Here is a 72,089-nt window from a genome sequence, read left to right as displayed (position 1 = left end):
CAGACTGCTGTTATAGGGGGCTCCAGACTACACAGGATTCGGACCTAATTGGCTACAACTGGTGACAAATTATAATTGTGGGACTCATTTAGGTTTAAAAGCGAAAAAAGAGCTGACTTGCTTTAAAAGATATATATATATTTTTTAAGTATGTTTTTAATATGAAAGTGCAGTAAAAATCCGCATAGAAATATTGCATATCCATCATTAAACACCAAAGCTGTCAGAAGTGTCCACATCACCTTCTCCTTCAAGATGTATTCCCGCTAAAATGTCTTAGTTTTTTCATGTTTAATTTAATTTAATTTACATATTTTCTTATGTTTGTCCAATATTTATAACATTCACAGAAAAATTACTGGAGCTTAATTTTTTATTTTTGAGAAATAAAATTCAATTTAAATCGTGTACTTTCATACAACTTGATCCCATTTGATGAATAATGTGATAAATATGCAATCTGTAATTCACTTTATTAATACATTATGTGGTCTTAACCGCAAGGACGAGGGGACAAATTATAGAAGTGCGCAGGGGTCTCTGTCTCCCTACAGAAAGTGGGGGTAGGTCTATATGTGCTGCCCTGTGGAAGCAGCCGAGCTGCTCGGATCCGGGTTCGCTGTGGCTCGAGGGTCTCCGGACCCGGGGTCGTGCGGCCGCTCAAATGAACGGGGAGTATGTACAGGGGAATTTAGATATAGTTCGTGACGCCACCTGTGGTGTACGGTAATTGGGAGTACTGCCGTTGGGAGTACCCGGGGTGATGGAGTGGGTCAGCAAGGTGTCGTTGCCCTCCACGGGTAGGGGGGATGCCCCGGAACTCGGTGTGGGGGTGCCGTGGGATGCAGGAGTCACTCTCGTACTCAGTCCATAAGCAGACGCTGACAACCGGGTAAACCAATTCTCTGGGTACCGCTGCCGCTGAGGGGAGCTCGACCAGGTCCCGTCCCCTATAGTGTTGCCTGGTGATCCGTGACCTGCCTCCTGTGGCCCAGTACTCTGAAGCTTGCCAGGCCCCGCTCCCTACTGTGGCTAAGTGTAGGAGCCTGCTCTCAGGGCTCACGCTTGGGATTTTCTGGACCGTTTTGGATTGGAAAGTCCTATCCCCCTCGTTGCGCTAATGCCCCGATTCTGGAGCGGGTGGGAACAGATCATAAAGGCTCCATTCTCCTCAGGTGAATTGTCGAGTTGCCTGAAGCTACTACTCCCCGACCTAGGGTCCGTGTATCCCGTCGTGCCTTCAGTCCCGGACCGGTGACACTGCTAGGCTGCCGGCTGTCATCCTCGACAGATCCAGGCCCCTTGCCATAATCCCCTGCGACCGAGGGTCCGACGCCTCTAGGTCCAGACCACCGTCTGCAACCTAGACAGCTTCTCTTGGGAGCCACTGCTCCCGATCTCCTCTCACCCTCTTCACTCTCTGACTGACTACTCTTCGTTGAGTACGCTCCTCATCTCCCCTCCCTGACCCCCCAGGTGGGCGACTCTATTCCACTCAAGCCGTCCACTGGTGTGCCTGGCAAGCCGTCCACTGGTGTGCCTGGTGGGTGTGGTGCAGGGTGTATCTAGGATTTGATTTGCTGTTGGAGGCAACACTATTTAGATAGGGACCCAGAACCATGAGAGACTTGGAATACTGCACGGGAGGGCAGTTTGTGCAGTACCCTGTGACGACCTGATAGTCCAGGGGCATCACATATATCTGTCTACAGGAAGGGGAGGCTAGTATTTGTCTCTCTACAGGAAGTGGGGGGTGGTCTATGTCTTTACAGGATGTCATTACGTTTGTATGCTGGAAAGTGAGAGCAAATTAAGCTCCAGCTCCTATAGTGCTGTCAGAATCCTGATAAAGAGGAACTGCTTAATCTAAAAAGTGTTACTGATAAAATACAGAGCAAGAGATTTGGGACAGTTCCTGGGTATAGTAGACTTGTTTGTTCATCAAAAGAAGTTTTACATTATTGAGGATGATGAGGGCAAGCAAGGCCATGTATTTCTACAGGTTTTGTTTGCATGGACAGGTATGCTTTAAGGAGGCTTTTTGACAATAACATGTGTAGTGGATAGAAAAAGTCTACACACCCCTGTTAAAATGGCAGAAAAAATCCAATCAAGAAGAATAATTTCAGAACTTTTTCTACCTAATGTCGCCCATAATCTGTACAAATCCATTGAGAAACAAACTGAAATAATTTTGAAAGGGGAAACAAAAATAAAATATAATAATGTAGTTGCATAAGTGTGAACACCCTATTATAATTGGGGATGTGGTTGTGTTCAGAATTAGCCAATCACATTCACACTCAGTTACATAGTAGTCATTACACAACCGCCATCATTTACAGGGATTCTAATTAACCCCATGTAAGCTTTAGCTATTCTAAGAGGATTTTTTAGACATTTTCTTACTTGCATTTTACTCCAATGCGAAAAAAGGAAGCAACTTTTGGCTTTGTCACGTCAGTTTTGATAAAATGGGCAAAGCTGGGCTATGATTTACCAAAATCTACATCAAGTCTGCCAAAAGCATGTGGGAAAAAGTGTTCTGGTCTGATGGGACCAAGCGTGAACTTTTTTGGCTATAATTCCATAAAGGAACACTGTGCATCACTAAAAGAGGACCATACCCACAGTGAAGCATGGTGGGAGCAGCATTGTGCTTTGGGGCTGTTTATTAATAGCTGGAACTGCAGCTTTAGTATAATGGGTGGGAATTCTGAAAAGTTCAAAATATCAGTCAATTTTGCATCAAAATATAAAGCTCTACACAAAAAAATGAAGATAAATTTCATCTTTTCATCAGCACCCACAGTGAAGTATGGTGGAGGCAGCATTGTGCTTAAGGGTTGTTTATCAGCAGCTGAAATTAGAGCTGTAGTAAAAGGCGGGGATTCTGAAAATTTCAAAATATCAGTCAATTTTGCATCAACACTTTAAAGCCTATGCTAAAAAAACTGTAGATAAATTTCACCTTTCCTCAGCACCCACTGTGAAGCATGGTGGAGGCAGTATTGTGCTTTGGGGCTATTTATCAACCACTAGAACTGGAGCTTTAGTAAAGGGGAGAGGTTTCTGAAAAGTACATAATATCAGTCAATTGTGCATCAAAACTTTCAGGTCTATGGTAAAGAAACTGAAGATAAAATGTCACCTTTCATCAGCACCCACAGTGAAGCATGGTGGAGGCAGCATTGTGCTTAAGGGTTGTTTATCAACAGCTGGAAATTGGGCTTTAGTAAAGGGGGAGGGAATTCTAAAAAGTTCAAAATAGCAGTCAATTTTGCATCAAAACACACAGCTCTACACAAAAAAAGGAAGATGAATTTCACCTTTTATAAGCACCTACAGTGAAGGGAGTTCTGAAAAGTTCAAAATATCAGTCAATTTTGCATCAAAACATTCAGGTCTATCCTAAAAATATGCAGATAAATGTCATCGTTCATCAGCACCCACAGTGAAGCATGGTGGAGGCAGCATTGTCATTTATCATCAGCTGAAACTAGAGCTTTAGTTAAAGGGTTCTTTGTTTTTTTAAAGAATCAAAATATCAGTCAATTTTGCATCAAAACATTCAGGTCTATACTAAAAATATGCAGAAAAATGTCATCTTTCATCAGCACCCACAGTGAAGGATGGTGGAGGCAGCATTGTGCTTTGGGGTTGTTTATCAGCAGCTGAAACTAGAGCTTTAGTTAAAGGGGGGGATTTTTTTAAAGAATCAAAATATCAGTAATTTTTGCATCAAAACTTTGAATCCTATGCTAAAAAACTGTAGATAAATGTCACCTTTCATCAGCACCCACAATGAAGCATGGTGGAGGCAGTTATGTGCTTTAGGGCTATTTATCAGCAGCTAAAACTAGAGCTTTAGTTAAAGGGGGGATTTTTTTAAAGAATCAAAATATCAATCAATTTTGCATCAGAACTTTGAATCCTATGCTAAAAAATTGAAGATAAATTTCACCGTTCATCAGCACCCACAGTGAAGCATGGTGGAGGCAGCATTGTGCTTTGGAGCTATTTAGCAGAAGCTGAAACTAGAGCTTAAGTTAAAGGGGGAGATTTTTTTTAAAGAATCAAAATATCAGTAAATTTTGCATCAAAACTTTGAATCCGATGCTAAAAAACTGTAGATAAATGTGACCTTTCATCAGCACCTACAGTGAAGCATGGTGGAGGCAGAATTGTGTTTTGGGGCTATTTATCAGCAGCTGGAACCGAAGCTTTAGTTAAGGTGGAGGAAATTATGAGCAGCTCCAAATATCAGTAAATTTTGCAACAAAACCTTTAGTTTTCTCAAAGGCTGAAGAGTAATTTCACCTTTCAGCGCTCCTTGTCCTCCGTTGTGCAGCTCAGAGAATAAAGGACTGCGCAGTTTGGTAAAAACATTCAAGTACGCTCGGTTAGCTCTTTCTGAATCTCTCAAAGACTATGCTTCGCTTTAATGTCACATAGGATCTTGTTATAATGATCTATGGGGTCTCGCAGTCACTCCCCACCCGATAAATCCCATACACATGTATCACGGCAGCATTGCCTATATATACACAGAGCATAATTTAGCATGACCGGTGTCGGTTTTGCCTGCTTTATTCCTCCAACAGATGCCTAAATCTGCATTTTCTCAGTTTTCTTAGTGTATATTGCCCGTTAATGCCGCGTTTACCATCAATTATCCAGAAGTGCTGATAAAATCCATATCCAGGGTCTACTTCTCCGTAACCAAAGCAAAAATACCGCCGTTCTAATCAGTCTCAGGAAAGCGCTTAAATTTAATCTACAGCATTAATGCTCTGTTATGTGAAGAAGAGGCTTTACTTACCGAAAATTAGTGATTTCAGTGCGAACCTACGCAATGCAAAAAAAGCAAAGTAAAGTAGTGACATACCAATAATAACAAGCCGAAGTAACCAGAAGTGACTATTAATTATAGTCTTCGCTATTATGCTAAAACATATCTGCAGGCTGCGTGCTTAAAGGGGCTGTCTAATCTTGTTCAATGGGTATTAAAGTGTTTTTAAAAACAAGTATCTTTGCAATTTTCCTCCTACTAAAATCATTTCTGTTCTCAAGAACGGAGCGATTCTATAGTTTACGCTTCGTTGGCTTTGTTAGCGGCCACCTCTGAAGTTTATTAGAAACTAGCTGTAGTACCCGGGCGTTGCCCGGGATAGTAACTGTCTCTCTCCCAGTCTCTGTCTCGCTGTCTGTCTCTTTCCTTGTTTGTCTGTGTCTGTCTCTGTCTGTTTCTATCTCTCTGTCTGTCTTTGTATCAGTCTGTCTCTTTCCCCGTCTGTCCCCTTGTTTGTCTCTTTCCAGGTCTGTTTCTTTCCAGGTCTGTCTCTTTTCCAATCTGTCTCTTTTCCTGTCTGTCTCTTTCCCCGTCTGCCTGTCTGTCCCTTTCTTTGTCTGTCTCTATCTCTCTGTTTCTTTCCCCATTTGTCTCTTTCTAGGTCTGTATCTTTCCCAGATCTGTCTTTTTCCCCGTCTGTCTCCCCGTCTCTTTTCCTGTCTCTTTCCCTGTCTGTCTTTGTCCATCTTTTTGTCTGTGTCTTTTCCTGTCTGCCTGTCTCTGTCTGTCTCTTTCCTGGTATGTCTCTATTTTTCTGTCTCTTTCCCCGTCTCTCTATCAAGATCTGTCTCTTTCCCCATCTATCTTTGTCTCTCTGGCTGTCTCCTCTTTCCCTGTCTGCCTGTCTCTGTCCCTGTCTGCTTGTCTGTCTGCCTCTTTCCAGGTCTGTCTCTTTCACCGTCTGTCTCTATCTCTCTGTCTCTTTCCTTGTCTGTCTCTCTCTCACTGTCTGTCTCTGTCTCGCCACCAACATCCTATTACCTCACACATAAGCTTCTTATGCTAACAATGTCCTTTGTTCCTACCACTCACAGCTGCTATTAAAACCAGTAGTTCCAGGATCCATTTACTTTAACAGAGGCATGTTTTTTGGAGAGTAACTGTAAAGCGCAGGGTTAAATTTTCTTGGCAAAACATAGTTTATGACGTTCCCTGTGCCACATGAGGCGTCTGTGCAAAATTTCGCGATTGTAAATGCGACGGTGCGGATTTCTTTAGCGGACATACACACACACACACACACACAGCTTTGTATATTAGATAGCTGGTTTACTAGTGAAGGAGCTCAGCGCTTGCAAGTGATGCTTTAAAGTTGTCCGGATATGGCCCCTTTCACACATCAGTTTTTTGCCATCAGTCCCAATCCGAAGAATTTTGAAAAAAACGGATCCGGTGACTGATGCCGCTGGATCCGTTTTTTTCTCATTGACTTGTATTAGAGACGGATTGCCTCCCGTTTCATCCGTCGTTCGACGGATTCGTCGAAAATTGTTTGTCTGTTGGACAGAGACGACGTCCACAGTAAAGTTTTTTGTGTACATCGAAAAAACGGACAGCGACGAATGCGTCGCTGTCCATTGTTTGGTAGAATGGAAGCCTATGGGCGCAGGTCCATCATCATCCGTCTCAAATGACGGATTCCATTTTTTAACTGGGCATGCTACAAGTTTTATTTAGCCCCCAGCTAGTCGGATCCGTCGAAAAACGGATCTGTCGCATCAGTTTTGCCACAGGCTGCAATGGATCTGTCAATCCGTCTAAAAAACGGATTGTGACTGATGGCAAAAAACTGATGTGTGAAAGGGGCCTAAGGCGGGCTTTGCACACTACGACATCACTGGTGCGATGTTGGTGGGGTCAAATTGAAAGTGACGCACATCCGGCGTCGCAGTCGATATCGTAGTGTGCAAATCCTTTTTGATGCGATTAACGAGCGCTAAAGCGTCGTTATCGTATCATCGGTGTAGGGTCCGACATTTCCATAATGCCGGTGCAGCGACGGTACGATGTTGTTCCTCGTTCCTGCGGCAGCACACATCGCTGTGTATGAAGACGCAGGAACGAGGAACATCTCCTACCTGCCGCCGGCCACAATGCGGAAGGAAGGAGGGGGGCGGGATGTTTACGTCCCGCTCATCTCCGCCGCTCCGCTGCTATTGGCAGTTTGCCGTGTGACGTCGCTGTGACGCCGCACGACCCGCCCCCTTAGGAAGGAGGCGGTTCGCCGGCCAGAGCGATGTCGCAGGACAAGTGAGTGCGTTTGAAGCTGCCGTAGCGATAATGTTCGTTACACCAGGAATCACAAGATATCGCTGCTGCGACGGGGGCGGGGACTATCACGCTCGACATCGCAGCCCGCCTAAGGCTACATGTGCACGCTGCATTTTTTGCCCCTTTTTGACACTTCTTTTGGTGTAGTTTTGTTGTCAGCAAGTTCTGACTTTTGACTTCCCAACAAAGTCTGAGAATTCAGATTTGCTGAGCGCACGTTGCAGTTTTTTTGTCAAAACCTTTTGACTAAAAAAGAAGCAGCATGTTCATGCCTCTTGCATTTTTGTCACATTTTGTCACCCATTGATTGCAATCAATGAAGGGATGAAATATGCAAGAAAAAAACGCATGGTATCATATTGCTGCGTATTTCATGCGTTGTATGTACTTGCGTTTTTGTCACAAAAATACAGGTCCACCCACATTGTACCAGGATAAATAAATACTGTTCTGCAGTCTCTCTCTCTTCTCTCTTCTCTCTCTTCTTTCTTTTCTCCCATCTCTCTCTTTCTCTCTTCCCACTTCTCTCTTCTCTCTCTCTCTTCTCACTTCTCTCCTGTCTCTCTTGTCTCTCTTGTCTCTCCTCTTCTCTTCCGTCTCTCTCTTCTCACTGTTCTCTTCTCTCTGCCCACGTCTCTCTCTTCTCTCCCGTCTCTCTCTTCTCTTGTCCTCTATCTCTGCTTTCTCTTCTCACTCTCTTCCCACTTCTCTCTCTTCTCACTTCTCTCCTGTCTATTTTCTTTCTCTTCTCACTTCTCTCCTGTCTCTCTTCTCTCTTCTCACTTCTCTCCTGTCTCTCTTCTCTCTCTTCTCACTTGTCTCTCTTCTCTCTCTTCTCACTTCTCTCCTGTCTCTCTTCTTTCTCTTCTCACTTCTCTCCTGTCTCTTCTCTCTCTTCTCCCTTCTCTCCTGTCTCTCTTCTCTCTCTTCTCACTTCTCTCCTGTCTCTCTTCTTTCTCTTCTCACTTCTCTCCTGTCTCTCTTCTCTCTTTTCTCACTTCTTTCCTGTCTCTCTTCTCACTTCTCTCCTGTCTCTCTTCTCACTTCTCTCCTATCTCTCTTCTTTCTCTTCTCACTTCTCTCCTGTCTCTCTTCTCTCTCTTCTCACTTCTCTCCTGTCTCTCTTCTCTCTCTTCTCACTTCTCTCCTGTCTCTCTTCTCTCTCTTCTCACTTCTCTCCTGTCTCTCTTTTCTCACTTCTTTCCTGTCTCTCTTCTCACTTCTCTCCTGTCTCTCTTCTCTCTCTTCTCACTTCTCTCCTGTCTCTCTTCTCTCTCTTCTCACTTCTCTCCTGTCTCTCTTCTTTCTCTTCTCACTTCTCACCTGTCTCTCTTCTCTCTCTTCTCTCCTGTCTCTCTTCTCTCTCTTCTCACTTCTCTCCTGTCTCTCTTCTTTCTCTTCTCACTTCTCTCCTGTCTCTCTTCTCTCTCTTCTCACTTCTCTCCTGTCTCTCTTCTCTCCTGTCTCTCTTCTCACTTCTCTCCTGTCTCTCTTCTCACTTCTCTCCTGTCTCTCTTCTCTCCTGTCTCTCTTCTCACTTCTCTCCTGTCTCTCTTCTCACTTCTCTCCTGTCTCTCTTCTCTCTCTTCTCACTTCTCTCCTGTCTCTCTTCTCTCTCTTCTCACTTCTCTCCTGTCTCTCTTCTTTCTCTTCTCACTTCTCTCCTGTCTCTCTTCTCACTTCTCTCCTGTCTCTCTTCTCTCTCTTCTCACTTCTCTCCTGTCTCTCTTCTTTCTCTTCTCACTTCTCTCCTGTCTCTCTTCTCTCTCTTCTCACTTCTCTCCTGTCTCTCTTCTTTCTCTTCTCACTTCTCTCCTGTCTCTCTTCTTTCTCTTCTCACTTCTCTCCTGTCTCTCTTCTCACTTCTCTCCTGTCTCTCTTCTCTCTCTTCTCACTTCTCTCCTGTCTCTCTTCTCTCTCTTCTCACTTCTCTCCTGTCTCTCTTCTCTCTCTTCTCACTTCTCTCCTGTCTCTCTTCTCACTTCTCTCCTCTCTCTCTTCTTTCTCTTCTCACTTCTCTCCTGTCTCTCTTCTCACTTCTCTCCTGTCTCTCTTCTTTCTCTTCTCACTTCTCTCCTGTCTCTCTTCTCACTTCTCTCCTGTCTCTCTTCTCACTTCTCTCCTGTCTCTCTTCTCACTTCTCTCCTGTCTCTCTTCTCTCTCTTCTCACTTCTCTCCTGTCTCTCTTCTCTCTCTTCTCACTTCTCTCCTGTCTCTCTTCTCTCTCTTCTCACTTCTCTCCTGTCTCTCTTCTCTCCTGTCTCTCTTCTCACTTCTCTCCTATCTCTCTTCTCACTTCTCTCCTGTCTCTCTTCTCTCTCTTCTCACTTCTCTCCTGTCTCTCTTCTCTCTCTTCTCTCCTGTCTCTCTTCTCTCTTTTCTCACTTCTCTCCTGTCTCTCTTCTCTCTTTTCTCACTTCTCTCCTGTCTCTCTTCTCACTTCTCTCCTGTCTCTCTTCTTTCTCTTCTCACTTCTCTCCTGTCTCTCTTCTCTCAATTCTCACTTCTCTCCTGTCTCTCTTCTCACTTCTCTCCTGTCTCTTTTCTCACTTCTCTCCTGTCTCTCTTCTCACTTCTCTCCTGTCTCTCTTCTTTCTCTTCTCACTTCTCTCCTGTCTCTCTTCTCACTTCTCTCCTGTCTCTCTTCTTTCTCTTCTCACTTCTCTCCTGTCTCTCTTCTCACTTCTCTCCTTCTCTCTTCTCACTTCTCTCCTGTCTCTCTTATCACTTCTCTCCTGTCTCTCTTCTCTCTCTTCTCACTTCTCTCCTGTCTCTCTTCTCACTTCTCTCCTGTCTCTCTTCTCTCTCTTCTCACTTCTCTCCTGTCTCTCTTCTCACTTCTCTCCTGTCTCTCTTCTTTCTCTTCTCACTTCTCTCCTGTCTCTCTTCTCACTTCTCTCCTGTCTCTCTTCTTTCTCTTCTCACTTCTCTCCTGTCTCTCTTCTCACTTCTCTCCTGTCTCTCTTCTCACTTCTCTCCTGTCTCTCTTCTCACTTCTCTCCTGTCTCTCTTCTCACTTCTCTCCTGTCTCTCTTCTCTCTCTTCTCACTTCTCTCCTGTCTCTCTTCTCTCTCTTCTCACTTCTCTCCTGTCTCTCTTCTCTCCTGTCTCTCTTCTCACTTCTCTCCTATCTCTCTTCTCACTTCTCTCCTGTCTCTCTTCTCTCTCTTCTCACTTCTCTCCTGTCTCTCTTCTCTCTCTTCTCACTTCTCTCCTGTCTCTCTTCTCTCTTTTCTCACTTCTCTCCTGTCTCTCTTCTCTCTTTTCTCACTTCTCTCCTGTCTCTCTTCTCACTTCTCTCCTGTCTATCTTCTTTCTCTTCTCACTTCTCTCCTGTCTCTCTTCTCTCTCTTCTCACTTCTCTCCTGTCTCTCTTCTCACTTCTCTCCTGTCTCTCTTCTCACTTCTTTCCTGTCTCTCTTCTCTCTCTTCTCACTTCTCTCCTGTCTCTCTTCTCACTTCTCTCCTGTCTCTCTTCTCTCTCTTCTCACTTCTCTCCTGTCTCTCTTCTCTCTCTTCTCACTTCTCTCCTGTCTCTCTTCTCTCCTGTCTCTCTTCTCACTTCTCTCCTATCTCTCTTCTCACTTCTCTCCTGTCTCTCTTCTCTCTCTTCTCACTTCTCTCCTGTCTCTCTTCTCTCTCTTCTCACTTCTCTCCTGTCTCTCTTCTCTCTTTTCTCACTTCTCTCCTGTCTCTCTTCTCTCTTTTCTCACTTCTCTCCTGTCTCTCTTCTCACTTCTCTCCTGTCTATCTTCTTTCTCTTCTCACTTCTCTCCTGTCTCTCTTCTCTCTCTTCTCACTTCTCTCCTGTCTCTCTTCTCACTTCTCTCCTGTCTCTCTTCTCACTTCTTTCCTGTCTCTCTTCTCTCTCTTCTCACTTCTCTCCTGTCTCTCTTCTCACTTCTCTCCTGTCTCTCTTCTCTCTCTTCTCACTTCTCTCCTGTCTCTCTTCTCTCTCTTCTCACTTCTCTCCTGTCTCTCTTCTCACTTCTCTCCTGTCTCTCTTCTTTCTCTTCTCACTTCTCTCCTGTCTCTCTTCTCACTTCTCTCCTGTCTCTCTTCTTTCTCTTCTCACTTCTCTCCTGTCTCTCTTCTCACTTCTCTCCTGTCTCTCTTCTCACTTCTCTCCTGTCTCTCTTCTCACTTCTCTCCTGTCTCTCTTCTCTCTCTTCTCACTTCTCTCCTGTCTCTCTTCTCTCTCTTCTCACTTCTCTCCTGTCTCTCTTCTCTCTCTTCTCACTTCTCTCCTGTCTCTCTTCTCTCCTGTCTCTCTTCTCACTTCTCTCCTATCTCTCTTCTCACTTCTCTCCTGTCTCTCTTCTCTCTCTTCTCACTTCTCTCCTGTCTCTCTTCTCTCTCTTCTCACTTCTCTCCTGTCTCTCTTCTCTCTTTTCTCACTTCTCTCCTGTCTCTCTTCTCTCTTTTCTCACTTCTCTCCTGTCTCTCTTCTCACTTCTCTCCTGTCTCTCTTCTTTCTCTTCTCACTTCTCTCCTGTCTCTCTTCTCTCTCTTCTCACTTCTCTCCTGTCTCTCTTCTCACTTCTCTCCTGTCTCTCTTCTCACTTCTCTCCTGTCTCTCTTCTTTCTCTTCTCACTTCTCTCCTGTCTCTCTTCTCACTTCTCTCCTGTCTCTCTTCTTTCTCTTCTCTCTTTTTCTCCTGTCTCTCTTCTCACTTCTCTCCTGTCTCTCTTCTCACTTCTCTCCTGTCTCTCTTCTCTCTTCTCTCCTGTCTCTCTTCTCTCTCTTCTCACCTGTCTCTCTTCTCTCCTGTCTCTCTTCTCTCTTCTCTCCTCTCTTCTCTCTCTTCTCTCCTGTCTCTCTTCTCTCTCTTCTCACTTCTCTCCTGTCTCTCCTCTCTTTCTCTTCTCTTTCTTCTCTCCTGTCTCTCCTCTCTCTTCTTTCCTGTCTCTCTTCTCTCTCTTCTCTCCTGTCTCTCTTCTCTCCTGTCTCTCCTCTCTCTTCTTTCCTGTCTCTCTTCTCTCTCTTCTCTCCTGTCTCTCTTCTCTCCTGTCTCTCCTCTCTCTTCTTTCCTGTCTCTCTTCTCACTTCTCTCCTGTCTCTCTTCTCTCTTCTCTCCTGTCTCTCTTCTCTCTCTTCTCACTTCTCTCCTGTCTCTCCTCTCTTTCTCTTCTCTTTCTTCTCTCCTGTCTCTCCTCTCTCTTCTTTCCTGTCTCTCTTCTCTCTCTTCTCTCCTGTCTCTCGTCTCTCTTCTTTCCTGTCGCTTTTCTCTCTCTTCCCACTTCTCTCTCTTATCTCTCATGTCCCGTCTCTCTTCTTTTTTGTCTCTTCTCTCTAGTCTCTCTCTTCTCACTGCTCTCTTCTCTCTGCCTACGTCTCTCTCTTCTCTCCGGTCTCTCTTCTCTTGTCTTCTATCTCTGCCTTCTCTTCTCACTCTCTTCTCACTCTCTTCCCACTTCTCTCTTCTCCCTCCCCTGTTCTCTCTCCATTAATGCCTTATTATAACAATTGCCACCATACCAGGGCAAAAGGAAGAGCTGGGTCCAAAGCCAGAAATGGCGCATCTTATTGGTGTGCCACTTCTGGGGTGGCTGTGGGTTGCTATTGTTAGGCTGGAAAGGGCCAAATAACAATGGCCCTTCCTACCCTAATAATATCAGCCCCCAGTTGTATGCTGTACCTTGGCTGGTTTTAGAAAAATGTAGGGGACCCCACATGATTTTAAAAGAAATCAAATTATTAAAAAAAAAAATATGGGATCCCCTCAATTTTTCATAACCAGCCAAGGTACAGCAGACAGCTGAGATTTGCAGCATGCAGCTGCTGCTGTTCCTGTAATAAATATGAAAAATGGGGGAAACCCCCGTCATTTTTTTTTACTAAAAAAAAATGTAAAAAAAACAGCTGACCAAGCTGGCTATCCCTCTATCAAGCTAAACTGCAGCATGCGCATATAGCCTAACTGGATCCGGCAGCATCTGTGCACCTGCATTCTTACGACAGTGTAGAAGAAAAGTCTCCACTAGCAGAATTGCCGAGTGCACAGTTCGGTGCCAGTGGATCCGCCATGCTGCTAATCCGAACTGCCAATCACTAGAAGTGCACCACCCCCAGCAATCTGGAAGATGGGACATTGGGGAGCAGAGATCAACTGAAGACTTATAGTGAGAAACACAACTTTTTAAAGGGTGTAACATGGCGGTCGGTATGTATCACAGAAATTATGTAATCCTGGATGTCCGCCGGTACTTGTAGTGCCCCGAGTCTTGTTAGGGTGTTCCAGGGACAGGTTTTACGGATAGTTGGAGAGACGAGCGGGTCTGGCTATCCAAATACCTCCGCCCATGCGCGTGTCTCATATTGTTAGAATGGTGTCTGTTTTTGTCACGATGTGGACAAGGGGAAGGTCCGGCATGAGACCAAACACACAACTTAACAGGGGTAACACCACGACAAACAAGAAGATACTATACCAACGGTGGGCCCTAGTGCTATTGAGAGGGAAGATAGACACCTCCTCACTTACCTGCCACTGTACCCTACACTCCTAGCCAGTCCCTATATAGGTTCCTCACCTATTGCCGAGCAGGAACCTCAAACCCTGAGTGACCCTACAATAGCTCTGGCTAGGGAATGGGTAGGTAAGGATCACTAGTCCCACTGCTGCACTGAAACCACACACCAGGTAAGGAAGACAGACAGGGGGAAAACAACAAAAAAAACTGCTGCAGTCAGCACCAAGACTGCAGTCACCAGTCACCACACACACTTCAAGAGGTTCCACCAGCTCCCTTTACATCCAGGCCAAGCATCCAAATGAATGAGAATAACCGGCACCCTCTGCTGGTAGCAGAGGGTATGTAAAGGGACTGGGAGTGGTCCAAACCAGAAACACCTGGGATTTCAATGCTGCTTGCTGGCAAGGAATACTGACATTAACCCTTTTTTCCCCAAAGAAAAGAGAATACATTTACATAGCAGAGTCTCACAAAGTAAACCTGTCACTAAACTCTAAGGGGTACTTTACACACTGCGACATCGCATCCGGAATATCGTCGGGGTCACGTCGTTAGTGACGCACATCCGGCGCCGGTAACGACATCGCAACGTGTAAATCCTAGATGCGCCGATAAACGATCGCAAAAGCGTCGAAAATCGGTGATCTGTGTAGCGTCGGTCATTTTCATATCGGTGCGTCCGCAGGTACGATGTTGTTTGTCGTTCCTGCGGCTCCACACATCGCTGTATGTAAACCCACAGAAGCGACAAATATCTCCTTACCTGCGTCCCGACGGCAATGCGCAAGGGAGAAGGTGGGTGGGATGTTACGTTCCGCTCATCTCCGCTCCTCCGCTTCTATTGGCTGGCCGCTTAGTGACGTTGCGGTGATGTCACTGTGACGCCGAACGCACCTCCTCCTTGAAGGAGGGATATTTCGGCATTCACAGCGACGTCGCCGAGCACGTAACTGCGTGTGAAGCTGCCGTAGCGATAATGTTCGCAACGGCAGCAATCACCACATATCGCATGTGCGACGGGGCGGGTCCTATCGCGCTCGGCATCGCTAGCCGATGCTAGCGATGTCGAAACGTGCAAAGTACCCCTTATAGCAGAGAGACAACCGAGACAGTTTGTTTGACACATGGTCAGTATGTGGAGGTTTATGACACCTCCAGAAGGAACCTCAGAGAGAGGGATTGTGTATACTGACTGGTGTCAGTGCATGGAGAGAGAGATACCTCTGCTGGGATCGTCCTGCGTAGAAGGGGTATCCAAATCTGTGAGGGCATACCGCAAGTTAAACGGACTGTATACCATATATGTGTCCTGTGAAGCCAAATGAAGGCTTGTGAGTGCGGTTTATGTGCTGTATAATAAACTGCCTAACCTTTTAAAGTAAGTAGTGGTCCTGTTGTTAACTCATGGGGCAACAGAGTGAGTAACCCCATCACAAGGGTTATTCCAAACCTGTAGATAAGTGACAACTTGCAAATCAGTGGAAGTCAAACTACTAGTTTGAAGTTTTGTGAATTTTTTTTTTTTTTTTAAACTTTACTTTTATTGTATTTGCTAGACCCCTTAGGGGACTTAAAGCTCCGATCGCTTCTACTGTACAGAGCAGGATCAGCACCAGCACCGTGCTGTACAGCAAGAATCACCATCTCCTATGACTGTCGCTCACCACCGGCGTTCACGGGAACAACGTCACGACAAACATATCGGTCATCAGTTGTCCACCGGCTGTCATGGAAACCCATCAGCGTTCCATGATCACGTCACTGGGACGCCAATGGTATTGGGGAAAGACGCACTCCTCGCCGACACGTGGTACATACCCCTGACAGAGATTTACAGCGGAATTTAACTGGTTAACAGCCGTGGGAGGAACTCCGTTCCACCCATGCCTGTTAGAGGCTCATGATGGCTGACTAAATCAGCCGTCTTGAGTTGGCAAAGGCAAGAACACAGACTTTGACGTACATATATGTCAAAAGTAGTGAAGGTGTCAAGGTAAACATAAGTCCATTAAACATGTTAATCCAGAGGAAGGCAAAATGTCACTCGTTATGCTTTCATGATGCTTATTGCCCCCTATTAGGGGAAAAATTCCTTCCAGACTCCAGGTACGGCGATCACATTAGTTCCCTTGATCTGCGTCCCATCACAGAATCTTGTACCCATAGACTTTAATATTATATTTACCAAGAAAGGCATCCAGCCCTTTCTTGTACATTTTAGTGAATGAAACATTGCATTTTGTGGTAGAGAGTTCCATAATCTCATTGCTCGTACAGTAAAGAATCTATAGTATCACTGCTCGTACAGTAAAGAGTCTATAGTATCACTGCTCGTACAGTAAAGAATCTATAGTATCACTGCTCGTACAGTAAAGAGTCTATAGTATCACTGCTCGTACAGTAAAGAATCCACAATCTCTATTCTCATACAATGAGGACTCAATAGGCTCTGTGCTCATACAGTAAAGAATCCATAGTCTCACTGATCATACAGTAAAGAATCCATAGCCTTTAATATTATATTTACCAAGAAAGGCAACCAGGCCCTTCTTGTACATTTTAGTGAATGAAACATTGCATTTTGTGGTACAGAGTTCTATAGTTTCTCTATTTCCACAGTTTCTTTACTTATTGACTGATATAAGAAATGCTCTATTATAGTGGGTGGATTTATAGCGTCTCTTGCACCAGTATTTTGACATTTTCCCCCTTTTTTCAGATGTTCTTTAATGTCAGTGTCACAATGACTATGGAATAGCGGGGAGCCACGGCTCCTAAGCTGTCCCTCAAGCTAGGGGTTCCTACGCTATCCCTATTCTCAGGTATACTCTTAATGGTGGACAGATATGAGTCTCCTTCCTGGCCCTGTTCCGGATCGGTTCTGATCTGATTCCCCTTCCCCCTCCCTTCAGGGAAGGACAGGGCAGGAGTGTGATGAAAACAACAGATAAAGACAGATAAGGGAAAACTAAAACTCTGCCATACAGCATGCACAAAGGTAAAGACAATAAGAGATTCAGGAGGAAAACAAGAGCAGGAAGGAAGCAACAAGACAGTAGGGGTAAATTCCACAACTGCTCCAAGCAAAAAGCACAATGTTTACCACTAAATCTGGGACACCACACCTCACAGACCAACATAGAATAAACTATAGCTGGCATAGATGGATTTAACCAGCATAAATAGGAGGGGAGCAGATGTGATAGGCCTCCACATAACATGTGATTAAAAGAGCAGGCAGACCAGCAGAGATTAACTCTTAATTGTTAGCTTGCCTATGAGTCAGCACACAGCAAGTTGACACCAGAGTCTGCCTGTGTTGAAACCAGACACCAGAGAAAGTGTGAGAGTGTCAAAATCTGCAATGTGAACAATGCCCAACGCCGCCATGACAGTCGACGAAGTTCGTGCAAAACTCAATGTGACAGTCAGATATATTTATGTTGCTTTTGGCCCGATGTCCAGTATTTTGATTTTATTCATGTAATAGTTCCCTGGATAACACTTTGCGTACTCAAATTATTTATTAAATGCATCTTTAAAAACATTTTGTTCAAATCTATTCCTTTATTCTTTATATATAAATTAGTTTATTGTCAGTAGTGTCTGAGAATCACAGAAAAATAATCGATTGCAGTGGGACAGTATTAAATATTTTTTGGGGGTGTAAAATCGGTGTAGAAATTGGCACCCGGTTGCCACAGACTTTGCCCATTCATACCTTGACATTGTTTTGTAGCAGTTTTTGTTTTTGAGTGGGGTGGGTGGGGGAGTGTGCATTTCCCTTTGAAAAAAAAATGCACAGAAATAACAAATGGTGTGGAAACTATGTGCGGAATTTAGCTGCAGTTTAGAAATCTGTTTGTAAAATCCTGTAACTCTCGCTGCTGGAGATGGTAAGGTGGCGAGCAGGAGTGGACCCACTGGACCACAGGAGGGATCCTGGCTTACCCTGTAGCGGCAGGGGCTTGACTAAGTGTGTGGCGCCCCTGAGGCTTCAGTCGCCACAGGGTATTGCATCTGACTTAAGGTACAACACTCTTCCCGGGTAAGTAAGAGGTTAACTGCTGGTTTTCACTTTCACAACACACACAGCTCAGGTGCTTTCCCACTGGAATTGGGATAGAGGTGGTCACCATAGCAATGGGTTTTTCCCAGCCACCTGTGAGTCCTCAAGAAGGTGGGGGCAGCATAGGGGAAGTGAGAGAACACACAATTTTTACCTCAGAATAGTCTAAGACTCAGAACAACACCATCGCTGTGGAGAGTGCTTCAGATTGCTTCACAGTTAGGACCAGGCAGAGTGGAAGGAGCAGGAGGCGACCAGTGGAGGAGCTAGGCTACCGGTAGCTCATGTGGGATGTAGGAGTAACATGGTTGCTAAGGGGAGAGCTTTATTGCTCCCTCTGAAACGGCGCTGTTCAGGGTGCAGAGCCCTAGGGTGGTGCATACTTCAGGTTGCGCCACCAGAATCTGCCAGACAGGGGGATTTCATGTCTCTCTGGCCACCACAAGATCCCGGAGCACAGTAGCAACATAGAGCCCAGAGATGTGATCACAGTCAGGCCCCAAGTTCCCAAGCACTTCAGATCACGGGGATCCACACTAAAAAAAGCGCAAGAAGGAAGGGGCCACAGACTATCGCACGGGTTCTGACCTTTGACGTACCTGGGATCGGCTGAAGCTCATCACAGTGGAGACCGGTACCTCCGGGCAGCCCACGAACTGTGAGTAAAAGACCTTGAACTGCAACCCCTGTGTGAGCCCATCTTTTCCAGCACCGTCGCCCTGCGCTCCGGCGCCAACAGCCACTACCACCACCATAATCCTCCCTGGGGCCTAGCTTCACCTGCGGGAAGCTGAACTAGCCTAGCTGCGACAAGATCCGCCTCAGAAGACAGCGACCACAGCGGCGGCTAATCCCTGGCCGTATACCACAGGTGGCATCACGAGACATCTACTACTCCCAGCATCCCCAATCCTCATCCCATCTCCACTCCCCTATTGATGTACACCTCGGGGCCACGAAGCCGGGCAGGGCCACCCGTAACATTCCAGACCTGACATCACCGGCCCGGCGACGAGTATTCAACCCCTGCCCTGTGGGTGCTACAAGTGCCCGCCACAAACAGATGCCAGGTGCCACTCCCAGGGCAGTGACTGTGGCAGCTTACCCCCAGGACAAAGACGGACATAGGTGTAAGCGGACAGAGGGACTAGTGTAGACAGGAACTACTGTGACAACTTAAGCAGATAGTAAGACCAGGATGGACAGAGTCACTAGTGTAACGGGTGCAGCTGGGACGGCTGGGGCAGATGGAAAGGCCAGTTTGGACGGACAGTCACTAATGTATCGGGTGCAGACCAGAAGGTTGGGGTAGATGGTTTGGCCAGGCTGGACAGACAGAGTCACTAGTGTAGCAGGTGCAGCCGGAACAGCTGGGGTAGATGGTATAGCCAGGCTGGACGGACAGAGTCACTAGTGTAGTGGGTGTGGTCGGAACAGATGACACGGCATGGAGACAAGGAAAGGTAATTCACACTGAAATTGGATTGCACAGTGCACAACTAACCAAATTGGTCAGGCACCTCCCCAAGTGGGAGAGTGCCTTAAGTACCCAGTACCACTCAGTGATAGGCTGAGAGGCACTTCAAAGAAATGGCACGCTGTCCCTGTAAGAGAAGAGCAGCTGTGCACGCACACCCTACGTATACTCCCAGAGGACCCGTACGGCATGCACAAGCCCCAGGATGAGGAAGCAGAGAAGAACCACATGAGGTACCACAAGGAAGCCAGGCAAGGCAGTGTGGGCTGGCCACATGGTAAGTGATTTGGGGTCCCTGTGGGGAGGAGGGTGAGCATTGCAGGAGCAACGGCGGTACGAATCCCTACCAAATACTCAACGTGTGAACCTAAAGCCTAAATGAACCGAGTAGCAAAACCGGACACATCCCGTGGCCGAGCGTGAAAGAAGTTTTTCCACTTTTGTACAACTCTTATTTGTATAAAAATAAAATAAAATCAAAAACATTTTCTGAATGATTCTGATCGGGATGTATATCCAATTTACAACAACACAAAACTGTAAAACTTTAATAAAAGTGCATTCGATATTACTATATAGTAATAACAAACCTAAAAGGTCATTCCCCGGTATTCTCTACTCCTCCACTGAATCCATTTCTCCATCACTATCAGTATGTGATCTCCAGACCTACCAAATATCATTGTGCGTCCCCTACCTCCTCTGTGGGGAATAGTGGATGTCAGACATACTTAGCTACAATAACGCCGATATTACACTGACCTTTAGGCGTTTAGCAAAAGAGCCGGGACAGATTTCATGCCGGTAATTACAGTTTAGCGCTAAAATCTTCTCAAACAGCAACGAAATTGTACGAAATGTAAACTTAATATAGGAAAAATTTCTAACCTTTCTATGAATCAACAGAACATTACTCATTCCTCTTCTCCATCGTTCCGTATCAGATCCAACACCGGATATTATTAATACTTCTCAAGAATCCTTACTTTATATTTTACGTCTCTTATATATCTCCTTCTCTGGATATTATGAGCCGCAATGTTTCTTTTATTCATGAATTAATCCACAATTGGTTTTCTGTATTCGTAAAATTTGGGTTACATCATAATAGTAGAAATTGTTTTTGCCCATCTGTCACACTCAGACAATGGAATTTCCGGCGCAACACTATCCTGAGCTCCCCTAACATCTCTATACAAGTCCTTCCCTTTGTCGCCGTTACGTGCCTAGTCCCGATATGTCCCTCCAATCACCCTGGCTAGTGCACATGTGGCACCCCAGAGCTTCAGTCGCCACAGGGTACTGCATCTCACCAGAGGTGCGGTGCTCATCTCGGGTAAGGAGGAGGTCGGTGCCGGTTCACAACCACACGTAAGCCAGTTGCCCACTCACCGGGACGGGGTTAGGGTAAGGTCATTTAGGATGGTCAGCATATCGTCTGGGGCCTCCCACCCACTAACTCTGGGGCTCGAGTGGGCGGGGCGACTGATCTGGGGAGTAGGAGCCACATACACATACTGAGAGATTCAATACCATCGGGAACCAAGTGAGATTCAGGAGAACACGGTCACTGAGGGGAGAGCTAATAACTCTCTCAGGACCGGCGCATATGGTGTGGAGCCCTAGGCTGGGGGGCACTTTACGGCCTGCCAGAATAATCCGCCGGGCAGAAGATTTCAAGTATTCTGGCCCACAACAGCGCCCAGGGCAAAGGAGCATATAGAGCTAGGAGCCATGACCATAGGGCGGCCCATCAACGGACTCTCACTACCTGCTATACAGGACGGGGAACATAACCACCCCAAGGACTAGGGTCCCTGAGTAGCTTCAAGTCGCAGGGAATTGCACAATACAGCGCAGGGAGGAAGGACTCACAAAGTATCCCTCCGGTACCGGCCCCCAAACTATCCGGGATCGTCTGGAGGCAATCACAGCGGAGTCTGGCGGTCCAACGGCAGGAGCAACACCTTAAGCTGCAACCGCTGTGTCGTCTGATCCTTCCCGCACTTCTCAGACTGGGGTGGACAACTACTCTCAACATCCTCCCTGTGGCCTAGCTCTGCCTGTGGAGACCTGCAACATCTGAGGTATGTTACCAAAGGATCGTGAATCCACTAGACTTCACCTCTACAATAGCCCAACACAGGAAGGTAGACAAAAAGCATATACTTCAACTCCAAAGCTGCAGCCAGACACCAGGGCTGCAGGCAACATGACTCCAACAGCTAGAAGAAGCTTCCTTCCTCCAAGGTGGTCAGTTCAGAAAGAATCTCTATAACCGACATCAAGTGATGAAACAAGTGACTATTTAAGGTGGAGAGGAGTGGTCACAAACTGGCTGCACCTGAGATGAACTAACAAGGAAAGAGTACTTAACAATTGCTGCACCGAAAGAGTGCAAAGTCAGAGTCTCACAAGGCAATTTGAGACTCAGATCCCATAGTTGTCACAAGTCTGTCAAGAACAGGAGACACTGGTGACACCATTGTACCCCACTGACATTAATTGGCCCCATGACATATATCCAAACTTGGCACCCATGATATAATTGTTCCTTGGGGGAGGATTTATTAATAGTGTTGCCAAATATGGCACACATTGGACAAAATGGTGCACGTGGATTTTTTTTTTTGGTCCATTTTCTAGGCATTTGTTAACACTCTTTATTACACCATCCCATGAAGAACACACATTGATTGTAGCAATTTTCCCCCTTAGACGCTACGATCAGTAATGATAGCTGCATTTAAGCGGTTAGAAATGAGGGTGGGTGTTCTTCTGTTGCTTAATTTACCCCCTTGATAACACAATCTCAGGAGAGCCGAATGTTGTGTTATGGCAAACTGGGGCCTACTGAGGTCACCCCATGTTTGTACACTTTTGGATGGATTTCATAGTACAATTTTACAACAGTCTGCAATACAAGAGTAGTGCAGTGCACTGATAAAGCAATCACAAAATGCCAGGATCAATCCCCTATGGAAGGAGTAATAATAAAAAAAAAATGGAAAAAAAAGTATTAAAAATATATAAAAGATAAAATCATGCCAAAAAATGTTTACATGTTAACAATAGATGTTCATAAATTTAGTGATGTGTAATAATGAGAAGTGACACAGGGAAAAAGTATTGAATACATAAAGACAGAGAGGTGCAAAAGTCATGACACCAGCTGAAATCTATCAGTAATTAGAAAAGCATCCTTCCGCCTAGTTACAAATAATATCAGCTGGCTCAACTAATGGCCTATAAAAAGGTCTCCTTTCCAAGGAGCCGCACAAGAAACATCTCATGATCGGTAAAACCAATGAGCTGTCTCAAGACCTTTGTAACCTTATTATTGCAAAGCATACTTATGGCATTGGTTACAGAATAATTTCTAAACTACTGAATATTTCAGTGAGCACTTTTGGGAATCATAATCTAGAAGTGAAAAGAACATAATTTCACCATAAATCGGCCACGACCATGTGCTCTCCGCAAGATTTCAGAAAGAGGAGTGAAACAAATTATCAGAAGAGTTGTCCTAGAGCCAAGGACCACCTGTAGAGAGCAGCAGAAAGAGAATCAGAAGGTACAATTGTTTCCAAGAAAACAATAAGTAATGTGTCGCGGGCGGAGGAGGGGAGGCTGCGCTCTCCCACTGCTGGGGTCCGGCCGCTGGTGCTGCTGCTCGGTGGTGGCTCGAGCAGTGGGCCGGATCCCGGGGACTCGAGCGGCGCTCCTCGCCCGTGAGTGAAAAGGGGGGGTTTGGATTGATTGTGGGGATTTATTGTCCATGACGCCACCCACGGCTGTGGTGATAATGGTGATACCACCACTGCTCTGGACGGGGATCCCGGGAGCGGTGACAGGGAGCAGCTTTGTTGTTAGTTTTCCCCTCCGTGGGTAGGGGGTTGGTTGTCCCGGGGCCCGGTGATGGGGTAGGGATGGATGGCAGGCAGGTTACGGGGCCTGGCGAGGTGCAGGGTCGCAGGGGCAGCGCTGTGCCGCACGGCACGGTGGTACTCACTCAGCCCAATGATGAAGACACAGTTCTCGGAAAAACACTCGGCTGGATGGACGGGTCCCACAGACAGCTGCGGTGTTGTTTCTCCCAGCAGGTTGCCCCTCATACAGCGGGCCCCGGACACGGAAGGTTGCCTGATGGAGGTTCTCTTTCTCCCGGATTGCACGGGCCACCAATTCCGCCTTCCTCCTTTCCCTTTCCTCGATTTCTGGGCCCAACGGTACCGGCTCCCTATCCCAGTATGGCGCTGCTGCGAGCTCCGGCGCACGGGTCGGGCCCCGTGAGACCTGTTGGACACTGCCCACTGCTGGTGATCTGGGCATAAGGTCCCGTGGTGACTTGGCATTGAACGCCACCTTGCAACGACAACCCGGCGCAACCTCAGCCGAGGTATGGGGGATGGGCACAGGGGCTTTCTTCTGCTGGGCCTTTTTCACGGAGCGGTCTATCGGCTCCGGCTCGGGGAATCTCTCGGGGGGTGCCTCCGGTTCAGGCTTCGGGGCTTTCCACGGTAGCACCTCCGGTCGGCTACGGGCTACGGCTACAGGTCGGTCCGCCTGGGCGGACATGCTGGGTATCGCTACCGGTTGCGGTGGTAGCGGGCCTAGTGACGGGGTCACGGCAGCCAGGACGGGTGGCGAGGAAGGCAGCAGGGCGAGGGGGTTCAGACCGGGTCCCGCAGCCACGATGACCGGCCTACTAGGGGTACCAGGGCGTGGGTCACTCACCCTCTCTTCCGCAACTCCCTCCTCGCGTCTCCGCACGGTCGCTATGTCCTCCATCATGTCGGTCTCCCACTCCTCCAAGAGGAGCTGAATCTTGACCTGCAGCCTCTGATGGAGCTGCGCGGTCCGGATCTCCACCCACGCTGCTGTTCCAGGCGCGGGGGCTACGGTGCTTCGGGACGGCATGTACATCTTTGCTGGCGGCCTCTCCCAGGAACAAGATGGCCGCAGGGTCCTGGCGTCCCTGCTTTTATAGCCGCGCTCACATGCGTGCAGCCGCCATTTCGTCCCCTTTAGTTTCTTTCCGGCTCCTCCTCTATTGGGGGGGGCGTTTTGGCCTTCGCGCCTCTACTACTCGAGGAGACGCTTGAGCGGGAACTCTTCGCGCCCAAGATGGCGGCTTCGGAAATTTTTCAGCCGGACACCTCCAGCAATAACAAGGCGCACCTCTACTCAATGGCAGAGCGGTAAGATCCTGTTCGTGACGCCAAGTTGTCACGGGCGGAGGAGGGGACGCTGCGCTCTCCCACTGCTCAGGTCCGGTCGCTGGTGCTGCTGCTCGGTGGTGGCTCGAGCAGTGAGCCGGATCCCGGGGACTCGAGCGGCGCTCCTCACCCGTGAGTGAAAAGTGGGGGGTTTGGATTGATTGTGGAGATTTATTGTCCGTGACGCCACCCACGGCTGTGGTGATAATGGTGACACCACTGCTGCTCTGGACGGGGATCCCGGGAGCGGTGACAGGTTGCAGCTTTGTTGTTAGTTTTCCCCTCCGTGGGTAGGGGGTTGGTTGTCCCGGGGCCCGGTGATGGGGTAGGGATGGATGGCAGGCGGGTTACGGGGCCTGGCGAGGTGCAGGGTCGCAGGGGCAGCGCTGTGCCGCACGGCACGGTGGTACTCACTCAGCCCAATGATGAAGACACAGTTCTCGGTAAAACACTCGGCTGGATGGACGGGTCCCACAGACGGCTGCGGTGTTGTTTCTCCCAGCAGGTTGATGGTGACTGCCTTTTCCTGCACCTAAGTACGGTTGATGGTTCCGATGGGTTCCCACCAGTAACCCGCTCCCCAGCTTGGATATGGGCTGGAGGAGCCCCTCTTTGCCCGCAGGCGCTGGCCCTGAGAAACGGGTGCCTTGGCGGTGGCGGTGTCTCCCTCTGTTGGTTGGACTGTTGCCTTCTGTCAGGACTTGACTGTTTGGAAACCCAGGAGGTCCCCTTCACTAACGGATTCGGCAAATTCACGGCGCCTCCTAGTCTTGCCGGGGTCCGAAAAGCCCCTGCCAGATGGTGCTGGCTTCTCTTTGTGTACTGGTCTGGTACCGCCGGGCCACCGCCCGTCCATGGTCCTTACGGTAACTCGGATAGGCCACTCCTGCAGACGGTCACCACCGTCTGCCAACCTTGCTGTTCCGCCCGGGCCACACACCCGGACGCTGTCAGTTAGTTGCTCCACTACCACTTCACCTCCTTCCACTTTCACTGTCAAACTAGACTCTCTGTTTTCCCGCCTCCAGGACTGTGAACTCCTCGGTGGGTGGGACCAACCGCCTGGCCCACCCCCTGGTGTGATCATCAGCCCCTGGAGGAAGGCAACAAGGGTTTTGTGTTCTGACTTCGGTGTGCCTGCTGGGAGTGTGGGGTGAGTGGGTGTTGTGCTCTGTGGCCCCTGGCTTGTCCAGGGCGCCACAAATGCACTCCCCCTCCATGGCCTGTATGCACACTCATATATGTACGCTCACCACGCAAGACTACATTGCTCAACAAAAAGCAGGTTCAAAAGTGTTTAAAATTTGCTCAACAACATTTAGAGAAGCCTGTGAAATACTGTGAGAATATACAGTGGGGAAAACAAGTATTTGATACACTGCCGATTTTGCAAGGTTTCCCATCTACAAAGAATGGAGAGATCTGTAATTTTTATCGTAGGTAACTTCAACTGTGACAGACAGAATAAAATAATCCAGACAATCACATTGTATGATTTTGACAATTAGTTTGCATTTTATTGCATTTGTGACACCCTGGACTAGCCAGGTAGTCACATACATACCAACTTACACACCCACCACCCTAGGCAGTTACAACAGTCAGACAAAAACCCTTGTTGCCTCCCTCCAGGGTCTGATGTCCACACCAGGTGGGGCGGAGCCAGGCGGTTGGCCCCACCCACCGAGGAGTTCACAGGCCTGGAGGCTGGAAAGGAAGTCAGATCAGTTTAGGAGGTGAAAGTGAGAGGAGTAAAACGTCTGCGTGTGTCTGGGTCGGAGCCCAGGCACTGACAGCAAGGTTGGCAGACGGTGGTGGCCGTCTGCAGGAGTTGGTGGAACTCTGCAAAGCCGTAAGGACCGGGGCTGGGCGGTGGCCCACCGGTACCGGACCGAGGAATGGAGTGAAGCCAAGCACACCCAGGCAGGGCCATCGGACCCCGACCAGGCTTGGCGCCGCCGTCAATAGTCAAATCCGAATGTGACAGTAACCCGAGGGGTTTCCTAACAACCAAGTCCCGATTGAAGGCAACCACTCACACCGTGAGGATATACAGCCACCGCCACAGGCTAGAGATCCAAGGGCCAGCGCCTGCGGGCAAATCAGGCTCCTACGGCACATAAACGCCGGGGAGCAGACTACCGGTGGGCAACCACAGGAGTCAGAACAACATTTCTAAAGGTAGAGGGAAAGACAGCCACCATCAGCCGTCCGGGGAGAGCACAACAACAACCCTGCAGCCGGCAGCGGGACCCGTCCATCCGGCCGTTTTGGTTTACCAGAGACTTTGTCAGTGATTGTCTGAGTGAGTACACCAGTGCCGTCCGGCACTGCGCCGTGCTGTCCCTGCAACCCTGCACCTCACCAACCCTGCCTCCCCGTCACACCACCGGGCCCCGGGACCACCAACCCCTACCCACGGAGGGGCAAAACAACATCCCAGCTGCTCCCTACCATCGCTCCCGGGATCCCCGTCACCAGCAGCGGTGGAGCACATCTTCACCACAACCCGTGGGTGGCGTCATGGACTAAATCCCCAAACAAACCACCCCCCTTTTCACTCACGGACGAGGAGCGCCGCGCGAGTCCCCGGATCCGGCCCACCGCTCGAGCCACCGAGCAGCAGCAGCAGTGCCGGACCCGAGCGTTAGCGAGCGCAGCGCCCCGCCGCCTGCGACAACTTGGTGTCACGAACAGGATAGAACCGATCTACCTACCGGTAGAAGTGTGCCTTGCAGTCTCCGCCGGCGGCGTCCGGCTGAAATATTTGAAGCGCCGCCATCTTTGGCGCGAAGATTTCCCACTCGAGCGTCTTCCCCGAGCAGGGAAGGCGCGAAAGCGAAGCTCGCCCCTGAAGAGGGAAGTGCTGAAGAGAACCAAGGCTGGACGGATGGCGTCCTGCCTCATGTAACCGAGGCCATAAAAGCAGGGACGCCAGGACTCTGCAACATACCCGGTTCCTGGAAGCAGCTTGCAACATGTCCACACCACCTGAGAGGCCTGAGTCTCCGGAGCCTGCCCCCGGGACGGCGGCGTGGCTGAAAACCCAAGTGATGCTGCTGTGCTGTCATAACCGGGCCCAGGTACGGGACATGCTGGATTGCTGGACCGCTGAGATGGAGGAGCTGGCTGTGGTCGTGCGGGCGCATGAAATAGAGGCCATGCTGGAAGAGCTGGTGAGTGACCCACGCCCTTGTGTCCCAGAGGGACCGGCCGCGAAGGATTCGGTCTATCCCTGGCCACTGCAGGGCCCGCTCCATCGCCCGTGCTAGCCGCCCGTGCCGCCTCGCCCAGCCCGCCGTCCCCGATGGAAGTGGCGGAGCCCGCGCTGATGCCCCGCCAGGGCCCGGAGGCCCGAGAGGACGCAAGCCCACCAATAGCTGGAATAGTTGACTCAGAAGAACCGATGGCGGGCCTCCGTATACCGACCAATGATGGATCGCCTGCCACTGAGGAACCGCAAGTCTGGGCTCAGTTAGAAACCGTTTCAGTCCTGCCAGGTCCCGTCATCAGTCCCCTAGAGTCAGATGACAGTGGCTCGGGAGCTGACACGGAGCCTGTCTCAGAGGAAGAGGGAATCTTCGGCCTGTATGATATGGAGGCCACCAAAATCCCTCGGAGTGGAAATAACGGATGCCGGGCGGCCCTTCCCCATCGCGCCTGCCAGGTGCTGGAAGGAATGGAGCCTGTGTTTCTTCACCTGGAGCCAGGCGAGGGGTACGGAAGTGAGCAATAAAGGCAGCGGTTCACCGTTGCACCCTGTTGTCCCCGTTGGGACCCTCTGCCGTATGTTGATTGCTCCTGATGTGAGTGAATGAAAATTAATCAAACCGAAAAATCACCAGATTACCGTCCGAGAAGAGAACCGTTCCCGTTGGGACTGGAGTAGCCCCTTTTGTTAAGTTAACTCCCCATACCCACATGAGAAACTCCTCATGGACATGGCTGAGAACTTGCAGGCCACCCACGAACTTGTGGGCTTGTAAATAATGTTGTGGGATGGATACTGTTGCCGCCTCCGGAGAGGCTGATTTGGAGGATGGGCCTGGAGGAAAGTGATGGCCCAGGCCCACCACTACCGTAACCGGTGGCGATCCTCCGGGGGTCAGGGGTTCCCCCTTGAACGTGGGGTCCCCTGAAGTGACAGTCGGGTGCGAGTGACTGTACCCGTCCCCGCTCGGGCAGCCTGAACCTGGACTGGGGTAAAGGTGTGCTGCCCACTTCTTAGGCTGCTTTCACACCTCCGGTTTCTGCAATGCGGCACAATCCGGCCACTTTGCAGGAAAATCGCAACCGTTTTTTTTTTGCTGCCGGTTGCGTTTTTTCTGCATAGACTTTAATTAGTGCCGCAAGGCCTTGCGTTCCATCCGGTTTTTGCCGCATGCGGCAGATTTAGCCGATGCGGCGGCCGGATGGAACGTTGCCTGGCACGTTTTTTCGTGCGGCAAAAAAAAACCGCATCGCGCCGCATTCGGCCGATGCGGCGCATTTTTCAATGCATGCCTATGGCGGCCGGATGCGGCGCGATGCGGCAATAACCGCATGCGGTTTTTGCCACTGCGCATGCTCAGTAGCATGCCACAAGCGGCAAAAACCGGACTGGCCGCAAAGGAAAAACTTATGCAAAGGATGCGGTGTTTTCACCGCATCCGTTGCATAGCTTGCACAGCCGGATTGAGCCGCAGAGCTCAAGCCGGATGTGTGAAAGCAGCCTAAGGGGCAGCATCAGGGCTAGGTTGCTTGGGTGGGAGAGCGGAAGACATCCGTCCGTCCGTTATTAAAAATGTTTATGTGTGTTGTAACGTTTAAGAGGACCTAAAGTATGCTTATGTTTCATGTTTTACCGTTTTTCCCATGTTATTTATATTTTTGCAGTTTGAAAAATAAAACCGGTGATGGACAGGCAGCCCGCGGACGGTCTGCATTTTACCAAGGGGGAATGTGACGCCCTGGACTAGCCAGGTGGTCACATGCATACCAACATACACCCCCCCACCCTAGACAGTTACAACAGTCAGACAAAAACCCCTGTTGCCTCCCTCCAGGGTCTGATGTCCACACCAGGTGGGGCGGAGCCAGGCGGTTGGCCCCACCCACCGAGGAGTTCACAGGTCTGGAGGCGGAAAAAGGAAGTCAGATCAGTTTAGGACGTGAAAGTGAGAGGAGTAAAACATCTGTGTGTGCCTGGGTAGGAGCCCAGGCACTGACAGCAAGGTTGGCAGACGGTGGTGGCCGTCTGCAGGAGTTGGTGGAACTCTGCAAAGCCGTAAGGACCGGGGCTGGGCGGTGGCCCACCGGTACCGAACCGGGGAGCGGAGTGAAGCTAAGCACACACAGGTAGGGCCATCGGACCCCGACCAGGCTTGGAGCCGCTGTCAATAGTCAAATCCGAATGTGACAGTAACCCCAAGGGTTTCCTAACAACCAAGTCCCGATTGAAGGCAACCGCTCACACCGTGAGGATATACAGCCACCGCCACAGGCTAGAGATCCAAGGGCCAGCGCCTGCGGGCAAAACGGGCTCCTATGGCACATAAACGCCGGGGAGCAGACTACCGGTGGGCAACCACAGGAGTCAGAACAACATTTCTAAAGTTGCAGGGAAAGACAGCCACCATCAGCCGTCCGGGGAGAGCACAACAACAACACTGCAGCCGCCTGCGGGACCCGTCCATCCGGCCGTTTTGGCTTACCAGAGACTTTGTCAGTGATTGTCTGAGTGAGTACACCAGTGCCGTCCGGCACCGCGCCGCGCTGTCCCTGCAACCCTGCACCTCACCAACCCTGCCTCCCCGTCACACCACCGGGCCCCGGAACCACCAACCCCTACCCACGGAGGAGGAAAACAACATCCCAGCTGCTCCCTACCATCGCTCCCGGGATCCCCGTCACCAGCAGCGGTGGTGCCCATCTTCACCACAACCCGTGGGTGGCATCACTGACTAAATCCCCAAACAAACCCCCCCCCCTTTTCACTCATGGGCGAGGAGTCCCCGAATCCGGCCCACCGCTCGAGCCACCGAGCAGCAGCAGCGCCGGACCCGAGCGTTAGCGAGCGCAGCGCCCCGCCGCCCGCGACACATTAAATAAATATTTGATCACCAACCAACCAGCAAGAATTCTGCCTCTCACAGACCTGTTATTTTTTCTTTAAGAAGCTCCTTCTCTGCACTCATTACCTGTATTAATTGCACCTGTTTAAAAAACACCTGTCCACATACTCAATCCTTCACACTCCAACCTCTACACCATGGCCAAGACCAAAGAGCTGTTTGAGGACACCAGGGACAAAATTGTAGACCTGTACAAGGCTGTGATGGGCTACAGGACAATAGGCAAGCAGCTTGGTGAGAAGACAACAACTGTTGGTGGAATTATTAGAAAATGGGAGAAACACAAGACGGCTGTCAATCTTTCTCAGTCTGGGGCTCCATGCCAGATCTGATTCTGAGAAAGGTCAGGAATCAGCCCCAAATTACACAGCAGGACCTGGTAAATGACCTGAAGAGAGCTGGAACCACAGTCTCAAAGATGACTGTTAGTAACACACTATGCCGTCATGGATACAATCCTGCATGCCACGCAAGGTTCCCCTTCTATCACCAGCACATGTCCAGGCCCATTTGAAGTTTATCAATGATCATCTGGATGATATAGAGGAGACATGGGAGAAGGTCATGAGGTCAGGGGAGACCAAAATAGAACTTTTTGGTATCATCTCCAATTGTCGTCGAAGAAAAGGATATGTACAACTCCAAGAGCACTGTTCCAACCGTGAAAACACCATACTTTGGGAGTGCTTTTCTGCAAAGGGGACAGAACAACTGCACCGTATTAAAGGGTGGATGGATGGAGTCATGTCTCATGAGATTTTGGCCAACAACCTCCTTTCCTCAGTAAGAGCATTGTAGATGGCTCTTGGCTGGGTCTTCAAGCATGACAATAACCTGTAACACACAGCCAGGGCAACTAAGGAGCGGTTCCGGAAGAAGCATTTCAAGGTCCCGGAGTGGACTAGCCAGTCTACAGACCTGAACCCAATAGAAAATCTTTGGAAATAGCTGAAACTCAATGTTTCCTAATGATGGCCCCTGGACCCTGAAAGATCTGTAGAAGATCTCTATGGAGGAGTCACCAAAATCCATGCCGCAGTGTGTGCAAACCTGGTCAAGAACTACAGGAAATGTCCGACCTTTGTACCTGCAAACAAAGGTTTCCACCAAATATTAACTTCTGTTTTTCTATTGGATCAAATACTTATTTCATGCAATAAAATACAAAGTAGTTATCTGAAAATCATACAATTTGATGTTTTAGATTTTTTTTTATTCTGTCTGTCACAGTTGAAGTTACCTATGATAAAAATAACAGACCTCTCCATTCTTTGTAGGTGGAAAAAGTTGCAAAATCGGCAGTGCGTCAAATACTTATTTTCCTCACTGTAATTGAAGGAAGGATGAATGCACAAATGTACCGAGACATTCTTGATAAAAATCTGCTGCCCCCTCTCAGTGTATTAAAAGGAGGGATTGCAATACACTCTGGAAGACACATAGAGGAAGGCCTCAATAAATGTGTGGACAATTTTAAAAAAAGTGGCACTGCTACACTGGTAATGCCAATGCACGTGTTTAGTGTTTGGGCCTGTGTGTGGGTAATTGCATATTTCCACTTGCATTCCAAGGCCTGGACAGACAGCTGCATGCTGCGCTGGGACTAGGAAGTGGACATGGTTCAGGATGGTGTATGCGAATGTGCAATGACAGGTGCAGGGTGGGAGGCATCCGCGCCTGTGTCCTGGACAGGGGATTGCCAAGCCCATAGTATGGGGAAGAGGCAGTGGGGTCACCCGCAGACAGTGATTACGGACCCAGGCGCTCAGCGTGTTTGGATGATATGCTTGAGCATGCTGGTAGTGGTCTGCCCCTATTAAGCTTGGTACGGCATAGTTTGCAAATTACCTTTTTTCTATCATCCGCACTTTCTTTAAAAAAAAGCACCAGACTGGGAAACACCTAACCTTTGGTCTGGGATCTTGCTGCCTGTGGGTGCTTTGGGTTACAGTTGCCTGCCTTCTCCCTCTTGTCTCCTCACTGCCCGTTGTGGTGCTGAATCCTTCCCCCTCTGCACTGCTGTGCTTGCTCGACATGCCACCTTGCTAGGTTGGGTCAGTGACTTAATCGTCCACCACCTCGTCTTCCACTAACATACTCTGGTCCTCCTCCTGACATGTTAACCCAGAATCTTGGCCATCAGCGGGACGTCCACTTCTCCATCGCATAACGCCCGGCCTACACTTTTTTAAATAGGTACACTACAGTTCAAAAGTTTAGGGTCACTTAGATATTTCCTTATTTTTGAAAGAAAAGGGTATTTTTTGTTAATGAAGCTAACATTAAACATAAGTCCACTCTATACATTGTAATGTGGTAATGACTATTCTAGCTCCAAACGTCTGGTTTTAATGCAATATCTACATAGGTGTATAGAGGCCCATTTCCAACAACCACCTCTCCAGTGTTCTAACGGTACATTGTGTTTGCTGTGTTAGAAGGCTAATGGATGTTTAGAAATCCCTTGTGCAAGTATGTTAGCACAGCTGAAAACAGTTTTGCTGATTAGAGAAGCTATAAAATTGACCTTCCTTTGAGCTAGTTGAGAATCTGGAGCATTACATTTGTTGGTTTCATTAAACTCTCAAAATGGCCAGAAAAAGAGAACTTTCATGTGAATTTTTTTGGCCGTGGGAAACTAACAGGTCAAATATTCGGCTTTGCTGAGCCCGTTAATTCATCACAATTGATATTTCATTTTTGCAGGGGGGGAAAAAAAAAAAAAGAGAACTCGCTCCTTGAATCATACTCCTTAGATCACAGTCACTAAGGGGTTAAATGACACCAGGGTTGATGATGCTCTAAATTTTAGTTCTACAAAAATTGGAATAAACAGTGGCTTTCCCAGATTGCCCTGGTGCTTAGCCTTGTCCATCAAACAACTTTCCCAGGGTATAAATGTTGAGGTCACAATAAGCACAGGACCACGAGGACCCCATGACAACTCTGCTGGCTGCACCTGCCGCGTTTTCCTCCTCCTCTCCTCACTGGGGTCACTTTATGTAGTAAAACCGGCGAAATGCATTGTGGGCGGTGTAGTTCTTTACAGGCTGAGGCGACCGTGCGTCTGACTCGGCCGGACTACAATTCCCGTCATCCTTTGCGAGCGGCCTATGAACGAGTACCACATGGACCAGGGGGGAGACGGGGAGGGGATGTTGGCAGTTGGCGGCGCCTCCTCTGCTGCCAGCTTCTGGATAGTGGCAGCAGCTGCCACCGAGCGCCCCGTCCCCCGCCGTCCTCCGACATGGATCTGTTCGGGGATCTCCGGAGAATGAACAAGAGGCAGGTGAGTGCAGCAGCCGGGGCCGCACGGGGCCACACAGCGCCGCCAGCAGGGGCCACACTCACAAAAGTTCCGGGTGCTGCTGGGAAGTGGGGGCCGGGTGATGGCAGCGCGCTAGCACTCTGCACTGACACCGGGGGCTTATTGTTTTTGCATTTATTTTTTTTTTGATCATTTTATAGATGAGAACGATCTGCTTTTTATATGTTATCTATATTTGTTTATTTGCACCATGTATGTGTGTGTGTGTGTGTGTGTGTATATATATATATGTATATATATATATATATATACATACATACATACATACATATACACACACACACACACACACACACACACACACACACACACACACACACACACACACACCCCCCGTGCTGTACATGTGTAAAATATAATATAGAAATTTCTCCGCTGTTTCTATACTACAATAACAAATAATGCTGACCCGTCCCTTTAAATTGAGTCCTAACCGCTATGACCTGGGTACATCCTGATAGGACCGCTGCAGCCCATGATTAGCTGCAGCGGTCATGTGTCAGTTTCCTTTTGGTGAGCGGTGGGGATTTATAAGGTGTTAAATAGGAAATATCCCTAATGGCATTTCTGGTTTTGTCTGTTTTGAGGTGAGTGCAATTTATAACATTACTTTTTCAGGACTTGTATGGGGGGGGCCCCCTCTGCTCATGTATGGGGGGGCCCCCTCTGCTCATGTATGGGGGGGCCCCCTCTGCTCATGTATGGGGCCCCCCCTTTCCGCTCACGTGTATGGAGGGCCCCCCTTTCCGCTCACGTGTATGGAGGGCCCCCCTTTCCGCTCTCGTGTATGGAGGGGCTCCCCCCTTCTGCTCCGCTCTCGTGTATGGAGGGGCTCCCCCCTTCTGCTCCGCTCTCGTGTATGGAGGGGCTCCCCCCTTCTGCTCCGCTCTCGTGTATGGAGGGGCTCCCCCCTTCTGCTCCGCTCTCGTGTATGGAGGGGCTCCCCCCTTCCGCTCCACTCTCGTGTATGGAGGGGCTCCCCCTTCCGCTCCACTCTCGTGTATGGAGGGGCTCCCCCCTTCCGCTCCGCTCTCGTGTATGGAGGGGCTCCCCCCTTCCGCTCCGCTCTCGTGTATGGAGGGGCTCCCCACTTCCGCTCTCGTGTATGGAGTGGCCCCCCTTTCTGCTCCGCTCTCGTGTATGGAGGGGGCCCCGCCTTTCTGCTCCGCTGTTGTGTATGGTGGGGGCCCCCCCTTTCTTGTCCGCTGTCGTGTATGGAGGGGCCCCCTCTTCCGCTCCGCTGTCGTTAATGGAGGGGCCCCCTCTTCCGCTCCGCTGTCGTGTATGGAGGGGGCCCCCCCCTTCCGCTCCGCTGTCGTGTATGGAGGGGGCCCCCTCTTCCGCTCCGCTGTCGTGTATGGAGGGGGCCCCCCCCTTCCGCTCCGCTGTCGTGTATGGAGGGGCCCCCCCCCTTCCGCTCCGCTGTCGTGTATGGAGGGGGCCCCCCCTTCCGCTCCGCTGTCGTGTATGGAGGGGCCCCCCCTTCCGCTCCGCTGTCGTGTATGGAGGGGGCCCCCCCCTTCCGCTCCGCTGTCGTGTATGGAGGGGGCCCCCCCTTCCGCTCCGCTGTCGTGTATGGAGGGGGCCCCCCCTTCCGCTCCGCTGTCGTGTATGGAGGGGGCCCCCCCTTCCGCTCCGCTGTCGTGTATGGAGGGGGCCCCCCCCCTTCCGCTCCGCTGTCGTGTATGGAGGGGGCCCCCCCCTTCCGCTCCGCTGTCGTGTATGGAGGGGGCCCCCCCCCTTCCGCTCTCGTGTATGGAGGGGCCCCCTCTTATGCTCCGCTGTCGTGTATGGAGGAGGCCCCCCCTTCCGCTCTCGTGTATGGAGGGGCCCCCTCTTATGCTCCGCTGTCGTGTATGGAGGGGGCCCCCCCCTTCCGCTCCGCTGTCGTGTATGGAGGGGGCCCCCCTCTTCCGCTCCGCTGTCGTGTATGGAGGGGGCCCCCCCCTTCCGCTCCGCTGTCGTGTATGGAGGGGGGCCCCCCCCTTCCGCTCCGCTGTCGTGTATGGAGGGGGCCCCCCCCTTCCGCTCCGCTGTCGTGTATGGAGGGGGCCCCCCCTTCCGCTCCGCTGTCGTGTATGGAGGGGGCCCCCCCTTCCGCTCTCGTGTATGGAGGGGCCCCCTCTTATGCTCCGCTGTCGTGTATGGAGGAGGCCCCCCCTTCCGCTCTCGTGTATGGAGGGGCCCCCTCTTATGCTCCGCTGTCGTGTATGGAGGGGCCCCCCCCTTCCGCTCCGCTCTCGTGTATGGAGGGGCCCCCTCTTATGCTCCGCTGTCGTGTATGGAGGGGCCCCCCTTCTGCTCTTGTGTGGGAGAAAGCTCCTATATTATTTTTCTATTGGAAAATCTCATATTCCTTTTCTCCTTTTCTTCCTTTTCTCAGGAGCCCCCCTTTGCTGATCCGCTATACAAGGGCTGATGGCTCATTAATAGGAAGCGTTTATCGGCTTTCTCCCCCGTACGGCCGCGGTGATGACTGAGTATCCTGAATTATACCAGTGTCGGGGCACATTAAATTTCACTATCATTACGCCGGCTTCTCCTGCAGCCTCAGACGCATCAGCCCTAATAATTTCACCTCCAATCATTTCCCCATATGCTGCGCCATAATAATCATTGCAGTTTATCGGGTGTGTTAGAGCCGTGAATGCGGCCATCACTCCTGCAGCGCTCGCGGTATTCTAAAAGGGACCCTCGCCCGTTATCTACTCCGGCCTATGGCGTGAGCAGGGTGACCCCAGGATCCGAAAATGTCTGTGCTGGGACCTTACTAATCCACCTATCCCAAGATCGGGGCTCTGTATTCTCCGTTATTATGCAGCACTGACACGCCATTCATTCTCTATGGGACTGCCATATGGAAAAACTTGAAAACAACTTTATAGGTTTTTCTTTTTTCCCTTTTGAACAGTGGTGTTGCTTTTCACATATTTTTTTGTAACCTTATCCCAAATTTTGTAGGGGGTCACATTGATAGGGCACAAATTAATTAGAAGTGGGTGAGTACTGAAGCCCCATATCAACAGGGGTTCTTAATCCTCATAGCCTGCCCTACTGAACTCACTGTATATGTAATTATGCAGCAGGAGACTCTGGATGAACAGAGTCCTTGAATGGGTCTATGATGTAGCCTCCTAGCCAGGATGAGCGGAGAAGGGAAACTATGAAAAGGATGCTGCAGGTCACAGGGATTCTCAGAATCGGTGAGGCTCCCAACCAAAGGATTGATTAAAAAAATGTACCCTTACAATAGTGCATTGGATGACCTGTCACTTACCATAACCATGTTTGTTTTGTTTTGGGTTTTTTTCTTACCTGGTGTTGATGCCGCTGTTCTCCTGAATCCGGCGTTGTTTTTCTTTTCTTCTTGCGCCTCTCCTTTCCTGAGATACGGCTCCTTATTCCCTATGTATAAATCTAGCCTTGTTACCTAGTGGGTGTGTCTCTCGAGAAGACAGCCCCCGAGGGGCATTGATGGCCACTCCCATTTCTCTTAAGACTAGATTGATATACCGGGTAGATGGGGCCATATCTCAGGAACAGAGAGGCGCAGGAAGAAAAGATAAACTGCACCGGATTCAGGAGAACAGCGGCATTTACACCAGGCAAAATAAATTACATTTTTTTAGTGAGTGACAGATCCATTTAAATGTCAGGAGGGCATAAGTTAGCAAAATATCTTCAAATCTAACATTGTTGCTTCAAACTATATAATGTACTAAAGTTGGAGACCTCCTTTTAGGGCAACCGTTGCAGTGCCTGCTAATTGTCAGTGCTTTACCCTCACTATTAAGATGGAGGTGGTCCTCTAAGACCCCCCCCCCCGCATGTGATATAAATGCTGCTGTTCGCCTGAATCCGGCGCTGTTTTTATTTTCTTCCTGCGCCTCTCCATTCCTGAGATACGGCTCCATGTTCCCTGTCTATAAATCTAGCCTTGTGCCAAGTGGGTGTGGTTCTAAAGAAGACAACCACTGAGGAGAGTTTGACCACTCCCACTTCTCTAAGAAGACTAGACTGACATACCGGGAAGATGGGCTCATATCTCAGGAATGGAGAGGCACAGGAAGAAAAGAAAAACAGCACCGGATTCAGGAGAATAGCGGGATTTACACCAGGCAAAAATAAATTAGGTTTTATAACGAGTGACAAATCCCTTTAAATGTCAGGAGGGCATAAGTTAACAAAATATCTTCAAATAAATCTAACCTTCAAACTATATAACATACTAAAGTTGGAGTCCTCCTTTAGGGCAGCTGTTTGCAGTGGCTACTGATTGTCAGGGCTTTACTCTCACTATTGGGATGGAGGTGGTCCTCTAAGACACCCCCTGCATGCTATATAAATGCTGCTGTTCTCCTGAATCCGGCGCTGTTTTCATTTTCTTCCTGCGCCTCTCTATTCCTGAGATACGGCTCCTCCTTCCCTGTCTATAGATCTAGCCTTGTTCCAAGTGGGCGTGGATCTCAAGAAGACAACCCCTGAGGAGAGTTTGACCACTCCCACTTCTCTAAGAAGATTAGATTGATATACCGGGAAGATGGGGTCATATCTCATGAACGGAGAGGCGCAGGAAGAAAAGAAAAACAGCGCCGGATTCAGGAGAACAGCGGCATTTACACCAGGCAAAATAAATTACATTTTATAGCGAGTGACAGATCCCTTTAAATGTCATAAGTTAGCAAAATATCTTGAAATGCATCTAACCTTGTAGCTTCAATTATAATGTACTAAAGTTGGAGTCCTCCTTTAGGGCAACCGTTTTCAGTGGCTGCTCATTGTCAGGGCTTTACCCTCACTATTGGGATGGAGATGGTCCTCTAAGACGCCCCCTGCATGTGATATAAATGGCAGCAGCGTTGTTGGCCCAGTCCTCTGCCGAAAGCTGTGATTAAAGCCCCCGGTGACTTGCCGAGCGCTAAGCAATCTATCACAGCCTTCTTAGCCATTCCTCAGGTCTCAGCAGGCCGGCATTTATTTTCTGATGTATTTAGCCGCATTACAATGCAGGGAACGTCGGAGTGTTTTGTATTGTTTTCGGTGCCTTTTCCACTCGTCTCCCCGCGGCGAGGCTGTAAAGAGCCTTTTATGCACATAATTCCTGCCTGGTTACTGCGAAATAAAGGAAGGAGCCCGTCACCGTGTAATAGTGATCTGAACGGGGAGCGTGAGCCCCCGGCTGAGGATTGCGCCGACCATCACTTCCACACTCTCTTATATAATATCGAATACCCCCCCCCCCCTCCCGAAAAATACTTTATGATCCCTAATCTCTGGGACCAGCACCAACGCTAAAAATGAAGGGGCTGGTGTTGGGCGGCGTCCCCACGTTTTTCCTGATCCGCCATGTGTCTAGGGTGCCGCCATGCTCTCAATTCATTGACATCCGAAGGGGTCAGCAACCTGCGGCACTCCAGCTCTTATGGAACTACAGTTCCCAGACTTCCCTGACAGCGGAAGGCTAGCCCTATTTTATGGTCAGTGGGGTCTGTCCTCTGGGACCCCATAACAATCCGAAAGGGAACTGTGTCACGGCTTAAACCCTGTGGCATGACGTAGCGGACCCCCGACTGACTGCGCAGTAAAATTTACAGGGGGATGCAACTCCACACTACACTTTACAATAACTGTTCACCGAGGGTTAGGAAAGCCGGACCCTTCCCCATTATCTGCTCCGTGTACGGCTGCACTAATCCCGCAGCCTCAGACATCCAGCGCCGTACGACAGTGTAAGGTCGGCCACATTAGATCTCCACTCGACAGCATGACAGAATTTTAATGAGGACGCTTCTCATTAGTGGCACAGAGCAGCGCTCCTCTGTATGCCAGAGAATCAATACATGTATCATCTGTGCATTAACCTGCACCGGAGCTGTAATCCGCCAGCATCAGTCACTTCTCCGCTCTGCAGCTGCCTGGGGATATGGGGGCCCTCCCTTTGCTCTTGTATCGGGGGGGCTCCCCCTTTGCTCTTGTATGGGGGGGCTCCCCCTTTGCTCTTGTATGGGGGGGCTCCCCCTTTGCTCTTGTATGGGGGGGCTCCCCCTTTGCTCTTGTATGGGGGGGCTCCCCCTTTGCTCTTGTATGGGGGGGCTCCCCCTTTGCTCTTGTATGGGGGGGCTCCCCCTTTGCTCTTGTATGGGGGGCTCCCCCTTTGCTCTTGTATGGGGGGGCCCTCCCTTTGCTCTTGTATCGGGAGGGCCCTCCCTTTGCTCTTGTATCGGGGGGGCCCTCCCTTTGCTCTTGTATCGGGGGGGCCCTCCCTTTGCTCTTGTATCGGGGGGGCCCTCCCTTTGCTCTTGTATCGGGGGGGCCCTCCCTTTGCTCTTGTATCGGGGGGGCCCTCCCTTTTGCTCTTGTATCGGGGGGGCCCTCCCTTTTGCTCTTGTATCGGGGGGGCCCTCCCTTTTGCTCTTGTATCGGGGGGGCCCTCCCTTTTGCTCTTGTATCGGGGGGGCCCTCCCTTTTGCTCTTGTCTGACGCAGTGGATTGGGTATGGTAGCAGAATACAGGCCATAACCAAACCTCAGACAGGTTATAGTTCTATTTTTTTTCCCGGACAACCTATTTGCCGCACAGCTTTCCCAAATCGGTAATGTATAGCAGCTTTGCCAATTCTCCAAATTCGTGGACATATGGATGAGGTCTATCTGCAAAAAAAAATAGAGCCCCTGACCCTCATTGGAAGTCCCTGTAAGAGTCTGAGACCATTGGCCTTGTTACAGCATTGAGAGCCCCCCCGTACTGTTCCAGCAGTTGCCTCGGTTGCCACCATGTTTCCACTGGAGCTTAATGCTCGGTTTGGTTCCCACAGAAGGGCAGTTGAATGGCAAACAGGAAAAAAAAGTGTTGCACTAAGGTTGCACGATAATATTAGGATGTGACTAGGTGCAATTTAGGATTTATGCCCCCAATACAGAGCGGTGCGTTTGCTCTACAGCAAGCAGATGTAATGCATTTCATACAGAGCCTGATGCATTTCTCAGCCGCGGTCCAGACCCGACAGCTACAGCCGAGACCGCTGGTTATAAATGTCTCCAGCTCCCTCGCCGGACACTTCAAGGTCGGAGATTCCTCATCTGGTACTATCGGACGCCGAGCGCTGTGAAAGGGAACCTGGCAGCAGGGTCTTGTATATGGCAGCAGTCGTATTGCTGTAAAGGCACTTGCCACCCTAATTAAAAAAATGATACCTTTTTAGAAAGAGCAGCAATGGGAGAGGAGATATCATTCATGAGGGGCAGATGTTCAGCAGCGGCAGGGAGGAGAAACACTGCAGAGCTCTCAATCAGGAAAGGTGGGGTAAGAGTCATCAGCAGCGGGGAAGGAGGACAGTGAGGATCTGACAGGCTAAGTGGGTGATGATGCAACAGAAGTCAAGAGGGACACAGGAGCTGTCAGTCAGGATAATTGGTCAGAGATGTAGCAGCAGGGAGGAGGGACACTGAGCAGCTGTGATGCAGCAGGGAGGAGGGACACTGAGCAGCTGTGATGCAGCAGGGAGGAGGGACACTGAGCAGCTGTGATGCAGCAGGGAGGAGGGACACTGAGCAGCTGTGATGCAGCAGGGAGGAGGGACACTGAGCAGCTGTGATGCAGCAGGGAGGAGGGACACTGAGCAGCTGTGATGGAGCAGGGAGGAGGGACACTGAGCAGCTGTGATACAGCAGGGAGGAGGGACACTGAGGAGCTGTGATGCAGCAGGGAGGAGGGACACTGAGGAGCTTTCAGTCAGGATAGTTGGTCAGAGATGTAGCAGCAGGAAGGAGGGACACTGAGGAGCTGTATCAGGCTAGGTGGGTGGAGATGCAGCATCAGGGAGGAGGGACACACAGGAACTTTCAGGCCAGGTGGGCAGAGAAGAAGCAACAGGGAGGAGGGACACTGAGGAGCTGTTGGTCTAGATGGGCTGTGATGCCGCAGGAGAGAGGAAGAACACGGATGAACACGCAGGCTAGGTGGGCTGTGATGCAGGGAGCAGAAACGCTGAATGGCAGTTAGGCTATATGGGAGTAGATTGCTCTTAAACTTTCAGCCAGGATTATACAGCTATTCTGACACTGATTATAAAGCAAGCACACCAGCCTCATCAGGTCTAAGATATGTTTAGTAATGTATGTGACACACACAACTTATTAGCACTCTTGTGACATAGTCGCATATGCTGGCACTCTCCATATGTGCCTAATAACGTATTACTTTTACCAGCCCTCACTACTTTGGAAAAGCATCACACTATGTGGGCAGCGTTCGGGGCAGAGGGCCTGGCCAGCAACTGTAGAAGTCAGATGTACGAGTGTTGCTCTCGCCCCAGTGCCTTCCTTGAGTCGCTCTGTGGCGCGGGGCGTCCTGGAAGGCAGAGCTGGAGATGGAGGTGGCACAGATGGGCAGTAATGAGCCAGTTTCCTGGGTAACTCTTGAGCTGGCAGCAGCTGAGCAATTTTTTTTTTTTTTTCCGGCCGCACATTCACTACATCGTGTTCTCAGAGAAAAAAAATAGAAATCTTACTGTACGGAGGAAACGTCTTACACATGGCCCCTTGTACACATCCATTCATCAGCATTGATTTGGAGCGTCGCCCGCACTTGGTGCCAACGCGCAATGATTAATTCCAGCGACGATTATTTAATGATTCTTCATGAACAACGGCGGCGGAGTCAGAGGGCACTGTGCCAGCTGTACGGGGAAAGAAGCCTGTAATGGCAGCGCCCTACTAGTAAATAGTGCCGCTCACAGCAATAGCCATGTAGCACATTGCGATTTTCAAAGCAGGTCCCATGTTGTCAATGGGCATTATTGTAAGCTATAACTAATGCCATTAGTAGTGGTCTTGAGACAGCTCACTGGTTTTACCCATCATGAGATGTTTCTTGTGTGGCACCTTAGTAATGTGATACCTTTTTATCGGACATCAGATGATCCAGCTGATATTATTTTTCACTAAGTGGATTGCTTCCTAATTACTGGTGTAATGACTTCCCATGGCTCTTTGCACCTCTCTTTCTTCATGTGTTCAATACTTTTTTTTCACATTGTAATTTCTCATTATTACACATAATTTATGGACATCTTTGATTTGATCCCTTCGCCTGTGTGGATTGGATGGGTTGTTACCGACATCTGGTGAGAAATTCATGTCAATGGCAGCTTTAGATTTATACCTTTTATATAAAACTAGAAGGTGGCCCGATTCTACGCATCGGGTATTCTAGAATTTACGTATTGTGTAGTTAATGTATGATTTTTGTTATATATATATATATATATATATATGTGTGTGTGTGTTCTTGTGTGTAGTTACCAAGTGTTTGTGTAGGGCGCTGTAAATGTTCTGGGTGTTGTCTGGGTGTGGCGGGGGGTGAGAGCGGTGTTGTTTTGTGTGTTGTGTGTGTTGCGTTGTTTGTGGAGCGCTGTGTGTCTGTAGCGTTGTGTGTGTTGCGGGGTGGGTGTGTGTGTTTTGGGGGGAGGTATGTTTTGTGCAATGTGTGTGTTGTGCGGTATGTTCGTATATTTGTGTGTGCCGCGGTGTTTGTCTGTTGTGTGTTGTGTGTGTGTGTGTATGGCGTTGTCTATGGGTGTCTGTGTAGGGCGGTGTTTGTGGTTCCCTGTGTGTGTGTGTGCGTGTGTGTGTGTGTTTTGGGGGGAGGTGTGCACCCCCCATCGTGCTCCATCCCCCATGCTGCGCACCCCCCATCGTGCTCCATCCCCCATGCTGCGCACCCCCCATCGTGCTCCATCCCCCATGCTGCGCACCCCCCATCGTGCTCCATCCCCCATGCTGCGCACCCCCCATCGTGCTCCATCCCCCATGCTGCGCACTCCCCATCGTGCTCCATCCCCCATGCTGTGCACCCCCCATCGTGCTCCACAGTCACACATCAGACAGTATACACGCACACATTTGATCGCATACACTCACACCCCACTTCTGCCTGTGCCCTCTGGTGTGCGGTCCCAGCAGCTGTGCTGCACGCAGTGCTCCTCTGCCTTCTGCCGACACGCACACACCCGATCGCATACACGCACACACCCGATCACATACACGCGCACACACACATTGACGATATTGCACATACGCGCTCACACTCACAACATCCGGAGATACCACATGCTTCCGGCCGTGTGATCCTCCGGCAGGTCCTGGAAGGTCACTGCACGCACAGTATCGCCGCCGAGAAGCAAGCGATATCACTGGTTGTTGTGAGTGTGTGGATGCGATCTGATGTGTGTGTGAGGTGTGAGTGAGTGTGATCTGATGTGTGTGTTTGTGTGTGTCTGTTCTCATGTGTGTGCGTGTGTGTGTGTTCCGCCGCTGCAGGACCTTGATGCGCTCACCTGGGAGCCGGTGTACGCTGGTAACTATGCTACACAATATTACTCGATGTGTACCATGGTTAGCAGCGTACCCCGCCCCCCGCTCGCACGGGAGCCCACACCAGCGTACGCCGGCAACCCCAGCAATGCGAGGGTATGTGTCGGCTGGGTTGGCGGCTTACGCTGGTGTGGGCTCCCGGGGGTACAGCACTCACCTGGGAGTCGGGGCTCCGTGTCGGTTCGGGGAATGCGTGTGGGGGGCGGGGCCAGAGCGAGCGTGCAATGCGTGAGGGGGGTGGGGCGTGGCCGAGTTGCCAATGTGTGCAGGGGGCCGGGGAGAGAGGCCAATCCGTGCGGGGGGCGGAGCCTGGGCGAGCGGCCAATCCGTGCGGGGGGCGGAGCCGAGGCGAGCGGCCAATGAGTCGCTTGTCGCGGAAGGACAGAATTTTGGAGCAAGACAGACAGACAAAATAAGGCAATTATATATATATAGATTAAAGCCTAGCTCACAACTTATTTTACTCTCTGTATGCATCTAGATGCCGCTGTCAGTATTGACAGCTGGGCTTGATGGATTAAATGTCCATTATCTATCTATATATCAGTACCGCACACACTGCAGTGCGTGTGTGTGTGTGTGTGTGTGTGTGTGTGTATATATAGTAGTACCGTACACACCTCAGTGCCTATGTAGTGTATGTGTGTGTATAATATATATATATACATTCATTCATTCATTCATTCATTCATACACACAAACACGTTGGTCGAAAAGTAGGTGGACAGTATGTGACTCGCCCACCCCAGGGCTATTGGACACCCGGTGCCGGGCCAGACTAGTCCGGTGGTGGCGGGGCCTCGACTCCGTGGCCCTGGTGGGTGTCAATTAAATATGGCTGGTGAATAAAGTTTATGGTTGTCGTGACGCCACCTGTGGTTTGCGGCTATTAAGCCGCCGCTGCTGTATGAGGCCTCCGGGGTGATGGAATGGCAGCAATGGTGGTACTGCTCCCCACAGGTGGAGCGGTGCCCCGGGGCACAGTTGGTGCTCGTGAGAGTCTATGGTGTGATGGAAGTCTATGCAGGCGACAATAACTGCGACAACACCAGAGGGTGCAATTCCAAGGTCTTTACTCACACTTCCTGGGCTGCAGCACACTGGTGCCTTTGGGCGGCTGGAACCCACTGTCATGGACCCCCGCCGATCCTGGATAGATCCTGGAATGAAAGCCGGTACCCTTCTCTAAAGTGTCTCTGTCTTCAGCTGTCTTCCTAAGCCTAGCTCTTTTAGTATGAACCTGCTCGGCCTCCACTACAGCCTCCAGGCTGGGAGCTCGCCTGTCGGTTACTTACCCCCTTTCTAGAGGTTCTGCTGTGGGCTGTGGCCCGGGGAGTTTGCAACTTTCCCTGGGCCTCGGTCTTTACTGTTGGAGATGATTTTGCACTCCTCCGGTTTCTAGGGACCGTCCCCTGCTGCAGCTTGATCCCTCCACCGATGTTCCTGTGGAACAGGCCACCACAGCTCTACAGCTATCCGTGGCCCTGGGACCCCTTCTGTTCCCTGCTTGGTGTCACCTGGACCCTCTGAGTCCCAGGTTCTTCACCAGGAAGCGTCACTTTCTTTTCTTAGCTCCTGTCTGACTAGAGCTTTCTTTCTGCTTCTCCTTCTCGCCTGCCTCCCGCAGACCTCCTCCTCCTTCCCCTCTCTCCAACTTCAACTCTCTACACTTGACCTTCCTTTTTCTGTCTGCTCTCTGGTGGCTCCTCCCACCTCCCCAGTTGCTAAGCTGTACCCTATAGGAGCAGGGATGGGTCTTACGGCCCCTCCCAGCATGCAGCATGGGAGGGTTACTGCCACTGTCCCTGGTCCCAGTGTGTACCGAACAATGGGTGTAGTGTAGATTTGCCTGAGTACCGGCGTTCACTCCTTTCCTTACCCAGAATGGGACATCACACCGCTGGATGGGGTGCAATGTTCCTGCGGCGACGGAAGCCTTAGGGGCGCCACATATGTGTAATAGGGTTATCAAACATGGTGTAAAGTGAAACTCAGTTGCCCTTAGCAACCAATCAGATTCCACCTTTCATTTTCCAAAGAGTCTGTGAAGAATGAAAAGTGGAATCTGATTGGTTGCTAAGGGCAACTGAGTTTCACTTTACACCATGTTTGATAACCCTATTAGGCTACTTTCACACATCAGTTTCTTTACATCAGGTACAATCCGGAAAAAAACGGGTAAAACTGATCCGGTACCGCATCTCTTTTATCCCCATAGATTTGCATTGTTACCGGATTGTACCTGATGGCTTTGCGTTGCATCCGTTTTTTTCCGGATGCGGCAAAATTAGTTAAAGCGGCGGCCGGAGGCAACATAGCTTGCAACGTTTTTTTGTCCGGCAAAAAAAACGCATCGCGCTGCATCCGGCTGCTGCGGCGCATTTTTCAATGCATGCCTATGGACGCCGGATGTGGCGCGATGCGGAAAAAAACGCATCCGGCCGCCGCATGCGGTTTTTTCCACTGCACATGCTCAGTAGCGTGCCGCAACCGGAAAAAAACGGACGGGCCGCATGTAAAAACTTGTGCAAAGGATGCAGTGTTTTCGCCGCATCCGTTGCATAGGTTTCACAGCCGGATTGAGCCGCACTGTTCAAACCGGATGTGTGAAAGTAGCCTTACACATACTGTCCACCTACGTTTGGACCACTCTGTATATTATACACCGTACACACCGCAGTGTAAAGCGCAAAATGATGTGCTTTACCAAAAAGCTCTATCTTGGTCTCATCCGTCCACTAGATGCTTTCCCAGAAGGATTTCGGTTACTCATGTACATTTTTACAAACTGCAGTCTAGCTTTTTTTAGGTCTCTGTGTCAGCAGTGGGGTCCTCCTGGGTCTCCTCCATAGTGTTTTATTCAGATGTGGACAGATAGCTCCCACTGACACTGATGCCCCCTGAGCCTGCAGGCCGGCTTAAATTTCTTTTGGAACTATCCACCATCCGAACTATCCTGCGTTGCAAGCATTCATCAAGTTTTTTTCTGCCTGCCACATCCAAGGAGATTAGCTACGTTGCGATGGGTTGTAAACTTTTTGATTTATGTTGCGCACCATGGACAAAGGAACATCAAGATCCCTGGAGATGGACTTGTAACCTTGAGGTTGTTGATATTTTTCAACAATTTGAGTCCACATTTTTTTTTTCTCTGCTGTCTGTTCTCCTGCTCTATGTGGCACGCTTGCACACAATGCAAAGATTGAGTCAACTTCTCCCCTTTTTATCTGGTTTCAGGTGTGATTTTTATATTGCCCACACTTGTTACTTGCAATAAGTGAGTTTAAACGAGCCTCAAATGTTTGAAACAAAGTTCTTTACCCATAATTTTGGACAAGTGACTACAATTTTGTCTGGTCCATTTTTGGGGTTTCGTGTGAAATTCTATCTAATTTGACTTTTTTTTTTTTTTGTTCCAATGCACACAAAGGAAAAAAAAAACCCGTATAAGAAAACATGTAACTGCAATGATTTTCAGGCAAAATCCTTAATTTCCTGGAACAATTTCAAGGGTGCCAACACTTTTGGCCATGACTTTATAGTTGTACCATATACACAGCAGTGCCCGTACATTGTGTGTGTACATTGTAGTACCATACAATACACTTACAGTGCCTAGAAACACCAGGCAAAATAAATGTTGTAAAATAAAGTAAATAAAAAAAGTCTTCAGGAGTTTTTAGAGAGATGATCTTGGCGGAGGATGAAGTCTGCGATCCCGAGCCCTTTCATCACAGATTGGCCGACAATTCTCTTACAGACAAGGACTTTTTTTATGCGAAATCTTTTGTAAATTTTAACTTTTTTTTTTGCTTTTGCAGCTTTACTATCAGGTTTTGAATTTTGCCATGATTGTGTCCTCGGCCCTGATGATATGGAAAGGCCTCATCGTGGTGACGGGAAGTGAGAGCCCCATTGTCGTCGTGTTGAGGTAGGTCCCGGCTTGTTGGTGTGAACTGGGATGTAGAGATATATCCCCTTCAGAGCTGCGCTCAGGCTGAGACAGTTGCAGAGGATGGAAGAACTGACCAAAATGAAGGGACCTCTGTGCCCCAATCCCTACGATTCAGCTCTTCAACATCTTTAGCCAGTCAAGTCACTGGTTCTTCTTCAGTTTTTTATTTGTGCGTTTTGTGGTTTGTGACTCAACTGCTCCTTCCACAGCGGCAGCATGGAGCCGGCCTTCCATCGAGGAGATCTGCTGTTCCTCACCAATTTCCAGGAAGACCCCATCCGGGCAGGAGAGATCGTGGTGTTCAAAGTGGAAGGCAGAGACATCCCAATAGTTCACAGAGTCATCAAAGTTCATGAAAAGTAATGTATTATTTAGGAGACTGTGATTTAGAGCAGAATAGTGAGTGCAGCTCTGGGGTATAATACAGGAGGTAACTCAGGATCAGTACAGGATCAGTAATGTAATGTATGTACACAGTGACTGCACCAGCAGAATAGTGAGTGCAGCTCTGGAGTATAATACAGGATGTGACTCAGGATCCGTACAGGATCAGTAATGTAATGTATGTACACAGTGACTGCACCAGCAGAATAGTGAGTGCAGCTCTGGAGTATAATACAGGATGTAACTCAGGATCAGTACAGGATAAGTAATGTAATGTATGTACACAGTGACTGCACCAGCAGAATAGTGAGTACAGCTCTGGAGTATAATATAGGATGAATTATGTATGTACACAGTGACTGTACTAGCAGAATAGTGAGTGCAGCTCTGGAGTATAATACAGGATGTAACTCAGGATCAGTACAGGATAAGTAATGTAATGTATGTGCACAGTGACTGCACCAGCAGAATAGTGAGTGCAGCTCTGGAGTATAATACAGGAGGTAACTCAGGATCAGTAATGTATGTACACAGGGACTGCACCAGCAGAATAATGAGTGCAGCTCTGGAGTATAATACAGGATGTGACTCAGGATCAGTAATGTAATGTATGTACACAGTGACTGCACCAGCAGAATAATGAGTGCAGCTCTGGAGTATAATACAGGAGGTAACTCAGGATCAGTAATGTAATGTATGTACACAGTGACTGCACCAGCAGAATAGTGAGTGCAGCTCTGGAGTATAATACAGGATGTGACTCAGGATCAGTATAGGATCGGTAATGTCTAGACATGTATCATATGTACTTGTCATAGATTTTATTCTCTATTTTTCATTTTCAGAGAGAACGGAGATATTAAGTTCCTGACTAAGGGAGATAATAATGAAGTGGACGACCGAGGCCTCTATAAGGAAGGACAGAACTGGCTTGAAAAGAAGGATGTAGTGGGCAGAGCACGAGGGTGAGCAGTGCGGCCATATTGCAGGACTCCGTTTTGTGCTGTATGTGGTCACAAGGATGGAGCTATAGACCTCCTCAGACTCCAGAGACGCTGTAGGTGGCCTGGAATCTCTGGTTGTCTGCGGTCCCCTTAGATACTTATGATCTGACTAATAGGGGGCTATATGCTATTATTGGGGTTAATTGAAATCCTTTTACGTGGGTGTGTTCCCTTTAAGAGACTCCCACATGGAGCTGTCGGCAGTTGGAGATAAATCCGTCGGCTGCTGATATCCATCTTTTCATATTCGCTTAGTTTTGGCGCTGTCAGCGTAACAAAAGGTCCTCGCAGCTCTTTTAGCATTCATTGTGGCCGCCATGAAGGTAATTGCCTTCTTGTGTTATTCAGCCTTGCGTGCCGGCATTATGTAAGCGGAGAAATCCTCCTGTGCATGAATAGAAGAAAACATCATTTCAGCTTTAGTGGCTCCTCCGCTGCCAAGCTGAACACTCGGCTCCGCCGGCTCCGCATTCCTCAGGCAACTTTACTTTTATTGCTCCGTAAGTGCCTCTGGTTTCCTTTATAAGGAGGCATTAACTGTTCTGTCTGCTCCTTCAAGACTCCAGCAGTTTGCTTACGGAGAATATTTTTAGGAAAAGGCAAACATTCTGCAAAGTTACAATTATGGCAGATCTGGATGCTGACTTTCACTTTTTTTTTTTTTTTTTTACTGCAACCCCTTCACGACCAAGGACATACCGGTACATCCTAAATCATGAAGAGGGAATCACCGCCGGCTTATACGGTGAGGTGACAGTGAGTCCTGCACATGTCAGCTGATTCGAACAACAGACGTGTGCCTCGCAGGCATAGGTGGATCTGCGATCCACCTATGCCTATTAACCCCATAGATGGTGTTGTTAAAATGTGATAGCACGATTTAAATGACCTTTACCCGCCACCATCTAAGGCCCCGTGACGCGATCAAGGGGAGCCGATGGTTGCTATGGTAGCAACCAGGAGTAAAGGGTGCTTTACACGCTGCGACATCGCTAGCGATCTCGTTAGCGATGTGACACGCCAGATCGCAGATGCGATCAGCCGAGATCGCACATGTGACCAGCGCTATAAAAACGACCTATGTGCGATCTCGGCAGATTGCATATGCGATGTGGCGTGTCACATCGCTAACGAGATCGCTAGCGATGTTGCAGCGTGTAAAGCACCCTTAAGACTATAAAGATCAGCAGTCTGATCACTGATTCATTTCTGCTGATCAGAGATGCACAGCTCTGAGCAGCAGAAAAGCTGCTCTCCTGTGTGAGCCGGCGCTGTGCCGGCTGTAAAGGGAACGACGTCATGATGGCGACAGGAGTAATCACATACCATATGGTAATCACATATGGTATGTGATTACTCCTGTCGCTATCATGATGTCGTTCCTTTTACACCCGACACAGCGCCGACTCACACAGGAGAGCAGCATTTCTGCTGATCAAAGCAGCGGTGGCCTTTACCCGCCACCATCTGAGGCCCCGTGACACGATCACGGGGAGCCGATGGTTGCTATGGTAGCAACCAGGAGTAACACTATACAGATCAGCAGTCTGATCACTGATTCATTTCTGCTGATCAGTGCTGCACAGCTCTGATCAGCAGAAATGCTGCTCTCCTGTGTGAGCTGGCGCTGTGGCGGCTGTAAAGGGAACGACGTCATGATAGCGACAGGAGTAACATACATATGGTATGTGATTACTTCTGTCGCTTCATGACGTCGTTCCTTTTACACCTGGCACAGCGCCTGCTCACACAGGAGCGCAGCATTTCTGCTGATCAGAGCTGTGCAGCTCTGATCAGCAAAAATGAATCAGCGATCAGACTGCTGATCTTTATAGCCTCCTGGGGGGGTAGTAAAAAAAAAAAAAAAGTTTAAAAAAAACCCTAAAAGTTCGCCCCATTGAAAACTAAACGGATAAAAAATATCCACATATTTGGTATCTCCACATTCTGGAATGCCCGATCTATCAAAATATAAAATTAATTAACCTGATCCGGTACACGGAGTGGCGGCAAAAAAAATTCCAAAATTGCATTTTTATTTTTTTTTTCTGGTCATCACAAATTTTGTGCAAAATGCAATAACAGGCGATGAAAACGTAGCATTTGTGCAAAAATTGTAGCGTTACAAACATCAGCTCGAGGCACAGAAAATAAGCCGTCACTGAGCCTCAGATCCTGAAAAGTGAGAATGCCACAGATTGCGGAAAATGGCGCAAAAAGTGAGCGACTTTTTGGACGTACTTTTGAAATTTTTTTAACCCCCTCAGATAAAAGTAACCTTATACATGTTTGGTGTCTACGAACTCGTACCAACCTGAGGCATCATATGGACACATCAGTTTTACCATATAGTGAAAACCGTGAATAAAATATCCCCAAAACAATTGTGCAATCGCTTTTTTTTTTTTTTTTCTCTCTCTTTCGCAATTTTCCCACACTTGACAGAGAAAATAGTTATGGCTCTCGGAAGAAGGAGAGCAAAAAAGAACGGAAAATCGCCCGTGGTTGAAGGGGTTAACTTTTTTGCTCCTTAAACGATTGTTATACCTCTGGCAAATGTTTTAATGTTTTCCAAAGAGACAGTATTGCGTAAAATTTTTGGGAGGTGTGGAAATAAATGCTGTAAAAAGTAAGAATCACTTAAAATAAAATAAAAAAAAATAAAAATGATAAAGTAATATATATATATATATATATATATATATATATATATATATATATATATATATATATATATATATATATATATATATATATATATATATATATATATATATATATATATATATATATATATATATATATATATATATATATATATATATATATATATCCTTATCTTTATCTTTATTTATTTTATCTATTATTTTTTTTGTTGTTAAACAGGTTGACCATTACTTGGACAGCTCCTTCTCATACTCCTTGTTGTCCGCCGTATAAATAACTACGCCTATACTCCCCTCCAGTGCGGCCCTGGTTTCAGAGGCCCACGTGACATTAATATGACACGCGGGCACACGACCACTCCGTCCCGTCTTCCTTCGGATATTTGAGCAGGAAGTCAGTGCTGCACTCACATCCTCCTCAAATGTCCAAAGGGCGGGGGTACAGATGCCGGGCGCTGATTATGACACAAAATCTCCGCGACCAATCAGTGCCTGGCGTCTGTCTCCCTGCCTTCAGACATTTGAGCAGGATGTGAGCACAGCGCTGACTTCCTGCTCAAATGTCGAAAGGCCGGTTGAAGGAACCCAGCATTGACTGGTTCGCGGATCGCGTGTCATAACAATCAGTGTCCGGCGTCTGTCTCCCCACCCTTTGGACATTTGAGCAGGATGTGAGTGCAGCGCTGACTTCCTGCTGAAACGTCCGAAGGCAGGAAGAAGGAATCCGACATTGATCGAGGGGCTCGCATGTCATAACAATGTCACATGGAACGCAACTTCAGACATTGCTGGAACCGCGGCCGCAGTGGAGGGGAGGGGAATATAGGCTTATTTATTTTTTGGGGGGGGCAAACAAGGGAAATGAGAAGGGGTTGTCCAAATAGTGGACAACACCTTTAATTATGCACACAGTTTTTGAAGGAACACGGCAGTGAGGTTGTCGCAAACCTCTTATAGATCTTTAGTTTAGGATGTAATATTCTTACTTAGCAGCATGTTCTCGGACACTTCATTGGGGGACGCACAAACCATGGGAAATATGCTGCCACCTGCAGGCTGACATAGAGAATACATCTTAGAGAAGAAGTCAGCTCCTCTTCAGCAAACTGTTCTGCTGACACTCAGATATTCATCTAAGCTTAGTGTCATGTAGGAGGCAGACACAGGTCTTGAGTTTCAGACCTGGTTTTGCCGACGCGTCTGTTGTTTTTTGTTCTGTAAGGCCGCTGCTTAGTTTCTAGTCCACATCTCTGCAGAGCTCCTTAGTTTTGTCTATTGGCAAAATAGTGCTGCAACAGCAGTGGCTTGGGTAGTAGCCTGAGCGATTGCTATATATCCCCTCTGCATTACTGCTATTAGTTTTTCCTCCTCAGGGACTACTTTAGGATTTCCATAGTTTGTGTCCCCCATGAAGAGGATTTTTTGGTACTCAAATTTTTTTCATAGCTTTCACTTCATTGGGGGACCAGCACCCTCCCTTAATTGGGGGGTCTGGTTTTGTAACAATACCAAACCACCCAATTAAGGGGAGAGTACTGGTCCCCTAATGAAGTGAAAGCTATGAAAAACATTTGAGTACCAAAAATCCTCTTCATGGAGGACACAGAAATCATGGAAATCCTAAAGTAGAAACTCAGTGTTTCCCAAACTCCAGTCCCAACAGGTCATGCTTTCAGGATTTCCTCACCATTGAAAATGTCATGGTATCATTTTCAAGACATCGCCACTATAGAAATCCTGAAAACATGACCCTTGAGGACTGAGTTTCAGAACCACTGCGCTAACTGAGTAGTTGGATGTGAGCAGGCCAGGTGTAGCCTGGAGAAGTATTGTTAGCATCAGCCTCCAGGTGGCAGTGTGCCGCCCCAGCAGCGGATCGAACTGCTCGGATCCAGGGGTAGTGTCCGTTCGTGGCTCGAGGGTCTCCGGACTTGAAGGCTCAGGGGCAACACTCAAATGTAAAGGGGGTATTTACAGGGGATTTGATATAGTTCGTGACGACACCCGTGGTGTGCGGTAACTGGGAGTACTGCCGCTGTCATTGGGAGTACTCTGGGTGATGGAGTGGGGTAGCTAGGTGACGTTGCCCTCCACGGGTAGGGGTATGCCCGGGACTCTGGATGGTGATGCGGGGGACATGATGCAGGGGTCAGTCGGGTACACACTCAGCAATAAAGCAGACTCTGACAACTGGGTAAACCTAGTCTCTGGATACCACTGCCTCTCAAGGGGAGCTTGTCAGGGTCCCGTCCCCTGCAGTGCTGCTCGTGATCTATAACGTGCCTCCTGGCACTAAATTTTGAAGTGTCTGTTGTGGCCGGTAGCTTGGAGCTTTCCGGGCTCCGCTCCCCACTGTGGCTAAGTTGAGCCTGCTCTCAGGGCTCACGCTTGGGATTTCAGTGGGCCGCTTGTTAGGAAAGTCCTATCCCCCTCGTTGCGCTAGTGCCCCGATTCTGGAGCTGGTTGGAACAGTCCATAAAGGCTCCGTTCTCCTCAGGTTAATTGCCGGGTTACATACAGCTTCTCTCCGACCTAGGGTCCGTGTACCCTACCATGCCTTCGGCCCCAGACTTTCGATTAGGCCCAGGCTGCTGACCGTCCCCTTTGACAGGTCCAGGCACCTAGCCTCAATCACCTGCGACTGGGGGTCCAACTCCTTTAGGTCCAAACCACCGCCTGCGACCTATGATTCTCCTCCTCTGGGAGCTTCAACTCCCAGCTTCCTCTTGCTTCGCTCCCCTGGAGCCAACTCCGCACTGGGGAGCTCCTTCTCCCAGCTCCTCACTCACTGGGATCCACTTCTGTTGTACATGTCAGCTCTGCTCTGCACTTCCTCCCTCGCTGACTTCCCCCCTCCCACCACTCTGTCTGACCCCTAGGTAGACTGCCATATTCCTGCTTAAGCAGCTCTCTGGTGTGCCTGACAGGTGTGGTGTAAGGTGTCACTTTGATTTGTGAATGCTGATGGAAGCAACACTGCAGGGTGGAGACCCAGAACCATGGGGGGTTGAATACTGCACGGGGAGGGCAGTTTGTGCAGTACCCTGTGATGACCTGAATAGTCCAGGGGCATCACAGCAGCATATTACCTTTGCTTTTTGTGTCCTACAAGGCTAGGTGAATGGGATTTTATGAAGTGTACCAAAAATCTTTTTTTTTTTCTGGCCACACCTGCCTAAAACTTTTCCACAGTCTGACACTTTGTTAATCACCGCCCAGTTCGTTACCGGCATAGATGCCATGCTTCAGTTCTGCATCAAAAATAAAAGTTCAAGATGTACAAAGTTTATACATAGCGTAAAATGAATCAAAACTGAGGAAACACCAAAAGTCTTCCATATCCAGATGCCGATAAACATAGTCTGAAAGGTGATGCATGATCTGATTAGGTGGGGGGGAGGGGGTGTTAGAATAGCTGTATAACTGCTCAAATTCTCACCCCTTTAGTAAAATAATAGACACTGCCTCCATAACTGAGAAAGTCCAAGTCCGAAGGGCACAAATCATTTCTAATTGCTGAAATTAGGTGATAACCTGAAGAAAGGTTCCTGTGACCCCCTAGAAGCCACTTTCTTCACTTTATCCCCCCATTTTAGCAATTAGAAAGGATTTATGACCTTTGGACTCATTTACTTCCTGGTTCTGTATCTGTGTAGAGGAGGCAGCAAGTGGTTAGACAAAGAGAAAATTAATAGGGATCTGTTCCTCAGCTCAGTGGCTTGGGGGGGGGGGGGGTCACAGGAACCTTTCTTCAGGTTATCACCCCATTTTAGCAATTAGAAAGGATTTATGACCTTTGGACTCATTCATTTACTTCCTGGTTCTGTATCTGTGTAGAGGAGGGAGAGAGTGAGTAAACAAAGGGAAGTTTAACAGGGATCTGTTCCTCAACTCAGTGGCTTCTAGGGGGTCACAGGAACCGGAGTTGAGGAACAGATCCCTATTATTCTTCTCTTTGTCTACTCGCTCGCTGCCTCATCTACACAGATACAGAACCATGAAGTAAATGAGTGAGTCCAAAGGTCATAAATCCTTTCTAATTGCTAAAATGGGGTGATAACCTGAAGAAAGGTTCCTGTGACCCCCTAGAAGCCACTGAGTTGAGGAACAGATCCCTGTTAAACTTCCCTTTTGTTTACTCACTCTCTGCCTCCTCTACACAGATACAGAACCGAGAAGTACAACTTTTCATCCTGTATTTCCCTTTTAAAGTTAACATTCCAAAAATGACCTATTTTTTGCCTCCAGCTTTTATTGTATAGTTTTTATCATCTTACTAAACACATGACTTGCCGGCCCAGTCACAGAGGCACAGAATGTACCAGTAACCTATATGGTGACTGTCGTAGACTCGTGACTGAAACGCGTTAGCATTGCGTTTTTTTGTTTTTTAACCTTTTCAAACATTTAACATCCAGCCTCTGGTTCCGGCTGTTTTATACAGCCAGCACCTGCCATTAAGAGAAGTGTTGGAGTTAGATCTGATTGCAGCTTTTAAATCCCCTAATTGGAGCGATCCGAGTGGTGCGCTGATCTGGGTGTGGTAGTAAGCTGACAGGCACTCGAATGCGAGCCCCTACAGATTGGGCCTTGTGGGGTATTTGGTTCATCCTTGGTGCTTCTTGAATGATCTGATTAACCTTACATGGCCTGTTTCAATCGGACACGTTGCACCCCACCATTGAAAGTATGTCCCTTCATTTTCGGGGTCCAAGCTCCAGAGATTTAAAGGTGGGCTTCTCCTTTCAAGGATTCTTCATCATTTACATATCTGAATGATAAAAACTATGAACACAAAACAAGTGACTCAAGCCTCCCCCATATCCTGCACTTGTGTTGCCTCCATGCCGCAGCAGGCGCCAGGTGATAAATGTCAGCAGATTTTTCTCCGTCTGTCAGGACATGCATATAGCTATCCTCCAACGTGGGGTTTTGTACACAAGGGACCTGCCAAGCCAGAAGCCGCAGCCGGTGATGGACCATCCAGGTCCATGTACCTGTAAATTGATTGTTTTTTTATTTTTTGGCATGTGGACAATTACATTACAGATTAGGTCCCAGTTCCATAGTAATGGGAATGGACGGGTACTCTCCTTTTAGCGGTAGTGTTTATGTGCATGCATATTGTCTTTGGGGTGGAATAAAAAGTAAAAATAAAAACTGTTGGAGGACAATCTGGACTTTAAGTTGCGTGTGGGTCCCAATTCCAATGGTGCCCATGTTCATGCACATTTTGTAGGGTATAGTTACCCCCACCCCAGAGCTGTATGTCTCCCCACCCCTGTGCTGAATGACACCCCCCCCCCCCAGAGCTGTATGTTGCCCCCTACTCCAGTGCTGTATACTCCCATTTCTGTATGTCCCCCTCCCACTGCAGTGCTGTGTACCCCTCCAAAGCTGTATGTCTCCCCACCCCAGTGCTGTATACTCATCAAAACTGTATGTCGCTCAACCCCAGTGCTGAATGTCCCCCCACAAGCTATCTCTATATATGTGTGTGTATATATGTATATATATATATATATATATATATATATATATATATATATATATATATATATATATATATATATATATATATATATATATATATATATATATATATATATATATATAGAGAGAGAGATATACATATATATGTGTGTGTATGTATATATATATATACATACACACACACACACACATATATATGTATCTCTCTCTCTCTATATATATATATATATATATATATATATATATATATATATATATATATATATATATATATATATATATATATATATATATATATATATATATATATATATATATGAGAGATATATATCTATATAGATACACGCACACGCGCGCACGCACACACACATATATCTATATCTCTCTCATATATATATATATATATATATATATATATATATATATATATATATATATATATAGATGAACTTCAATGCCCTGGCACGCAGCATTCAGCAATGAATTATGCGTTCCAAGTGTGGATTTATAGACTGCTAGCCTGAGCACTGTGGTTCCCGGGAAATCGACCTTGTTGACGGCGAGTGGGTCCCCCCCAGTGGTCCAGGGCACTTGCCTGGGTTTGCTGGGTGCTGACTCCAGCCATGGTCCTTTGCTCTCACGGAAAATAGGTCACCACTATGAGATATCTTCCAGTTACCCTTCTTGAATGAGGACATATGCATGCTCGGCTGAAGTGAGTGTGCATATGCTGAGGGAAGCCATTAGGAATTTCTGTTTTGCCTGATGAGCGTTTTGTAAGTGCTTGGTCACTTTTACATTATATTCTTGAGGGGGGGGTGGATGTTTTGGACTCGTGGATTGTCTGCACCAGAAAATAGCAAATATTTCCCAATGCCCAACTATCCATGAGAAGGCTTTACCGTATAGAGTACATGTCTGAAATGTAATTCCTCCTTGGACGCTTCCCCCGTATTTCTTCTATCCTCTACTTTGGATGTCTGGACTACGAAGCACAACTGTTGCCAAGGAAGGATTTTTTTTTTTCTTTTTCTAAATCTCGCTCTTTTAATGAAGACGGCAAAAGAAATAACAGCCCGGTCTCCAGCGACTGTATAAATCACGGCTGAGCAAACAACTTTTAGAGCTTGGGAAAGGACAATTTTGTGCACGCAGAGAATCCAGAGTAAATTACTGAGAAGACGGCGGGAAGGACCCGAGAGAGCACACCAGCCGCTCTTCTCTCAAGAACCCGGTGAAAGTCTTTACATGTTGCACCCGGAGCGGCGCGGACGAGCGACCGCATGATCTAAACAGACAGAACTGTGTAATTCTCCGCCGTCACCAGAGAGCCCGGCCTACCGGAGAACGCCAGACACAATTTTGTCACAAGTCTCTGCAGGACGTAGATAATTCATAGCGGATTATCCCAAGAATCAAAGCCAGATTTAATTTTTGCACTTTCAATTTTTCTCTCCTCCTCTTGCAAGAGCCGTAACTTTTCAATTCTGCCGTCGTTTTTTGGGTTTAGGACGAGCGATTTATTTGGTGCGTCATTGTCCAATTTATATGTCATGTCTGTGGCCAAGGAAAATCGATTTGGAGGTTTCTTATACTATTGGGCTGGTACCTAGAGGAAAGTTCACAGTTAGTGTTGAGCGGACCTGGACTTGAAAAATCCGGATCCGCGCCGTTTCAGCGGTAGATCCGGGTTCGACCCGGACGCGGGATTCCGGGTGCACGATCCTGAATCGTTTTTTTGGTTTTTTTTCTCTGTCTCTCTCTCTTTCCGGATTCCGCTCCTCATTTACATATATTGGCCCAGATTCCGGATCGGATCTCGGACTTCCTTGTCAACCCGCCACTGATCCGCCGGACCCGGATTATTGGCAATCCGCTCAACTCTATTCACAGTATGTGATCCCAGGGGAGGGGCCTACAGGAGCTTTTCTTCATCTTATCACCCTCTTACAAATAACATGAACAGGTGTTTTCTGGTATCTAGGTTTTTTTTGTTTTCAATAATAATAGTTTTGATCTTACGTCAGTATTTTTCAATTAAAAGATGCACTCTTCCTAACAAAAATTTGGGAGAAAAATGAGGGGTGTGTCTTCTAATCCGAATGTAGTTTACCAGGAGGTGGTGTAGAGGGGTAACAGGAGGCAGGTGCGATGCTGCGAGCGCTGTGCTGCTGACTGTGAAGCAGGACCCATCCTGAAAATGTTGGCGTTGCAGGCTTCAAATACTGGCGCCCGGAGTCGGCGCATGCGCAGATGGAGCTCTCAGCTCAAGATCTCATCTGCGCATGCGCAGCCTCCGGCCCGTTGATCTCCCAGCAGCAGACTTAAGGAAAATGGCGCCCAGAGGAGGCGTGTGCGCAAATGAGATCTTGGCTTGTCATTGAGCTGATAGCTCCAGGCGCAATTTCTTTGAAGCCCGCACCTCAGACAGTTTCTGGATGTTGTTGACCTCACAGCAAGGATCTGTGACACCCACAGCATCGCCCACATCATTACCCTCCTCCTCCCTCCCCGGTAAAACAAGAATGCCGCGGAGACACCATCACATGTTTCTCAACGCTGGCAGGAAACTAGCCAGGTGTTTCACCGGGAAGGAACAACCACGGGAAGGGCAGCCTCCAGTCAAGGAGACCGCCTATGCCAAACATGGTATCCATCCACAGACAGCTGTTTCGGGGTATTTGGCCCACATCAGTGTGGAGGAGGAAACTGGCTAGTAGAAGACTTCATAGGTAAGGATGGTTGACCTCGGCGTTGAGAAACACGTGATGGTGTCTCTGCGGTGTTGGATATTGATCTCTCCGAGGTCAACCAACCTTACCTATGTGGCCTTTCTCCGGTAAGACACCACCAGATTGTAAATTTGGGTTGCGTCTTATAAACCGAAAATACGGTGTATATGCGAATATGTGAACAAGCACATAAACATATATATAAGTAACCTATATGAACTAGGCACATCTGAAACTTTATGTATGTTAAAAAACAAAAAAAGGTACTTTAATGCAAAATTGCATGAAGGTACCCAGGAGCGTAAGATGTGCGGGTGGAAAGAAGCAAATAATTTTGAGGAAGAAAAATAAGGAGATTGATGAATAGGAGGAAGCAGAATCTGAAGGAAATTAGAATAGGGAAGCGGAGAAAAATTTAGAGAAGTGAGGTGATAGGCCTGTGCAAAGATATTTGTTTTGATAGCATACTTGAAAATGTAGGGGTTAGGCATTAGTCGGACCGTCTTGGGGAGTGCATTCCAGAAAACCGGCGCAGCACGAGAGAAGTCTTGCAGACGGAAGTGGGAGGTTTTTAGTCTTTGATTAGTTTCAGAATCCAAGGCATACATATGTTTCTTTTAATAATCAAAAATTTTGCCTCTGTTTTTTTTTTTGTTTTTTTTTTAACACCAATCTGTATGTTCTGTTTGTAGATTTTTTTTTTCCCCCCTTCTATGTACTGTACAAGGTAATGCGGGGGATCTTGCCTAAGATTTTGTGACACTAAGTTAACAGCAGTTCAGAGTTTTTTTGTTTACAGCAGTCACTCAGAAAACGGTTCTCTCTCATTGACATCTATGGGAGAGTGTTGTGGGCATGCTGTGTGCAAAGGTCACTGTGCAGGGAGGGGGAGAAGGTGAACTGTAACAATCACCTAGGGTCATTGTGGATTCTCTGCTTTTAGCTTTACAATAGTCTGTATTTTTATATATATAATATATATATATATATATATATATATATATATAATGTGTATATATATATATATATATATATATGTATATGTGTATATATATATATATATATATATATATATATATATGTGTGTGTATATATATATATATATATATATATATATATGTATATGTATGTATATGTGTATATATGTATGTATATGTATATATATATAATGTTGTTGTTGTGTGTAGTTACCAAGTGTTTGTGTAGGGCGCTGTACACGTTCTGGGTGTGGCGGGGGGTGAGAGCGGTGTTGTATGTGTGTTGCGTTGTTTGTGGAGCGCTGTGTGTCTGTAGCGTTGTGTGTGTTGCGCGGTTTGTGTGGGTGTGGTGTGTTTTGGGGGGAGGTATGTTTTGTGCAATGTGTGTGTTGTGCGGTATGTGCGTATATTTATGTATGCCGCGGTGTTTGTGTGTTGGGTGTTGTGTGTGTGCAGCGTTGTCTGTGTGTGTGGGTGTCTGTGTATGGCGGTGTTTGTGGTTCCCAGTGTGTGTGTGTGGTGTGTTGTGTGTGTGTGTGTGTGTGTGTGTTGGGGGAGGTGTGCACCTCCCATCGTGCTCCATCCCCCATGCTGCGCACCCCCCATCGTGCTCCATCCCCCATGCTGCGCACTCCCCATCGTTCTCCATCCCCCATGCTGCGCACTCCCCATCATGCTCCATCCCCCATGCTGTGCACTCCCCATCGTGCTACATCCCCCATGCTGTGCACTCCCCATCGTGCTACATCCCCCATGCTGCGCACTCCCCATCGTGCTACATCCCCCATGCTGCACACCCCCCATCGTGCTCCATCCGCCATGCTGCACACCCCCCATCGTGCTCCATCCGCCATGCTGCGCACTCCCCATCGTGCTCCATCCGCCATGCTGCGCACTCCCCATCGTGCTACATCCCCCATGCTGCGCACTCCCCATTGTGCTACATCCCCCATGCTGCGCACCCCCCATTGTGCTACATCCCCCATGCTGCACACCCCCCATCGTGCTACATCCCCCATGCTGCGCACTCCCCATCGTGCTACATCCCCCATGCTGCGCACTCGCCATTGTGCTACATCCCCCATGCTGCGCACTCCCCATCGTGCTACATCCCCCATGCTGCGCACTCCCCATCGTGCTACATCCCCCATGCTGCGCACTCCCCATCGTGCTACATCCCCCATGCTGCGCACCCCCCATCGTGCTCCAACCGCCATGCTGCGCACTCCCCATCGTGCTACATCCCCCATGCTGCGCACTCCCCATCGTGCTACATCCCCCATGCTGCGCACTCCCCATCGTGCTACATCCCCCATGCTGCGCACTCCCCATCGTGCTACATCCCCCATGCTACGCACTCCCCATCGTGCTACATCCCCCATGCTGCGCACTCCCCATCGTGCTACATCCCCCATGCTGCGCACTCCCCATCGTGCTACATCCCCCATGCTGCGCACTCCCCATCGTGCTACATCCCCCATGCTGCGCACCCCCCATCGTGCTACATCCCCCATGCTGCGCACCCCCCATCGTGCTACATCCCCCATGCTATAATAGTTCTCCTATTATACTCAGAGAGGAGTATAATAGGAGGACTGTAATAGGAGGAGTAGTCCTGGGGGAAGAGGAGTATAATGCCGGCTCCCTGCACATGTTTACCGGGAGCCGGTGTACGCTGGTAACTATGATACACATCGGGTAACTAAGGGACCTTAGTTACCCGATGTGTATAATGGTTACCAGCGTTCACGGGCTCCGTCAAGATCCCAGCATCGCAAGGTTATGTCTAGCGCTGCTGGGATCGTGACGGAGCCGGTGTACACTGGTAACTATGATACACATCGGGTAACCAAGGGACCTTAGTTACCCGATGTGTATAATGGTTACCAGCGTTCACCGGCTCCGTCACGATCCCAGCAGCGCAAGTTTATGTCTGGCGAGGCGTGCGGAGGGCCGGGGTGAGCAGCCAATCCATGCGGAGGGCGGGGCCGAGGCGAGCGACCAATCCGTGGGGGGGCGGAGCCGAGGCGAGGCGAGCAGCCAATCCGTGCGGGGCCATGGCGAGCCCAGCGGCCAATCAGCTTTGTGTCACCGTAAGGACACAATTTTGGAGCAAGACAGACAGACAGAATAAGGCAATTATATATATATATATATATATAGATACATGCAGTATATATATATATATATATATATATATATATAATATATACTGCATGTATGTATATATGTATGTGTGTATGTATATATGTATGTGTGTATGTATATATGTACGTGTGTATGTGTGTATATATATGTGTGTATATATATATATATATATATATATATATATATATATATATATATATATATATATATATATACTGTATGTATGTATATATACTGTTATACTGTATGTATGTATGTGTGTGTGTGTGTATATATGTATGTATGTGTATATATATATAATATATGTATATATACTGTATGTATGTGTGTGTAATGTATATATGTGTATATATATATATATATATATATATATATATATATATATATATATATATTATATATATACTATATAGATATAAGGTATATATTTAATATATGTGTATGTACTCTACAGATCAAAAGTTTAGGGTCACTTAGATACTTAGATATTTCCTTATTTTGTTTTTTTAAAGAAAAGCACATTTTTATTTTCAATGAAGCTAACATTAAATTAAACAGAAATCCCCTCTATACATTGTTAATATGGTAAATGACTATTCTAGCTGTCTGGTTTTTAATGCAATATCTACATAGGTGTATAGAGGCCCATTACCAACAACCTCGACTAAAGTGTGCTAATGGTACATTGTGTTTGCTAACTGTGTTAGAAGGCTAATTAATGTTTAGAAATCCCTTGAAAACCCTTGTGCAAGTATGTTAGCACAACTGAAAACAGTTTTGCTGATTAGAGAAGCTATAAAACTTCCTTTGAGCTAGTTGAGAATCTGGAGCATTACATTTGTTGGTTGCATTAAACCCTCAAAATGGCCAGAGAAAGAAAACTTTAATGTGAAACTCGACAGTCTATTGTTGTTCTTAGACATGAAGGATGTTCCATGCGAGAAATTGACAAGAAACTGAAGATTTCCTACAACGGTGTGTACTACTCCCTTCAGAGGAGAGCACAAACAGGCTCTAACCAGAGTAGAAAGATAAGTGGAGGCCGCGCTGCACAACTGAGCAACAAGACAAGGACATTAGAGTCTCTAGTGTGAGATATTGACGCCTCACAGGTCCTCAACTGGCTGCTTTAAATAGTACCCGCAAAATGCCAGTGTCAGTGTATACAGTGAAGAGGCGACTCCGGGATGCCGGCCTTCAGGGCAGAGGGGCAAAGAAAAAGCCATATCTGAGACTGGCTAATAAAAGGAAAAGATTAATATGGGCAAAAGAACACAGACATTGGACAGAGGAAGATTGGAACAAAGTGTTATGGACAGACGAATCGACGTTTAAGGTTTTTGGATCACACAGAAGAACATTTGTGAGATGCAGAACTACTGAAAAGATGCTGGAAGAGTGCCTGACGCCATCTGTCAAGCATGGTGGAGGCAATGTGACGGTCTAGGGTTGCTTTGGTGCTGGTAAAGTGGGAAATTTGTACAATGTAAAAGGGATTTTGAATAAGGAAGGCTATCACTCCATTTTGCAGCGCCATGCCATACCCTGTGGACAGCGCTTGATTGGAGCCAATTTCATCCTACAACAGGACAATGACCCAAAGCCACCTCCAAATTATGCATGAACTATTTAGGGAAGAAGCAGCAGCTGGTATTCTATCTGTAATGGAGTGGCCGCCCCGTCACCAGATCTCAACCCTATAGAGCTGTTGTGGGAGCAGCTTGACCGTATGGTAACAAAAAGTGCCCATCAAGCCTATCCAACCTGTGGAGGGGGGGAAGCATGGGGGGGGAAATATCTCCAGATTACCTCCGCAAATTAACAGCTAGAATGCCAAAGGTCTGCAAAGCTGTAATTGCTGCAAATGAGCATTCTGTGCCGAAAGCAAAGTGTGAAGGAGAAGATTATTATTTCATGTAACAATCATAATTTGTAACCTCGTCAATGTCTGGACGATATTCTCTATTCATTATGCAACTCATCTGATAAATAAAAGTAGGATTTTTTTTTTTTTTTTTATAGAAAAGACATTGTCTGGGTGACCCCAAACTTTTGAACAGTAGTGTATATATGAAAGAGAGAGATACAAAGTCAAATGTGTAAATAATAAACCATGCATACCAAAAGAACTCGATTAATTCTATTCTTTTGCCTTTTTATTTTTAGGTTTTTACCGTATGTCGGAATGGTAACGATTGTGATGAATGATTATCCAAAATTTAAGGTATCTAAATATCAGCCAGTTATTTCACCATTTTTAGTCACTATGCCAACATTGTTTTGTGTGATATATACTGTATAATCTCCTCCAAGCTGATTTCTGTTCCAGATGTCTGGATTTTCTTTACCTGCTTGTGCCGTGCATGCTCCTACTCCTGGCACTGCCTTTTGCCTTTCCTGTGCCTTCTCCCGTCGCCTCTCCTGTGCCTTCTCCCGTCGCCTCTCCTGTGCCTTCTCCCGTCGCCTCTCCTGTGCCTTCTCCCGTCGCCTCTCCTGTGCCTTCTCCCGTCGCCTCTCCTGTGCCTTCTCCCGTCGCCTCTCCTGTGCCTTCTCCCGTCGCCTCTCCTGTGCCTTCTCCCGTCGCCTCTCCTGTGCCTTCTCCCGTCGCCTCTCCTGTGCCTTCTCCCGTCGCCTCTCCTGTGCCTTCTCCCGTCGCCTCTCCTGTGCCTTCTCCCGTCGCCTCTCCTGTGCCTTCTCCCGTCGCCTCTCCCGGGCCTTCTCCCGTCGCCTCTCCCGGGCCTTCTCCCGTCGCCTCTCCCGGGCCTTCTCCCGTCGCCTCTCCCGGGCCTTCTCCCGTCGCCTCTCCCGGGCCTTCTCCCGTCGCCTCTCCCGGGCCTTCTCCCGTCGCCTCTCCCGGGCCTTCTCCCGTCGCCTCTCCCGGGCCTTCTCCCGTCGCCTCTCCCGGGCCTTCTCCCGTCGCCTCTCCCGGGCCTTCTCCCGTCGCCTCTCCCGGGCCTTCTCCCGTCGCCTCTCCCGTCGCCTCTCCCGGGCCTTCTCCCGTCGCCTCTCCCGGGCCTTCTCCCGTCGCCTCTCCCGGGCCTTCTCCTTCATCTATGTCTCCCAGTTTTCTGTACTAACCTCCTCCTCCTATTATCACTTCTGACTTTACCTCTCCATTGTTTATTTACAGTACGCGGTTTTGGCCATTATGGGAGCTTTTGTACTTTTAAAACGGGAATCTTAAGCCGAGTGGAAGAAGATTGAGAAGAGGAGGAAGGAGCCTGTTTCATTCATTTTTATTTTGCCGTCATGAACAGTCATCGACCGTTACAAATTAATACCCTCCAACGATTCGCCTGTCCATTTATGTATTTATTTAATTTGTTGGTCCCTTCAAGTTATATGTCAAATTTTATGATGCAATGCATATTTTATAAAAATTTGACCCAATAAAATGGACTCAAAATTTATATCTGTGTTTTTTTGTATCTTGCATCATCATTCCCACCCACACCACAAGCAACGACCATCTCTAAGGTCCTCCATACACTGTACAAGCAAGTCAGTGGAGTGCACTGATTTTGGTGGTACCAGACGACTCTTTGATGTTTATTGGGGACTCGGGACTCCCCATCCCCGACAGCTTCTGTTGGAGAGGTGAAGGATCGGAATTCAACGCCCAATCTCCTGTTCTTAGTGTTGCAGCGCCTTTCTCCTCTCTCCTCACTGATATTTCCCTCTAAAGTGGGCTTTACACGCAGTGGGATCGCTAGCGATGTCGCTCGTGAAAGCACCCGCCCCCGTCATTTGTGCGTCACGGGCAAATCGCTGCCCGTGGCGCACAATATTGCTGTTACCCGTCACACGCACTTGCATTCCTAGCGACGTCGTTGTGGGCGGCGAACAAGCTCTTTTTTTTAAGGGGAGGTTCGTTCGCCGTCACAGCGACGTCACACAGCGGCCGACCAGTAGGGGCGGAGACCAGCCGCATAAACGACACGCCCACCTCGTTTCCGGAGGACGCAGGTACGCTGTTAGTCATTCCTGGGGTGTCACACGTAGCGATGTGTGCTGCCTCAGGAACGACAAACATCCTGCGTCCTGAAGCAGCAACGATATTTTGGAAATGAACGACGTGTCAACGATCAGCGATAAGGTGAGTATTTTTGATCGTTAGCGGTCGCTCGTATGTGTCACACACAACAACGTCGCTAACGACGCCGGATGTGCGTCACAAATTACGTGACTCCAATGACATTTCGTTAGCAATGTCGCTGCGTGTAACCAGGGCTGTGGAGTCGGTAAGCCAAACCTTCGACTCCGACTCCGACTCCTCAAATTCTCTTGCACCGACTCCGACTCCGGCTCCGACTCCGACTCCGGCTCCGACTCCGACTCCTACATATATTGCTTAGTTAGGTGAAAAATTTATTGTAGTACATGAATATGTGTATGTGAACATCAGACATTTAATAATTTTTATGATACGATAATCAAGATATTTGGATAGAACATAAAATATATTTATTGGAATACAACTTTAGAACACAAAAAACTGTAATAAATTGTAAATATGTAATACACTATGTAATATACAGTAGATTACATATATATCTTGTGTGTGTATATACACTGTGTGTATATATATATATATATATATATATATATATATATATATATTACATATTTACAATTTATTAGTTTTTTGTGTTCTAAAGTTGTATTCCAATAAATATTTTATGTTCTATCCAAATATCTTGATTATTGTATCATAAAAACAATTAAATGTCTGATGTTCACATTGTACTACAATAAATTTTTCACTTAAATATAAGCATTATACTAAATGTTATTATTTAGTAAAATATTCAGCACATTCTGCATTGCACTCCTGTCCCCAATTTATTATATATTTCTTCAGCGCTCTATTGGGAGACCCAGACGATTGGGGTATAGCTACTGCCCTCTGGAGGCCACACAAAGCACTACATTAAAAGTGCAAGGCCCCTCCCCCTCTGGCTATAACCCCCCCGTGGTATCACGGGTTCTCCAGTTTTAGCTTTGTGTGCGAAGGAGGTCAGACATTCCATGCATGGCTCCACAGATTTTAGTCAGCAGTAGCTGCTGACTATTTCGGATGGAAGAAAAGAGGACACATATAGTGTCCCCAGCATGCTCCCTTCTCACCCCTGGATGGTGTTGTAAGGTTGAGGTACCTATTGCTGGTACAGAGGCTGGAGCCCCACATGCTGTTTTCCTTCCACATCCCCTGGTAGGGCTCTGTGGAAGTGGGATCCTGCCGGCCTCTCAGCTCTGACGCCGGGCTCCATCCACAGACCCATTAGAACCTGATGGAGACGGAGCAGGAGTACGATCAGGGACAGGCCCTGCATCATACAGGTACTCTGTGTCCCCGGCAGGCACAGACACACTCCGGGCTGGCTGGGTGTTGTAGTGCGCCGGGGACCGCAACGTTGGAGTTAGTGTCCCTACAGATTACTGGGGGATTTTTTGTGTATGGGAACGCAGCGCCGACCCCCTCTGGACCGGGCGGCGCTGCTGTGACTTGTGGTGCGCCGGGGATCCGCCGTCCGCGCTTTTACGGCGGCGGCGGTTATAAATTGAGTCCCCGGCTTTTTGGGCCTAGGACGCCGGCAGCTCCGATTCGTTCCCGCCCCCACCCTGTCATTCAGGGTAGGGGAGAGACGCTGTTCGCTAGCAGCGACGAGGGCTGGAGCCTGATTTACATGCTCCAGCCCTCACACTAGGCACAGAGGGAAGCAGGCTTCCCGCTCTTAGCCAGGAACGCCCAGGGCCCGCCCCCCTTCTCTCTCAGGACGCCGGCAGCCATTACATGCAGTCTGGCTGGAGGAAGGACGCAAGGCTCTGGGAGACCTGGACTAGGGGCTATCTGGCGACCACACACCCGCTTTTTAAGCGGGCGGTAAGCGATTTTTCTGTGCTGGTCCCTCTAGTGCCTCACGGTGTATCGGTGTACTGTGTAAGATATAGAGATATTGTATTTCTTGCACTGTGAGGTCGCTTCTGGCTGCATCTCCCAGATCCCTCTGTGGAAGCAACAACATGCCATCCTCAAAACGCAAGGCTGCCAAGGCTAGGGCTGTGTATACTGCGTGTGCTGCATGTGGGGCTAATCTACCAGCAGGCTCCGATGACCCCCATTGTGTGCAATGCTCCGACCCGGTGCTGCTTCGCCAGCCGGAGTCAGGAGAGGTAGTGACCCAGGCTGAGACGCTTGTAAGTTCTGCCCCGGTGACAGGGACAGACTTTGCAGTTTTTGCTGATAATATGTCTGTGTCTATGGCAAAAATCCTTGAAACCTTGCAATCTATGCATGGGGCTCAGTCTTTGGGCACGGCGAGGCCTCTGTCCTCAGGTCCCCCTCACTTGGAATTAATCCAGCCCACAGGGGGGTCCCCGGCTTCACAGGCCGAGGATTATGACTCAGATGATAGCCCCAGCCACCCTAAGCGAGCTCGCTGGGAAAGACCCTCGACGTCATCACACTGCTCAGGGTCTCAGCGCAATCAGTCTCCCTGTGATGTGTCTGATGAGAGTGATCAGGAATCCATTCCTGGAACCCCTCTCAACCTGGATACCCCTGATGGGGATGCCATGGTAAACGACCTTATCTCAGCCATCAATAGGCTGTTGGATATTTCTCCCCCAGCCCCTTCAGCAGAAGAGGCGGCTGCGGAGCAGGAGAAGTTTCGTTTCCTTTATCCCAAGCGTAAATTGAGTGCTTTGTTGGATCACGCTGACTTCAGAGAATCAATCCAGAAGCACGACGCTCACCCAGAAAGGCGTTTCTCTAAACGATCTAAAGATACGCGTTTCCCTTTCCCCCCTGAGGTGGTCAAGCGCTGGACACAGTGTCCAAAGGTAGACCCCCCGATTTCCAAACTCGCAGCTAGGTCCATAGTTGCAGTGGAGGATGGCGCTTCACTTAAAGATGCCAATGACAGACAGATGGACCTTTGGTTAAAATCTGTCTATGAAGCTATCGGCGCGTCGTTTGCTCCGGCATTCGCAGCCGTATGGGCACTCCAGGCTATTTCAGCTGGCTTAGCAAAAGTGGATGCTATCATACATCCAGCAGTGCCGCAAGTGGCGCACCTTACCACGCAGATGTCGGCGTTTGCGTCTTACGCTATCAATGCGGTCCTAGAATCTACCAGTCGCACCTCAATGGCGTCCGCCAATTCGGTAGTTTTGCGCAGAGCCTTGTGGTTAAAGGACTGGAAAGCAGATGCTGGTTCCAAAAAATGTTTAACCAGTTTGCCTTTATCTAGAGATAGACTGTTTGGCGAGCCATTGGCTGATATCATTAAGCAGTCCAAGGGTAAAGACTCCTCTTTACCACAACCCAGAACAACCAAACCTCAGCAGAAAAAGTGGCAGCAGAGGTTTCAGTCCTTTCGAGGTTCGGGCAAGACACCATTTACCTCGTCCAAAGGGACTCAGAGGACGCAAAGAAACTCAGATTCGTGGCGGGCTCACACGCGCCCCAAGAAAGCAAATGGAGGTACCGCTTCCAAAGCGGCTACCTCATGACTTCCAGCCCCTTCCCTCCGCATCGCCGGTCGGGGGCAGGCTCTCCCGCTTTTCCGGCATTTGGATGTCACAGGTCAAAGACCGGTGGGTGACGGACATTTTGTCTCGCGGGTACAGAATCGAGTTCAATTCTCGTCCTCCAGCTCGGTTCTTCAGAACCTCCCCACATCCAGACCGAGCAGATGCTCTGCTGCAGGCGGTGGACTCCCTAAGAGCGGAAGGAGTGGTGATCCCAGTCCCTCCTCAGGAACAAGGGCAAGGGTTTTACTCCAATCTCTTTGTGGTTCCAAAAAAGGATGGCTCCTTCCGTCCTGTTCTGGACCTAAAACGGCTCAACAAACATGGGCACGCCAGGAAGTTCCGGATGGAAACCCTGCGTTCTGTCATTGCCTCAATGTCCAGAGGAGACTTCCTTGCCTCAATAGACATCAAAGATGCTTATCTCCACGTGCCAATTGCTACAGAACATCAACGTTTTCTACGTTTTGTGATAGGAGACGACCATTTTCAGTTCGTAGCTCTGCCATTTGGTCTGGCGACAGCCCCACGGGTCTTCACCAAGGTCATGGCGGCGGTGGTAGCAGTCTTGCACTCTCAGGGACACTCGGTGATCCCTTACCTAGACGATTTATTGGTCAAAGCTCCCTCTCAAGAGGCATGTCAGCACAGCCTGAATGCTACGCTGGAGACCCTACAGTCTTTCGGATGGATCATCAACTTTCCAAAGTCGATCCTATCACCGACTCAATCACTAACGTATCTTGGCATGGAGTTTCATACTCTAGCAGCGATAGTGAAGCTTCCGCTGAACAAGCAGCGGTCACTACAGACAGGGGTGCAATCTCTTCTGCAGGGCCAGTTGCATCCCTTGCGGCGCCTCATGCATTTCCTAGGGAAGATGGTGGCAGCCATGGAAGCAGTTCCCTTTGCGCAGTTTCATCTGCGCCCACTTCAATGGGACATTCTCCGCCAATGGGACGGGAAGTCAACGTCCCTGGACAGGAAAGTCTCGCTTTCCCAGACGGCCAAGGACTCC

The 72,089-nt window shown here is 48.6% G+C and overlaps 1 protein-coding gene across 1 annotated transcript; it reads left to right on the top strand.

Moving 5' to 3' along the window:
- The first annotated feature begins 33,611 nt into the window (after positions 1-33,611).
- Positions 33,612-66,948, top strand: SEC11C (SEC11 homolog C, signal peptidase complex subunit). Its single transcript, XM_075343321.1, has 6 exons — positions 33,612-33,767; positions 48,001-48,110; positions 48,344-48,493; positions 49,364-49,483; positions 65,705-65,762; positions 66,669-66,948. The coding sequence occupies exons 1-6, from the start codon at positions 33,726-33,728 to the stop codon at positions 66,720-66,722; spliced, it is 534 nt and encodes a 177-aa protein (XP_075199436.1). The 5' UTR covers positions 33,612-33,725; the 3' UTR covers positions 66,723-66,948.
- Positions 66,949-72,089: the final 5,141 nt, after the last annotated feature.

This window comes from Anomaloglossus baeobatrachus, chromosome 1 (assembly GCF_048569485.1).
Source record: "Anomaloglossus baeobatrachus isolate aAnoBae1 chromosome 1, aAnoBae1.hap1, whole genome shotgun sequence".
Taxonomy (NCBI): Eukaryota; Metazoa; Chordata; class Amphibia; order Anura; family Aromobatidae; genus Anomaloglossus; species Anomaloglossus baeobatrachus.
This window is presented reverse-complemented; position numbering and strand designations above follow the sequence as displayed.

Coding starts and splice junctions, on each gene's coding strand:
- SEC11C (XM_075343321.1), top strand. CDS start 33,726: ATGGATCTGTTCGGGGATCTCCGGAGAATGAACAAGAGGCAG. Junction 48,111..48,343: donor CCCATTGTCGTCGTGTTGAG/GTAGGTCCCGGC, acceptor CTCCTTCCACAG/CGGCAGCATGGAGCCGGCCT. Junction 48,494..49,363: donor GTCATCAAAGTTCATGAAAA/GTAATGTATTAT, acceptor TTTCATTTTCAG/AGAGAACGGAGATATTAAGT.